We start from the raw sequence: 72,089 nt of genomic DNA on the forward strand, positions 1-72,089 counted from the left end.
TATCAATGTTAGTATTAATTTTAGTGTAGGTTTAAAAAAATCAGATGTAATTTAATTTTGTATAGTTTTGAAAAAAAAACATATTATATATGATTTTTTTTATAATTATTAATTAGTTGTTTAATTATTTCTGCATATATATATGTAATTATTGTGTATCTTGAAATTCTGTGAATCTGTGATGTATTTAGAAATTTTTGTAATGTTTAGTGCAAGTTTTAAAATTTTTGGATAGGTTAAAAATTAGCTGTTATGCTGCCGAAATTTTAGTAGAATTTTTAGACATTTAAAAAAAATTATGTTAATTAGATAATTTATAATAAGTTAGTAATTTGATAAAAAATTATTGAAAAGTTTAATTTAAAAAAGATTATTATTTAAATAATTAACAATTTAAAAAATTTGATAAAATTAATTTCAGAATTAGTAATTTAAGTAAGAAAATATTATTGCATATTTTCTATAAAAAATAATATTTAATAAAAATAAATAATTAGACAATTAATTTAATAAATCATAAATAATAATTTAAATGATTTAATATTTAATTTTAACATAATAAAATTTTGTGCTCAAAAAAAGATTAATATTATTTTTTAAAATCAATAAATATATTATAAGTTTAATTATTTGAATGTTTCTTTTAGAATTATCTAAATAATATTTAAAATAAAAGTTAAAAAAAAATCATAAAATAACATAAAACACATTTTGTTCAACTTGTACATTAATCATAAAATTTGTACCTCACAAACCAATTTGATTAAAATTAATTTATTTTAAATTTTTGGTAGATGACAATCGATAAGACTTGGGTGACCATGAGAAATCGTAAGGATCCTGCTTACTGGGAAGGTCTCCAAGTCTTTATGGCACTCGCGTCTAAACACAAAGATTGTGACGGAAGAATTTTCTGTCCTTGTGTTAGATGCAAGAATACCAGACTGCATCCTTTAGATACTGTGGAGGCACATATTTTTACCAAGGGTTTTGAAAGCAGTTATGAGAGGTGGACTTACCATGGGGAGCCAGATGAACCAATCGAGGCTAACAATGCCGATGCCGATGAGATGGTTGATGTCATTGAAGATTTCTTTCCTCCTATAAATGACTATGGAAGAGCAACCGACGATGGAATTCAGAGGGGTCAATATTATGATGAGATGTTTGAGGAGATCGAGGCAGAGTTGTACCCCGGTTGCGATTGGATATTGTTGACGCGGTTCTTCGGCAACAGGTAATTAAGAGAAGAAGAGAAAGAGATTAGTACTTAGAAGTAGAACCGCCGCAGATATGAAATCTTTGTGAGAAGAACTAGGTGACCCTAAACACGTTTTTTAAGTGGTTCGAAGGTTAAAATCCTTCTACTCCACTAGTCAATCTTATTGATCTTTTCTGGGTAATTGGTTTACAAAATATATAGTTCTTACAAGACTATTTTCTCCAACCCCTATCAATTCCCAGGGTCTCCATATTTATAGGAGAAGGCACCTGGAAATTGGTAGGGAGGTCATCCCGTGACCTTACCATTTGTCATATCAAGTCTGATATTCATGATTACTTCCTAAACCTGACACACAAGTGTGGTCTAATCAGTATGGAAGGAGATAATGGGCCGCACGGCCCAACCCATCCGTGGGTGTCTGAATACGCACGTTCCTGCGGCGTGTCCGAGAAGTCAGGGGGATATCGGACACGTGATGGCAGGATTATGCACGTTTATCTTGCGTGTTGACCTCCCATAGGGTCAGAGCTTCCTGAGAAGCTCGCTACCGGAGCAATCCATAACCCGAGCTGATCCTTCAGTGGTCGTCGGATGTTGTTCCCAGCTCCTGGAACAACAAGAAGGAGCAGGAAACTCCATCCCCTCGAGCTAGAAAGGGCCCGTCCTGAAGATAAAGCCTCTGGCCTGTGGGAGCCTCGGGCTAAATCATGTTTAGTCCGAGGATCGTCCTGCTAAACAGCCCGTGGGAAATCCAGGGCGTACATCTGCCCCCCAAGCTCCTGCTCGTGGTCCATGACGTCAGACATGGGAGACCACAGTTGGAGCTTTTAGACTTCTCCCACAACCCTTCGCATTCCATGCTTTTCGCATGCGTCTGATACGTGGAACGCCGCGGGTGGCGACGGTACATTCTACGAGAACCGCATTAAATGGCCTAGCCTACTGTCCAGCCGTCGTTTCACATTTCGAGTGGAGGGTCTCCCAGGAGCCTTTTACACGTGATCCCCCCTTGTATAAAAAGGGGGTGGTCATCCCACGCACGGACCACCTTACCATTCAGAACCTCTCAAATTTCCTTCTTTTCTCTCTGACCTTCCGAAGAGCAAAACCCTCATTTCCATTGCTCTCATCTTCTCCGTTCACGAAGCTTAAGCGTGCGAGTTCCTTCAAGGCCTTGGAGACTACTGTGCCAACGAAGCCCCTACCCGCGCAGCAACCTCGCTCACCATCCAACCCTATACTGTAAGTCTTCTGTCCCCATTTATTTTTGAAAGCATGCCACTGTAGCCTAGGTAAAAAAAATTTACTGTAGCCACATGCAGAGGTTTTCTGGGTCGCGCGGATATGGAGGGTGATGGCCCTTCTTTGATTAGGGCACATTTGCCATGGGACATCGCCTTAGAACATGGGTTCCATGATTCTTTCTTAGGAACAATTTCTGGTAGGATCCGTAGGAACTTTGGGTGCAAAAACCGGGTAGCTTAGGGAATACGCCTTAAAAGCAGTTTTGCCACGCCTTGCCTGTTGAAACTTTCCCCCCAAGGCAAAAAATTTTTTTTTTCTTACTCTGAGCCATCTGACACACGAATTCCGAGTAATCTGGGATCTGTTGAGGGCATAGGCGCGTGTTCCTTGGAACGCGTGGCACCACTCTCCATGGGCTGGGCTTACCCCAGCTCGTGTACTTAATGCTTGCCTCACTCTCCTGCTTGGGTCGCCTTTTCTAAAGTGTTTTCTTTTGCTCGATAGGCGACCAGATGGCTCCAAAGAGAAATCTGCCACAGAAGAATGTGGGAAGTTTGGCCTCCCAGAAGGATAAAGGAAAGGCGGTGGTGACCAGCTCGCCAATTCCTCACTTTGGACCGGCGGTGGAGAAGCAGGCCGAGGTGGCTCCTGACGCGTTTTTCGAGGCGGAGAGAATCGTCTCGAAGATAACCAGCCAGGCAAAGATCACCAAAATCTTCCTTAACCACAATATTCCTCTGGGGAAGACCTCCGTGATCGCCCGACCCGCTGCGGATGGGGAGAGGAGCTGCACGCCGCTCGACGAGTCGTTCGCGGCCTGGAGCGGGGAACACTTCAAGGCAGGGGCCTTCCTCCCCCTGGATCAGTATTTTGCTGATTTTCTGAACTACGTGGGGTTGGCCCCATTTCAGCTCCCCCCCAATTCCTACCGTCTGCTGGCGGGACTGAGGTATTTGTTCCAAAAGCATGAGTGGGAGGTCCCCACTCCTGCTGATATCTTGTATTTCTTCTGCCTCAAAGCCAGCCCGGACCAGCGGGGGCGAGGCGACGGGTTCTATTACTTAACCCGCTTCCCTAACACAGCAGCAGTGATCGAGCTGCCGAGCCATCCAAACGACTTCAAAGACCAGTTTTTTATGTCTACTGGGTTCCGAAACTGCGATCATCATTATTTCAACCGCCCTCGTAAGTAATCCTCCATTTAGCTCGCCTTTTAACGGTTATCTTATTTTAGCCCGTCCCTTATTCCAATTCTGATTTCGACCAACCTTGCAGCCATCTACTCGAGGACCGAAAAGTCCGTGACCCTCGGGGGTCAATACGACACACTGGCGAACCTGCCTCCCAGTGAGAAAGACTACCGCGTGCTCGTGACGGACGAGACGATGGTATTCTGCAAGCTGATTTTCCCAAATCAGACTTTGAATTTGAAAAGGCCCCGGGGGCCTCCCCCAGCCCGCGACAACAGGCCGATCGTCGCGGAGGAGGTCGCAGATGACGAAGGCGAGGAAGAAGGTGACGAAGTTCCTCTGGTGAGGAACAGGAAGCGGAGCTTGGAGGTCGCCCAGGGGATGATCGAGGAGAGGGCCCAATCCGGAGCAGCCGCGGGTCCTTCCGGTCAAGGTAACTTTTACTTATTTAAGAACGTAGATAGGGCCACTGCAGACCCCCGGCTGGTTAGGTTCAACCCTAGGCAGCTCGTCCATCGTCACCCAAGGAATCCGGACCTGGACACGCTTCTGCTCCACTGCGTTGACCAACTCGTGCTGGACAACCAAGAGAGTCGGCCCAAGGGTACCGTAGTAGTAGATAATACCCCAGCCTTTAGGTCGGCCATTTTTGAGGAGTACGGGACCAATTTACGCACGTGGCCTGCGCTCCAGAGGGGCGTCTACGCTCCGGGGATTAGGCAGTACGTAGAAGAGTCCAGCCCCGATTCAGAACCGGACCTAGAACCTTCGCCAGTTCGCGAGATAATCGTCCTAGGCTCTTCCAGCTCGGGGGGTAGGGCTCCCTTAGTATTTGCTTTCTTATTGCCTTTATTTCTGTATGACTGCTGATAACCGTGTTTTTTGCTCTTTGGCAGAAGAGATGTCTCAGCCCGGGAATAGTCTGCGGGGCGTTGTGTTTGGTGGGAATCCCCCAGCGGGGCCGAGGTTAAAGAGGCTTCGCGAGTCCAAGAGCTCGACCGGGGTCTCCACCAAATCCCCAGCTACGGAGAAGGGGAGAGACCCGTTATCCCAGGTCGCGGGGGCGAACCTCCCTGTCGCCAGGACAGGACTCATGCATCCGCCACCCCAACGATCTCCACTGGCCGCCCAGGACGGGGTAATAGAGGTCGGGAATCAGGCCGCGGTAGCCCCGGACGTGCGTATCCCGGTCGACCCCCGGGCTCTGGAGAAGATGCCCGAAGCATTCCGGGGTACGGTGTACGAGTCGGCCAGCTACGCCGTCAGCCACTATTACAATATCAGGGAGAAGGAGCTCCGGGCCATCGAAACAACGAGCCCGGTCCGAGTTATAGAGTCCGCTATGGACATGACTTTAACGGTAAAGTGCCCCCTTCTTTTAAGGCTTTGACACTCACACGCCGCCTTTCTCCTTCCAGTTTGCTAATTTATCACTCTTTTCTTGCAGGGCATGGCTGCCGCCTATAGAGGCATCGTTAGGACCAAGGCCCAGCTCGAGGGTTTGGAAGCAGATCGCCAGACTGCCCTCCAGGAGTCTCAGGAGGCGAGAGACGCCTTGGCGGCCTCAAAAGCCGAGCTAGAGAAGGTCCGCTCGGAGAACCAAGAGCTTAAACGCTCCCTGGCCGCATCCGAGCTAGAGAAGCTTCGCTCCGAGAACCTAGAGCTTAAAAACTCCCTGGCCGCATCGCGGGCAGACCTTGAGGTGGCGAAGGCCGAAGTCCAGACCTCCCAGACCGCCCTGAAAGACGAACGGGTCGTGTCGGAGCAGTCCTTACAGGACCTATTCTATCACTGCTGGTCCCACAATCCGGACGCGGACTTCTCCTTCATGCCGCCGGACCTCTGGGCATTCCTGTTGCCGCGGCTTCAAGCCCGCCTGAATAAGGAGGCTCCTCCATCGGAGACTGGAGAGGCCTCTGCCGCGGCGGAGCAGGGTGAGACCGCGACCTCGAAAGGGCCAGCTGATGGGGCTTAGGATGCTTCTCGTTTTCGTATTTTGAACTCTTCTTTTTTTTTTTTATTGTAATTCTCTTTTTTATGTGAGGCGTTTCCGCCTCGAGACAATTTGCTCAACCAGTTTTACATATATATTTTCATGTATTTGGTCATAATTTATCTCTTTATTTTTATGAACGTAGTTCGAGTTAACTTTATCCGTATCCCGGGCTCTTTAAATAAGATCCGCGTTCAACAATTTTCTAGTTCACTCCTAAGTTTTCTGACCTGGTTAAGACCAGGAGCTTATTTTGAAAAAACTCAGATCGCGTCAACTTTTATCCGTATCCCGGGATCTTTAAAGAAGAACCTCGGTCAACAAATTTTAGCTAACTTCTAAGTTTGATGACCTGGTTAAGACCAGGAACTTATTTTGAAAAAACTCAGTTAGGGTCAACTTTTATCCGTATCACGGGCTCTTTAAAGAAGAACCTCGGTCAACAAATTTTAGCTAACTTCTAAGTTTTCTGACCTGGTTAAGACCAGGAACTTATTTTGAAAAAACTTAGTTCGTGTCAACTTTTATCCGTATCCCGGGCTCTTTAAAGAAGAACCTCGGTCAACAAATTTTAGCTAACTTCTAAGTTTTATGACCTGGTTAAGACCAGGAACTTATTTTGAAAAAACTTAGTTCGTGTCAACTTTTATCCGTATCCCGGGCTCTTTAAAGAAGAACCTCGGTCAACAAATTTTAGCTAACTTCTAAGTTTTATGACCTGGTTAAGACCAGGATAGGACTTAGTTTGTGATAACTCTTATCCATAGATAAAAATTAACACCTAAGTCGTTAAGGAGACCTGGATATATCCGGGTACCATATGCCCCCCAAGTAACTGGGAAAGGGTCTTTCGTTGTTACTTTAAAATTACCCTTGCAAATAACGAGAAACATTTGATTTTTATTTATACATCGGAGGTGACCTTCTAGGTCTTACACATGTTTATTGATAATATTTCTTTAGGTGGATTGCATTCCAAGTCCGCGGGACCGCCCCTCCACCAAGTCGAGCTAATTTATACGTCCCTTCTTTGATGACTTCGATGACCTGGTATGGTCCTTCCCAGCTTGGTCCCAGAACCCCATCTTTGGGATCTTTCCCGGCCAGGAAAACTCTCCTCAAGACCAAATCGCCGACGCTAAAGGCACGTCTTTTGACCTTAGCGTTAAAGTAGCGAGTGATTTTCTGTTGATAATGGGCGAGCTGGAGTTGTGAATCCTCTCGCCTCTCATCCATCAAGTCTAAGGAGTGGCATAGGAGCTCGTGGTTCTTGTTCTGTTCGTAGGACCGGACCCTGTGCGATAGGACCTTTACCTCCACGGGGAGGACCGCTTCACTTCCAAAGGTTAGGGAGAAAGGAGTGTGACCCGTGGGAGTCCGATGTGAGGTCCTATAGGCCCACAGAACTTGGGGGAGCTGTTCTGGCCAGATCCCCTTTGCCTCATCTAGCCTCTTCTTGAGGCTTGCCTTCAGAGTTTTATTGACAGCTTCGACCTGGCCGTTCGCCTGGGGATAGGCCACGGATGAGAAACTTTTCACAATTCCGTTCTTTTCGCAAAATTCGGTGAACAGGTCGCTGTCAAATTGAGTGCCATTGTCGGAAACGATCTTTTTGGGTAGGCTGAAGCGACAAACGATGCTTTTAACCACGAAGTCTAGCACCTTTTTCCATGTTATTGTCGCCAACGGCTCTGCTTCGGCCCACTTTGTGAAGTAGTCAATGGCTACCACGGCGTAACGGACCCCGCCCTTTCCGGTGGGCAGGGCGCCTATTAGATCTATGCCCCAAATGGCGAAGGGCCAGGGAGACGATATCATTTTTAGCTCAGTCGGGGGTGCTCGTGCAACCGCGGCGAACCGCTGACATTTGTCGCACTCTTTTACGTATGAGATCGAGTCTTTGGACAGAGTCGGCCAGTAAAAACCCTGCCGAAGGATCTTCAAGGCCAGGCTTTGCCCCCCAGTGTGATCTCCGCAGAATCCGTCATGAACTTCCTGCAGGATGGCCTTCGCCTCACTTGGAAGAACACACCGGAGGAGAGGTAATGAATGCCCACGTCGGTACAACACCCCCTCGACTAGCGTATATCTCGGAGCTTGATAAAGGACTCGCCGTACGTCGTTGCGCCCTTCGGGTAACTTGCCCTCGACGAGGTACTCAACAATGGGAGTCATCCAGGTCGGCCTGATGTTAATCATCTCAATATCCGCTCGATCTCCGTCTATGCTTGGTTTGTCCAAGAACTCAATTGGCACCAACCCCAGGGTTTCTGCCTCCCCCGAGGTGGCGAGCTTGGCGAGAGCATCTGCATTGGCGTTCTGCTCTCGAGGTATCTGCTCGATCGACCCTTGCCCAAACGTAGATAATTCGGATTTTACCTTAGCCAAATAAGAGGCCATCTTGGGACCCCGCGCCTGATACTCGCCTAAGACCTGATTCACCACGAGCTGGGAGTCGCTGAAGCACTGGACAGAGCTTGCCTTTAGCTCGCTAGCTATCCTAAGTCCGGCTAACAAGGCCTCGTACTCTGCCTCGTTGTTGGACGCCTTGAACCCGAATCTCAGCGCCGAATGGAATCTATGTCCTTCTGGGGATATCAGAATAATTCCGGCCCCGGAGCCGTTCTCGTTAGATGAGCCATCAACGAAGATCCTCCACGATGAGCCTGAGGATCTGAGCTGCTGTGAATCTTCTGATGGGATCTCACGGAATCCCGCGCATTCTGCCACGAAGTCGGCCAAGGCTTGACTTTTTATGGTAGTTCGGGGAGTATAGAAAATCTCGAACTGACTGAGTTCGACCGCCCACTTTAGCAAGCGTCCCGAGGCTTCAGGCTTTTGCAAAACCTGCCTTAGAGGCTGATCGGTCATGACGTGTACAGAGTGGGACTGGAAGTATGGCCTGAGTTTTCGCGAGGCCGTGATTAGGCAGAACGCCAGCTTTTCCATCAACAGGTACCTTGACTCAGCTCCGAGGAGTCTCTTGCTGATGTAATAAACCGGTTTCTGAGCCCGGTCCTCTTCTCGCACCAGAACGGCACTAGCTGCGTCCTCAGTCACGGCCATGTAGAGGAAAAGAGGTTCTCCTACCCTGGGCTTTGATAGCACAGGTGGCTCAGCCAGGTGCGTTTTTAGGTCGAGGAATGCGCCCTCGCACTCTACTGTCCATTCGAACTTCTTGTTTCCGCGGAGCAGGTTGTAGAAAGGCAGGCACTTGTCGGTCGATTTGGAAATGAACCGGTTCAGTGCCGCCACCCTTCCTGTGAGTCCTTGGACATCTTTCCGCGACCTGGGGGATGGAAGCTCGAGCAGTGACCTGATCTTGTCGGGATTTGCCTCGATTCCTCGGGTATTGACTATGAAACCCAAGAACTTCCCCGATGCGACACCGAAAGTGCATTTCTGAGGATTGAGCCTCATGCCATATTCTCGCAGTATGTTAAAACATTCTTCCAGGTCGGCAACGTGGTTGGTGGCAGTCTTTGACTTGACAAGCATATCATCGACGTACACTTCCATGTTCTTCCCGATCTGATCCGCGAACATTCTATTTACCAACCTTTGGTAGGTAGCTCCGGCGTTCTTTAGACCGAACGGCATGACCTTATAGCAATAGACATTAGTCGGGGTCATGAAGCTGGTGTGATCCTGGTCTGCTGGATTCATCGCGATCTGATTGTAGCCCGAGTACGCGTCCATGAAGGACATGAGCTCGTGCTCTGCCGTGGCATCCACCAGTTGATCGATCCTCGGCAACGGAAAGCAATCCTTGGGGCAGGCTTTATTCAGGTCGGAAAAATCAATACAGGTCCGCCACTTGCCATTGGGCTTTGGAACTAACACGGGATTGGCAACCCAAATGGGAAATCTGGCTTCGCGGATAAAGCCACATTTCTTGAGCCGGGCCACTTCTTCTTCAAGGGCCTCGGCTCGGGTTGTCCCTAAACGCCTCTGCTTTTGAGACTTTGCAGGGACGCTTTTGTCTAGGTGGAGCGTGTGCATGATTACGCTCGGACTGATCCCTATCATGTCCTCGTGCGACCATGCGAATACGTCTAGGTTCTTTTTCACAAACGCGGTCAGATCCGCCTTTCTTCTATCGCAGAGGTTCTTTCCGAGCTTCACCGTCCGTGAAGGGTTTTGTTCATCGATGCCTACCTCCTCGAGATCTTCAATAGCTTGGAGCTCGGACCTGTCCTCGCCTACTCGGGGGTCAATGTCCTCGCTTAAGGCGAGCTTTTCGTCTTCGGAAACCCGAGGTTTTTCAATCTCAGGGGCCGCCTTGGGTCCCTGTGTTTCCTCTTCATCCTGAATGGCCATCGCCACCTGCCCGGGTTTAGATTTTCCCTTCATGGAAATGCTGTAGCATTCCCTGGCAGCGAGCTGATCGCCCTTGATAGTGCAGACCCCTGTCGAAGTAGGGAACTTCATGGCGAGGTGCCGGACGGATGTGATGGCTTCGCAAGCAACGAGCGTTGGTCGGCCCAAAATTGCATTGTAGGCAGCGGAGCAGTCAATGACTACGAATTCGAGCAGTTTGGACACTGTTCGGGACTCTTCGCCTAGGGTGATCACCAGCTCGATCGTTCCTATCGCTGCTGACCCTTCGCCTGAAAAACCATATAGCATCATCGAGGTTGCCTTTAGCTCGGAGACGGTCAGACCCATTTTTTCTAAGGTTGAACGGAATAGGAGATTCACCGAGCTCCCATTGTCCACTAACACCCTCCTTACTCTCCGGTTGGCGAGCTGGACTGCTACGACCAAGGGATCGTTGTGAGGGAATTGGACATGGCCCGCGTCCTCCTCCGTGAAAGTGACTGGTTGTTTCTCTAACCTTTGTTGTTTTGATTAACGCTGTTCCGGGACGAACTCCCCTCCATTGTGGGCCTTCAACTCATTTATGTACCTCTTCTGGGCGCCTCTGCTCGTGCCAGCCATGTGTGGCCCTCCAGAGATGGTGGAAATCTCTCCCTCGACCACGGGGGGAGGGACGTCCTGATCTACTCGAGGTCCAGGTTGACTGGCTAGGATCTCCGGAGCGGGTCGACCTGTGGGGACCCTGTTCCGCGAGTATTGCGCCAACGGACCTGCTCGGATGAGAGTCTCGATTTCATCTTTGAGGTGCCTGCAGTCGTCGGTATTGTGCCCGACGTCGTTATGAAAACGGCAGAATTTGGAAGCGTCTCTCTTTCCCTTAGGGTGCTTTATTGGCTCCGGTCTTTTCCAGGGGACTCGCGTAGCGTTGGCCAGGAAAATATTCTCTCTGGTTTGGGTGAGCTCGGTATACGCTGTGAATACGGGCTTGAATTTATCCACGGACTTATTCTTCTTTTGACCGTGCTGGACGTTTTCACCATTTCCTTTTCTTTTGCCGCCACCGGGCTGGTTGCTTTGCGTGACGTCGGGAGTCGCTACTACGATCTCTGTTCCCGCCCCAGCGGGCTTCTCGAGGACCTGGCTGGTCCCCGCGGCTGAAGCTTCAGCTTCCTCCAAGTTTATCCATTCTTGGGCTCTGTTAAGGAATTCACTAACTGAGCTGACCCCCCTCCTTTGAATATCCTTCCACAGATCTCCGCCTACTAGGATCCCGGTCCTCATAGCCATGAGTTTGGAGCTGTCGTCGGCATCTCTGGCTCGAGCAGCGACATTTGCAAATCTGCTCAAGTAGGCTTTTAGCGTTTCTCCAGGTTGCTGTCTCACGTTAGCTAGGGAGTCGGCCTGGACCCTGGCGGCCTGAGAGGCGCGGAATGCCCTCTTGAAGTCAGCCGAAAAGGTCTTCCAGGAGCTGATTGACTGCCTTTTACTTTGTTTGAACCACTGCCTGGCAGGTCCAGTTAGGGTGGAAGGAAAGATCAAGCAACGAAGCTCTGGCCCGATGTTATGAGCCATCATTAGGGTGTTGAACATCCCTAAGTGGTCAGATGGGTCTCCATCCCCGTTGAACTTTGACAAGTGAGGCATACGAAAGCCAGAAGGGTATGCCGTTGCTGCTATGTTGGGGGCGAAGAGCTCCATCTCATCCCCTGAATCATATTCGTCTTTTTCTTTCTCTGACAGGAGCTTCTTCATCAGCTCCTCCATTTGAGTTAAGCGCTCTAAGGTTTTGTCCTGAGATCCTGGGTTATTCCGGGGCTGTTCAACAGCTCCGGACCCGTTGTACATATTAGGCGGGTTATTGCCCCTCCTATCTGGAGATAGGTCATTTGGGGCATTCCCGCCATTACGTACTTCGGATCGGACCCCAACTGAGCGGGCCTGGCTACCATCCCTAACTCGATCCTCTCTGTGAGAGTTGAGGCGATCTCGAAGGTCGCCTCCCTGGGTATTATGGTGACTTTGTGCTGAACTTGGTCGCTGTCGCAGGTCTCCTCCCGAAAGATCACTCCGTGCACTACCGGTCCTGTGACTCCTGCTGGACAGGCTCGATGTGCGTCTTTGGCGGCCCCGACCTGATCCTTCCCCCGGCACCCTGCTGCGCTGGGAAGGCCCGGCCGATGGCGGGTCTCTCCTACTATTTATGTAGGCCGGGATGTCTCGGATGGTTTGAGGAGACGGATATCTGATGGGAGAGGGAGGATGTCTGACCGGAGAGGCGATCCTAGTGCCGTCTGGACGGACTAAATTTGGTGGGGGCCTCTCGGCCCTGCCAGCTTGATGGTTTCGCGCTGGGCGATCTGGACGAGGAACTGGACGCTCTTCGGGGACGGGCTGACGTCTCCGGATCTCCTCGGCCCTCCTTTGGGAATTTCCCCTATCTCTTCTGGGTGTCCTCGAGGAAGGCTGAGAGCTAGGGGTTGATGTCCTAACCGAACGGCTGTACTGCTGCGGTTCGGTCTGAGGCATTTCCCTGAAGTTCGCCTCTTGATGGCGTGATGAAGGGGTGGAGTTGGCTGCAGGGAGTCTACCCGAACGGCTATACCTGGATCGATTACTCTGGCGAGACTTAGGAGCCTCGCCTTGCCTCTCTCCAACGTTACCGTTGGTTGTGAGAGGGGGTAGTCGACTCAGAATATCCTGGATTTGCTGACCAGCTGCTGCTAGCTGGCTCCTCAGTTGAGCATTCTCCATCTCCACCGCAGTATAATAACCTGGATTCGGATTAGGCGGTCGGGGCGCCGAACTACCAGTGTCGTCTTGGCCGGCCGGCTGCTTTCCTGGCCTTTGCTGGACTTCAGGAACTTGCTCCTCGGGGAGGGCAACATGGCGGGCCTCCTGCCCATCATGCTGTTCTGTCTCGTTGCCATGTTTGGATCGAGTGGTCACCATAGTTGTATGTTTGTGGTAGTACTAATTAGATTCGCTCTCAATGAAAGCACCAAACTGTTGACGCGGTTCTTCGGCAACAGGTAATTAAGAGAAGAAGAGAAAGAGATTAGTACTTAGAAGTAGAACCGCCGCAGATATGAAATCTTTGTGAGAAGAACTAGGTGACCCTAAACACGTTTTTTAAGTGGTTCGAAGGTTAAAATCCTTCTACTCCACTAGTCAATCTTATTGATCTTTTCTGGGTAATTGGTTTACAAAATATATAGTTCTTACAAGACTATTTTCTCCAACCCCTATCAATTCCCAGGGTCTCCATATTTATAGGAGAAGGCACCTGGAAATTGGTAGGGAGGTCATCCCGTGACCTTACCATTTGTCATATCAAGTCTGATATTCATGATTACTTCCTAAACCTGACACACAAGTGTGGTCTAATCAGTATGGAAGGAGATAATGGGCCGCACGGCCCAACCCATCCGTGGGTGTCTGAATACGCACGTTCCTGCGGCGTGTCCGAGAAGTCAGGGGGATATCGGACACGTGATGGCAGGATTATGCACGTTTATCTTGCGTGTTGACCTCCCATAGGGTCAGAGCTTCCTGAGAAGCTCGCTACCGGAGCAATCCATAACCCGAGCTGATCCTTCAGTGGTCGTCGGATGTTGTTCCCAGCTCCTGGAACAACAAGAAGGAGCAGGAAACTCCATCCCCTCGAGCTAGAAAGGGCCCGTCCTGAAGATAAAGCCTCTGGCCTGTGGGAGCCTTGGGCTAAATCATGTTTAGTCCGAGGATCGTCCTGCTAAACAGCCCGTGGGAAATCCAGGGCGTACAGATATCCTCCCTCAACTTTGTAGCAAAGTTGATGCACTTAAAAAATTTGGGGAAAATACCAAATTATATCTTTGATGAATTGTTGAAATTGTTGAAGTTTGCATTTCTGAAGGAAAACAAAATCCCTCCAACATTCTATGAGGCGAAGAAGAAACTAAGTAAATTAGGCCTAGGGTATGAATCAATTCATGTGTGCAAGAACAATTGTTGTTTATTTTACAATGACCATGCATCGAAAGATTTTTGCTCGGTATGTGGGACCAGTAGATGGATTAATGAGAACACAAGTGGAAAAAAGATAGCGCATAAGGTGATGCGTTACTTTCCATTAACTCCAAGATTGAAAAGATTATACAGTTCAAGAATTACAGCCAAAGAGATGGTATGGCATCGTACTGGGCGTGTGAAAGAAAATGGTGTTATGCGTCATCCTGTTGATTCCGCCGCGTGGAAAAACTTTGATAGCAGACATCCGGACTTTGCAAGAGATCCATGAAATGTGCGCTTAGGCTTGGCTGCTGATGGATTTAATCCTTTTGGCAACATGAGCTTATCGTATAGTATGTGGCATGTAGTTTTGGCGAATTATAATTTGCCACCATGGATGTGTATGAAGGATAACAATTTCTTGTTGACTCTCCTTATTCCCGGACCTAAATCACCTGGTAAAAACATGGACGTATTCTTGAGGCCTTTGGTGGACGAGCTGAAGGAATTGTGGACTAACGGGATTGAGACAAGAGATGCGACAAGCAATTCAATGTTCAAGATGCGTGCAGCTCTTCTTTGGACAATTAATGATTTTCCCGCTCGCAGTAGCTTGTTTGGATGGAGTGGCCAAGGATATAAAGCTTGTCCTACATGCAATGAGGATACTAGTTCTATTCGAGTGATTGGTAAGACCTCTTACGTTGGCCATAGACGTTTCTTGCCATCCAATCATCGTATGAGAAAGGACCGTGAATTTGATGGAAAAGTTGAAAAGAGGCTTCCTCCAAGACGATTTACTTGTTTAGAGATATTAGAACAAGTGAATGCTATATCAGAACGAGCTCCGGGGAAACGAAAAAGAGGTGAGACTGAAAGTAATTGGAGGAAAAAAAACATCTTTTATGAACTAGAGTATTGGAGTACCAATGAGCTGAAACACAACATAGACGTTATGCATGTGGAGAAGAATGTTTGTGATAGTATCCTTGGCACCCTCTTGGATCATGACAAGTCTAAAGACACCACCAATGCAAGACAAGATTTGAAAAATATGGGAGTTCGTCAATCCTTATGGATTTACGAAGATGCTCACAAAAGGTTGCTAAAACCCCATGCCCCTTATGTGTTGACTGCTGAAGATAAGCCATTATTTTGTAGATTTTTGAAAGAAGTTAAATTGCTAGATGGGTTTTGTTCGAACTTGAAGAAGAAAGTAACTGACAACAATATTGTTGGATTGAAATCCCATGACTGTCATGTTATCATGCAACGGTTACTTCCTGTTTGTATTGGAAAGTTTTTATCGAAGGAAATATCAACCACCATAATAGAATTGTGTAATTTTTTCAGAATTTTATGTTCTAGGACATTGAATGTAAAAGACATGGAGAAGGCACAAGGAGACCTCATTCAAATTTTATGCAAAATGGAGAGGATTTATCCTCCAGCATTTGTTATTTTTTTTAAAATAAGGACTCATATGATTTTATTATTCTTTTTTAGTATAAAATGTCTGCAGATGTTGCTAGTTATCATGGGGGAGATGGTGGTGGTGATGACCCGCTAGATCCTACTAGGGTACCTGCTTCGTGCGAGTCTTCTGGTATTTTTTTTATTTTTTTAAGTAAAGTGTTTCATTTATTAACTTAAATACACTTATTTATATATTTTCGATGACAATATAGGTAGTGAATCGAAGAAAGGTCGCGGGAGGAATGTTTTAGCAAATTTGGAAGATAGAAGAAAAAAAGCTGGGGCCCCGTTGCCATTATTAGTGGATAACACCTCCAACAGAATAGTAGGGTTGGAGAGTAAAGCTTTCCCTCGTTTGGTAGGGAGGGAGATTACATTGCATGCTCCTGGACATTTTGAGAGTTGGGCAAATGTTCCGGAGCAATACGAACACCTTATCTTAACCAAACTTCGAGTAAATTTTTAAAAATTTATATCTAAATTAATAAATGTTATTAACATATTTTTTTTTTGTCAAATGCAGTATTATTATTAGATTGACGACAATGCAACATTAATAGCATTAGCTGAGATGGCCGAAAAATACAAGACGAGAAAGAATATTAGGCTGGCACATTTCAAGGAATATTACACAAAACCAGAAGACTTTGAAAACGCTGTCAAACCCCCCCCCCCCCCCCCCCCCCCCCCCCCCCAATGAACTCAATGAAGAACAATGGCGACTAATATGTCAGTTGTTCACATCTCCTCAGTTTATTGCTCGTTCTAAGCAAAATTCTCTCAATCAGCAGAAGATGAAATACTCTTCAACACAAGGGTCGATAACGATGGCCGAAACCCTTCATGAAAATGTAAGTTAATGTATATATAATATATATTTAATGAAGTTTAATTTAATTATAATTTTCTTACAATTTATATTTATCAGCAAAGCAAGGGTTACATTGAGAATTGGAAGGATTGTCATACAAAGAAATGCACAAACACCTTTGTCAACGACTATGCCAAAAATGAATGGGTAAGATAATATAAATTAATTACTTTTAAATATATTCAAATAATTATAATTTGATTTTACTTTCTGACTTATTCTTAAAATAGGAACGGATGAAGAATACTTATGACAGCCGATCTAGTACTTCTGACTCTACAGAAGTTTCTGAGATTGAGATACTTCGTGAGACTCTTGGAGAGAGGCGTGGCCATAACCGAGGAGTGGGTCGCAAATTGAAAGGACAATCATCAAAACGGCGTACACAACCAACAACTACTAACCAGCCCGACTTACAGCAGACAGTAGCTCAATTGCAAAGACAAGTTCAGATATTGTCTCAAAAACTGTCTCCTGAGGAACGTGCTGAAATGGATCTTGAGATGAATAAAGCAGCTCCAACGCAACCAACGCATCCACGACCATCTCATTCTCATATGCCTAGAGATGGATCTGGTCCATCTTTTCAGCCAATGGGTTTTCAGCATCAACAATCGCAACAGACTTCTCTTTCCTTTCCGCAACTACTACAACAACCTCCTATTCATTCGTCTACATCTTTAACCCCTGAACACATGATTCAATTTCAACAATATCAGATGTTCCAGTCATTCTTCCAGATGATGTCACAGTCGCCAAACAGTTCACAAGTAATGATGCAGATGATGACGCAATCGCCTCAGACGTCTCAAGTTTCTCAGTCACGGACGCCACAAATGATGCCGACACAACAAATGTCTCAGATGCCGCATACTTTTCAGATGATGCCGGTACCACAAGGGCAGCAAACATCATCGATGATGCCTACATCACATGGGCAGCAAACATCGCCAATGATGCCTACACCACATGGGCAGCAAACATCGCTGATGATGCCAAGTTCGAAGGTGCTGCCCTACTACCCACAGATGCCAAATGTTCCTCAACAACAAATTCCGAGAAATGCTAGTGATGATGACGATGACGATGCTACTACAAATTTCTTTTAGTATTTTTATATACGTTTTATGGACTATTGATTATGTATTTATTTATGTTTTATGAACACTTTAGTATTTTATATTTCTATGTATGACTTTTTAAAATTTAATATGAACATTTTTAGTTTGTTATATGTTTTATTTTTAATTAAATTATTTTTTATATTAATTAGTTATAAAAAAATGAAATAATTAATTATTTTTATATTAATTAATAATTTAAATAAATAAATAACACTAACGACATAGTCGTCATTGATAATATTATCAATGACGACTAAGTCATCATTGATAGTTAAAAGTATTAAAAAAAAAAAAAAGGTTAAATTATCAACAACGATATTGTCGTCAGTGATACTTTTTTTTACCAACGACTTGTAAAGTCGTCATTGATATTGACTTTCACCGACGAGGTATTACCAACGACCTATCACTAACGACATGTCGCCATTGATAGCCACTACTGACGAAAGAAGCACCCTTCACTGACGAAATTTGTCCTCGTTGAAGCCTTTTTTTCTTGTAGTGTGGGCCAATAGGCCTTTTGTTTCCTTAATAACCGCGTATCAAGGTCATAAAGAGGAAATATTCAATGCAATTCTTACAGGATTACAATCTTAGAAGGAAATAAATCAAATTATACGACTAGCCTGACCGTATCTAATAGTTAAGCCCGGTGAAGCGATGTGCCTCTGGTCGATAGTCGAACAACACTTCCGCCACGTGTCAACCATATGTAAGAAATCCTTGCCACGTCATCAGCAGCCATTTTTCGGGTAAACAATTATCATTGTAAAATATCTCAAAAATATCTTATTTTAACTTTTTTAATTGTTTATTTATTTAAGTTTAAGTCATGTTTACATTCTACGGTTAAATATAAAAATATACTATTAAATATTTGAATATTCCCTTAAAGTTAGTAGAAAAAAAATAAAAAACCAATAAAACCAAGAATTTCCATTTTCTACACACTTATTATATATAGAAGAGATATATTTCATGTTTTGGTGGTAACTATTTTACATATTAATTGTAGGATGCTCATTTGATGATCAAACCTTAAAATAGATTCGGTTTTGGTAGTAAGGTTCAACAGTGGAACAAAATACTGTCATAAAAGGTTGAGTCATTCTCCTTCGTAAAGACATTGCTGCAAATTTGTATTTTGATGGCAAGAAGAAAGAACTTAAAGGTTATGTGACGAGTTTGAAGAGACGATGGGGAAGAAGATGGAGGAGGAAGAATATGGGCTAGACTATTTCTATGTGGTTGTTTAAGAGTTTCGGTTAGTCAAACTTTGTTAGTTTTCAATCACTTTTTGTATTAATATTTTAACTTTTCTTACATATACTTTTATGTTATATCAAACTTGTTGTATTGGTTTTTGTAAAAGCATTGTCTAGTTGGTGTCATGTATTATTCATTTTTAACTTTAGCCATTCCTTTATTTTGTTGTGTTTGTTTAGTTTAGAGTTAATTCATTGTTATGATTATTTGATTGCATTGAGGTAACTAGTTACCTTAGTTTTAAAATCATATATTGATAGTAGTGATTTAGTTTATAGGAAGGGTATGAGTTACACCATACAGTGTTTTATGGATTCGAGTTAAGTTTTTTTTTTTAATTAATGAAAGGTAATAGGTTACCCCAGATAATGTTTAACTAATTCAAGTTAAGTTTTTTTTTAATAATAAGGTAACTAGTTATCCTATATAGTGTTTTGTGAATTCAAGTTAAGCTTTTTTAAAACAAGGTAACCAATTATCCCAGATAAAGTTTTACTGATTCAAGTTAATATTTTTTTAATAACAGGATAACCAGCTACGACATGCAGTGTTTTATGGATTTAATTAAGCTTTTTTATAGCACGGTAACTAGATCCCCCAAATAGTGTTTTACGTGTTCAAGTTATTTTTTTTAACATCAGGGTAACCAGTTACCTAGATAATTGTTGTTTCTAAGTTATCAAGGAAATTTGTTACTTTCTTCTTTGATATTTGTTTTGGTAATTGCTTACTCTAGATAATTTCATCCTAATCAAAGTTAACAATTTACATATTGGTAATTGGTTACTCCTTTTTGAGAACTTAGTACCATATAAAATATATTAAGTAATCAAACTCAAAAATTTAGTCTAAAAGGATTTTGACAATAACGAAGTAATTAGTAGAGGTAAGTTGTAGGTAACTAGTTACTTTGTCAATTTATTTTTTGATATCTGACTTATTGTGTTCAGGGTAACTAGTTACCTTATTATTATTGATTATTTCAGTAAGTATATGTGTCATGATCAATTCCCAAGTTTGAAGATTTTATAGGCAGATTTTGTATATTCAAAACCACATTCAAGATTGTCGAATGAAGTTTTTGGATATTTATGTTAATGTATTTATTTTTGCTTGTTTCATTTCATTTCAATTTCAATAAAACTTCTATAAATTGTAAATGCAAAAGAATTGTTAAGTGTTTTTATAATAGTAATAGTTTCATTGATCAAAAGGGCATGAGCAACTCTATTACATAAGATGAAATGACACTTCGAAAACTAGGAGGGTGTTTGGCACCTTAATTAAAAAATTGTTTTTTGATTTTAAAAGCTATAAACTATTTTTTGAAAACAAGTTGGGGTGTTTGGCGTTGCTTTCAGAAAACAATTTTTAAAAACAAAGTTACAAAAAACAGAAAATTTTGAGAACAACAAAAAATTGTTTTCTGTTGTTCTCAAAAAAAATTATCTATCTTTTTTTTTCTCACATCATTTATTTATTTATTATTTTCTAACATAATTTATTGTCATATAATTTTCTCTCTCATTAGTTTCTATCTCTTCAGTTTTTCTCACATCACTTTCTCTCTCATCACTTAATATATCATCATTTTCTCTCTCATCATTTTTTCTCTCTCGTCATTTCCTCTCTCATCACTTTCTCTCTACTCACTTCTCTCTCTTCGCTTTCTTTCTCATCACTTTCTCTCTACTCACTTCTCTCTCTTCACTTTCTTTCTCATCACATTCTCTCTCATTTTTTCTTGGATCAATTTTTCTCTTCTCAATTTCTATTTCTTCTAATTTTCTCTCCTTACTTTCTCACTTCTTATTTTTCATCATTTTTTTTTCAAATTATTTTATCTCATTATTTATTACAAACTTTTAAAATATTTTTCTCTTTGTTAATATTTTATTTAAGATTTAAAAAAATTAAAATAAAAAAATTGTTTTTAGAAAACATTAACCAAACATCTCTTGTTTTTTAAAATCTACAAAAACAGTTTTCTGTTCTTATTTCTGAGAACACAACTTTGAAAACAAAAAACAGAAAACAGTACCAAATAGGCCCTAGGCCACCAAACAGTATTAGAATCTAAGGTGATAACCAATTGAATAAGGGCATGAGCAACTCTATTGGCTTTCTGACAATATTCAATATATCTAAAACTATTACATATAATTGTCTAATATCTCTTATGCCAACCCCACAGGTAGAAGCAAAGTGATTTCAGATATGATAGCATTGAGACAATCTGATTCAATTACCTTAGTTTGAATTCTTGGGAATAGAACATTACATGAGTTGGCTTTTCTAAATTTGTTCAAGTAGTCAATAGCCACTCAAAAGTTGACTCTTCTCATAGAAGACTTCCTTCATGCACCCATTTTTTTCTCCACATTAGCATCAGTAGTTTTTCCACCTCCTTGTCTTTGAGTAAATCTCATGTTATACGAAAAAACTCCAAACAGGTAACCCTCCTTATCTTTGATTGGAAAATTCTTTTTATCATATGTAATGATGGGCATTCCCACAAAGCATGAAGAGTGGATTCCACATGACTAGAACAAAGAGGACATATTTTATCCTCTTTAATATTATGTTGACTAAGGTTGAACTTGCTTAAAATTCAATTGCTACCTCTTTTAGTTGTTGATTATCATAATTTAGAAAACATTAAAATTATTGATATATATTTTGCAGAAGATGGAATGTTGGTAGAGATTTTTTGATCGAATCTGATTGTTATAGGACGCCGGAGTTGGTGGTGAAGATCAGAAAATTGATCCAAGCTGTAGCTTATGATCGAAGAATTTGTCGGAGCATTAGCAGGCTGCTGAATTTGGTTGGGCTTGATCGGAACTTTGTCGCTGAGAGCTTTTCGCCCAATCACATTTCTATGGATCTGTATTGAAGTCAAATTTGCCCCTTCTTCTCTGATCTATATTTAGTTTGTTTTTTTTATTTGTCGTTTTATTCGTTAGCATGATTTTCCCGTAAGTTTTCAACTTTCTTTTAAAAAATTTCCATAGAATTTGAGAAAAGTATTTTCCCTATATTTTTGTAAATTGTTAGTATAAAAACCATAAATGTGAAAAATCCCCGAAAAAAAAATATGGAGAACAAAAAATGTACAAAACCAGAAACTATTTATTTTTATATTGTATACAAATTAGTAACAGGTTACCTGTGAAATCATTAAATCATAATCATCACAAAATATACCATTGCTAACCAATTACCATGTTTCTGCCCGTTTTTTACATCTAGGATTAGTTGTCATTTTTTAAAGAAACAAAAGCACTGAAATTTCTGCGGAATCGGTCTACCAAATTGGCTTCCATGAAACATGCATCTTCGACTTGCTGAACAACATTAAGGTACGTGACTAAGCTTGACAAAATTAATTTTTGCATAAAGGTGTTACGTACAAATAGTTTTTTACCGAACATGTGTAATATCCCACTCCCAAAGAAGAAGGTACACAATAATGATATTTAATATAGCATAGTCGATCACTTGTGAAAATAAGGCAACAATAAATCTACCTATTCCTATGATGGTAGGAGTTTAGTTAAAAAAAAATGAGTGTGTACAAACAACCATGAAGCTAATGACATCGTCAAAAATATATAAATGGAAGCATAAGGTGTATTGAGGAGTGACTTTGTCTGATGTATGAAATTTTAGACGTTTTCTTTTCTTTCAAATTAACACAATTTTTTATTATTGTAAAATACTAAAGCTTACTAGTAACTAGTTACTTAATCATATCTGCATATAGATATATATTGATCTTTTTTATGTAACTATTAACTGATTTTAATTATTTTTTGTTCACCAATTCCCATTTTTCCCCTACAACTTAATAGTACACAAAGTTGAAGAAGAAAAATGAACTTTCCTAGTCAACATTAATGAAAAAGTTCACACATGCAGAAGGTTCCAAAGAAGATAAAATATCATGTGCACATGCATTGGTTTTGTTTGAAAAGAAAAAAAAAAGACTAAAAATTACAATATCATGTCAATTACTATAGAACATAAACAATGAAAGCTATATATGAAACTATAATATAACCTACCAAAAATTTTGAAAAGAAAAAAGAAGAATCCCTTTAAGAATCTAGAAAAAAAATAATAAAATCAAGAGGAGAGGCAAAAGTGGAAATTAAGTGTGAAGGAGGAGGACAATCAGAACATAATGTAGGATTCCACCAATTCTGAAGCTACAAATGTTGGAACATTTTATGAATTATTTAAAAATTGAAACAATTGAGTTGTGTGTGATATGGGAAAAGTCCCACATGGAATTGGAACACTCTTCATAGAGTGTATATAAGTTGCAAAGTCTATGTCTTGGGGTGTGCCCCAAGGGGTACCCAGTTTTGTGCGAATGTTTGAGGACTCACACACGCGCACCGCCGTCCGACCGAGCTGAGCTAGTGTGTGGTGTTTTAATTTTTTCTTTCAACTTGGTATCTAAACGTTTCATTTTAATAATACCAAAACGGTTTTATTTTGATTAAATGAAGATAAACGTTTTTTGCCGTTTATATCCTCCTCTCTAAATTAATGAAAAACGTTTTTAGACGTTTTGAGATTTTCTAAAGTGTATAAGTTAGATAGAGTTCTTTTGAAAAAAATAAAAATAGAGTTCTTTTTGTTCTTTCTTGGTTCTACGAAATTTCTCAGAGTAATTTTTATGAAGGGTGTACAAGAACGATCCTCTCGGTGTAGGGAGGGATCGTACAGAGGTTGTTTTATCCTGGGGACGGCGTGGTTGATAGACTGTCGTGCACACTTAGGGCAGAGCCGCGAAACGTCTTAAAGAGAGTGACTTTGTCCGCGACTCAACCAGAAATATTGATCGGTAATTTCGTTCCATTATATTTTTCTATTGTGGAATATCAATTTTAAGACGTTCTGTTCTGCTATGGCTGCGACCGATGATTTTTCTAGTTCTACCTCTGTTGATATTAACAAGCCATTTCGCTTTGAGGGATTGCACTTTAAGCGTTGGAAACAGAAGATGCTCTTTTATCTGACCATGAAGAAGGTGGCGTTTGTGCTCATTGCTCTGAAGCCGGTTGTCCCTGAAGCCTCCACTGACAAGGACAATCAGACTGAACGTGAGAAGCAACAGAAGGACTTGGACTCCTGGGTGGAAAACGATTTCCTATGTAAGAACTTTATTCTTAACGGTTTTTTTGATGATCTTTATGACTATTATAACTCAGACAAGTCAGCAAAGGAGATTTGGGAGGCGCTGCAAAAGAAATATGATATAGAGGAGGCGGGGACTAAAAAATACGCTGTTAGTCGCTACCTGAAGTATCAAATGGTTGATGATAAATCTGTGGAGGCCCAATCTCACGAAATTCAAAAAATTGCTCATGAGATTATCTCAGAAGGTATGGCCCTTGATGAACAGTTTCAAGTTGCTGTTTTAATTGACAAATTACCTCCTTCCTGGAAGGACTTTAAAAATGTTCTCAGGCATAAGACTAAAGAATTTTCCTTAGAAAGTTTGATCACCCGCCTTCGTATCGAGGAGGAAGCAAGGAAACAAGACCAGAAAGAAGAGGTGCTTGTTGTCTCTAACAGCATCCCTAAGAAGCCCACACCTGCGGTTCTGAAGCCAAATGGCAAAACCTTTAAGAATCAGAGCTGCAACTCAAATTCAAATTCCAACCGCAACAACCAGCACAATCCTCGAAACAACAATCAGAATTGGAACCATAACAGGAACCAACATGGAAGGCAGCAGCCTCCACCTAAACAGAATGACTCTGGACAATTCCTTTGTTACGTTTGTAACAAGCCAGGTCATGTGGCACGTAAGTGTAGGAACAAGCCAAGCACTGCCCATATAACAAGCTACACCAAGTAAGAAGTGTTCCGCAGGTTAACTTGACTGAAGAAGCTTTTATAGCTATGATTTCTGAGATCAACCTTATTGGTGGATCAGATGGGTGGTGGGTAGACACTGGCGCTTCTCACCATGTCTGCTGTGATCATGCTATGTTTAAAACATACACTGCTGCTGATGATAAGAAAGTGATGTTGGGAGATTCCCACACCACTATTGTTGCTGGGATGGGAAATGTGGAGCTTAAGTTTACCTCAGGAAAGACTTTATTACTGAAAGATGTAATGCATACTCCTGAGATGAGAAAGAATCTGGTTTCTGGTTTTCTGCTTAATAAGGCTGGGTTTACTCAAACTATTGGCGCTGATTTGTACACCATCACTAAGAATGGTATTTTTGTTGGGAAGGGTTATGCTACTGATGGTATGTTTAAGTTAAATGTTGAATCCAATAAAGTTTCTCCTTCTGCTTATATGTTGTGTGATTTTAATGTTTGGCATGCTAGACTTTGTCATGTTAATAAGCGCATTATTAAGAACATGAGCAACATAGGACTGATTCCTAAAGTATCAGATAACGATTTTGAAAAATGTGATTTTTGTAGTCAAGCAAAAATAACTAAGACTCCTCATAAATCTGTTACTAGAGAATCTAAGCCACTAGATTTAATTCATTCAGATATTTGTGAACTTGACGGAACGTTAACTAGGAATGGTAAACGTTATTTTATCACTTTTATTGATGATTGTTCTGACTTTACTTATGTGTACTTGATGAAAAATAAAAGTGATGCGCTTGACATGTTCAAATTATTTGTTACTGAAATTGAGAATCAATTCAATAAGAAGATTAAAAGGTTTCGTAGTGATAGAGGAACTGAATATGATTCAAACATGTTTATTGAGTTTTATAATTCACATGGCATTGTACACGAAACCACTGCACCATATTCACCTGAAATGAACGGTAAAGCTGAAAGGAAGAATCGAACTTTTACTGAATCCGTTGTGGCTATTTTATTGAATTCTGGTGCTGCATCTCATTGGTGGGGTGAAATTCTTTTAACTGTTTGTTATGTGCTGAATAGAGTTCCTAAGTCTAAAAGTAAAGTTTCACCTTATGAGATCTTGAAAAATAGGCAACCTAACCTGTCTTATTTTAGAACTTGGGGTTGTCTGGCTTATGTTCGTATTCCTGATCCTAAGAGAATTAAACTAGCAAGTAGAGCCTATGAATGTGTATTTATCGGATATGCAATTAATAGTAAAGCAGATAGGTTCTATGATTTAAATGCGCATGTTATTGTGGAATCAAATGATGCTGATTTTTATGAACATAGATTCCCTTTTAAATTGAGAAATAGTGGGGGCGCATCTACTAGCAACATTCCTGTGACGAGGAATAATGAACATATTGAGGATAGAGAATCAGAACCTAGGAGAAGTAAGAGAACTAGAGTTGCTAAAGATTATGGTTATGATTTCTATGTCTATACATTAGAGGAGGATCCTGCTAACCTCCAAGAAGCCTTGTGCTCTTTAGATGCTGACCTCTGGCAAGAAGCAATAAATGATGAGATGGAGTCTCTTGAGTCTAACAAAATGTGGCACTTAGTTGATTTACCTCCTGGTTGTAAGCCTATAGGTTGTAAGTGGATCTTGAAAAAGAAATTGAAACCCGATGGTACTGTTGAAAAATACAAGGCTCGTTTGGTAGCCAAGGGTTTTAGGCAGAGAGAAAACTTAGATTTCTTTGACACCTTTTCACCTGTTACGAGGATAACATCCATTAGAGTTTTGATTTCCCTAGCTGCAATTCACAATCTAGTTGTTCACCAAATGGATGTTAAGACTGCTTTTTTGAATGGTGAATTAGAAGAAGAGATCTATATGGATCAACCGGAAGGGTTTGTAATCCATGGCCAGGAACATAAGGTTTGCAAGTTAGATAAATCTCTGTATGGTCTTAAGCAGGCACCTAAGCAATGGCATGAGAAATTTGACAATTTAGTTATCTCACATGGATTTAAAGTGAATGAAAGTGACAAATGCATCTATTATAAATCTGATAATGACATTTGCACTATTGTATGTCTATATGTGGATGACTTGCTCATATTTGGTTCGAATATCCATGCTGTGAATGCTGTGAAATCTCTGTTGTGTGCTAACTTTGATATGAAGGACCTCGGAGAAGCGAATGTAATCCTTGGTATTAAGATTACTAGGTCCGAAAAGGGAATTTCTTTGGATCAATCTCACTATATTGAGAAGATTCTAAAGAAATACAATTACTTTGATTGTAAACCTGCTTGCACACCATATGATCCAAGTGTAAAGTTATTTAAGAACACTGGTGACGGTGTAAGACAATCTGACTATGCGAGCATCATTGGCAGTCTTTGATATGCCACTGATTGTACGAGACCCGACATTGCCTATGTCGTGGGATTATTGTGCAGGTTTACTAGCAGACCTAGTATAGAGCATTGGCATGCTATTGAAAGGGTCATGAGATACCTAAAGAGAACCATGAACCTTGGATTACATTATCAGAAGTTTCCAGCTGTTCTCGAAGGTTATAGTGATGTAGACTGGAACTCTCTATCTGATGACTCCAAAGCAACAAGTGGCTATATCTTTAGTATAGCTAGTGGAGCTGTTTCTTGGAAATCTAAGAAACAGACTATTTTGGCACAGTCCACCATGGAGTCAGAAATGATAGCACTAGCTACAGCTAGTGAAGAAGCAGGTTGGCTGAGAAGCTTGCTAGCTGAGATCCCTTTATGGGAAAAACCGATACCAGCTGTGTTGATCCACTGCGATAGTACCGCGGCTATTAAAAAAATTCAGAACTGTTATTACAATGGTAAGAGACGACAGATACGTCGTAAGCATAGTACTGTTAGAGAGTTTCTCTCAACAGGAGCTATTAGAGTGGATCATGTACGCACTGATGATAACTTAGTAGATCCTTTGACGAAAGGATTAGCTAGAGAGAAAGTCCATAAAACATCGAAGGGAATGGGACTATTGCCCTTAGAATGATGAATCACTCATGATGGTAACCCAACCTAAAGACTGGAGATCCGAAGAACTAGGTTCAATGGGTAATAACAAGTTGTGAAGTGATATGAGTTGAATCATGCTATTTCCATTAAAGCAAATAGAAGCATGAATTCCTGAAGCGATGAGAGGATGAGTTAATAGAAACTCTTAATGAGATCTATACTCTATGTGGAGTAGAGTACCGAGCTACAGGAGTACTCTTGATAGACTCACCAATGTGAATGTGGAAGTGGGGCCGCTTCCTATGGAATTTGGGCAAAATTTCTAGAGCATTCACTATACTGGGATAGACGTGCATGGCCATTAACGCACGGGCTTTTTTGATTACACCCTTGAAAGGTTGGTGCGTGGTACGATGCTAGAAATAGAGTTCAAGACTACGTGTCATTCTAGTATAATCTAAATCGTATTCACTACGCAAATGTTCAAATCGAAAGATACATTTGTTTATGCACAATCTTATAGATTCTGAAATTGCTCGAGAAAAATGTTTTTAAAAAATTCAAGTGGGGGATTGTTGGAACTTTTTATGAATTATTTAAAAATTGAAACAATTGAGTTGTGTGTGATATGGGAAAAGTCCCACATGGAATTGGAACACTCTTTATAGAGTGTATATAAGTTGCAAAGTCTATGTCTTGGGGTGTGCCCCAAGGGGTACCCAGTTTTGTGCGAATGGGTGAGGACTCACACGCGCGCACCGCCGCTGTCCGTCCGACCGACCGAGCTGAGCTGACGGGCGGTGTGGTGTGGTGTCTTAAGTTTTAATTTTTTCTTTCAACTTTATCATTTTTTTTATTTTTCAATTTAAAAAAAATGTTCATTTTAATAATACCAAAACGGTTTTATTTTGATTAAATGAAGATAAACGTTTTTTGCCGTTTATATCCTCATCTAAATTAATGAAAAATGTTTTTAGACGTTTTGAGATTTTCTTCTGTGTATAAGTTAGATAGAGTTCTTTTGAAAAAAAAATAAAAATAGAGTTCTTTTTGTTCTTTCTTGGTTCTACGAAATTTCTCAGAGAAATTTTTATAAAGGGTGTACAAGAACGATCCTCTCGGTGCAGGGAGGGATCGTACAGAGGCTGTTTTATCCTGGGGACGGCGTGGTTGATAGACTGCCGTGCACACTTAGGGCAGAGCCGCGAAACGTCTTAAAGAGAGCGACTTTGTCCGCGACTCAGCCAGAAATATTGATCGGTAATTTCGTTCCATTATATTTTTCTATTGTGGAATATCAACAAATACTGAAGGAAGCCCTATAATTCACTTATGCATGCTTCAATTATTAGAAATTGAGCTACTTTTACTCATTTAAAAATTACTTATATTGATAAAATATTAATGAGCAGATGAAATCATTTTATTATGTAACAAGCTACTAATACTTAAATATCAAGTCATTTAATTCAATATTTTTTTTTACATCTGCAGTAACTAATTACTCAATTTATAGTTATTTAATATATGACTTAAACAAATTCTATTCAATGCTTATATTTAATATATGACTTAAAAAAAACGTAAGCACAACAAACGGTAACTAGTTACGTATAATGCTTATATTGTTCATGAACGAAAACAACAACTATAGAAACCAAAATCACAATAAAGTATATTTCCCTAAAACTATGAAAGTCATATTTCTCTTCTTCGGCCTCTTTTTTAGAGCCTCATCATCCATTTTATACCCATCAACCTGATTCTTTATGGCATAGATAAATAACCTCACAACAATATCATTACTGTAAAACCTTGAATCGGCATCCTTTTGGAAGACAAGAATTTCAATTTCAAAGATGCGTTATGGTTGCTTCGGTAGGATTGCTTCATGTTGCAGCAACACAAAACGCACAATTTTTTTTATTTTCTTAATTCTTGCCATCCCGTGTGTCAATGATTTTGTGTTTCAATAAACTTGGGGATTACAATTGTCATTCTTTCAGAAATAATAAAATATATATTTTTTTGTAAATTCTACAAGTGGCCAATTTTATAAAAATATCTTTTTATTTAAAAGATAATTTTAATTTCTCTTTTCGGAATATTAATGCCTTGAATTAGTTTGTAAGGTTTTCATATAATTCTTTCTTTAGCTTGATTTTATCACAATATATTTATAAAGGGAATGTGTGTCTTCATTATATAAGGGAAATATTCTGTGCTTACTCAAAATCATTTATGGAATATTTGTCTTTTATTTTTCGTGCTGCTCAAGGTAATAAACTTAGGAAACTAAATCTTTGAAGTAATTAATTATTATTTCTACCTTGAGAAATTTGATCTGACACAAGTATTAGCTGTCCCCGCCAAATCCGTATATGTCGAATCAGAATCATCTAAAAATAGCAAATCTTCATTAATCAAGAATATCTTCAAATATTCTAGCTTTTATTAGGAGATTCTTTCTCAACCTTTCAGAGCACGAAATGGACTCTATAAAAAGACTTCAAAGACCTTGAGAAAAAGTGAACTCTTTGGTGCATAGTTTGTGAGTGAATTGTAATATTTGTGAGAGTTTCTTGTTTGTATTCAAGATCATAGTATTCATGTGATCTTGTAGTAAAATGAGTGTTTAGTTTTTGTGGTGAGTTTATACCACTTTCATGAGTGAATACATGTTGTAATTTGAACACAATTCTTATAGTCTTCAGGAGAGGATTTTTACAAGCTTTGTGTCAGGAGGATGCAAGCACTCGCTGGCCATTAAAGAGAGTTCAAGTAGTTGATCGTTTCAATCATAATCAGATTAGTGAAGAGAAGTACAACAAAGTTGCGGCAACTCTCAAGAAGGAGTCTTGTTTTGTTTAAGTCAATATTTTGTACTTGTTATTCTTTATTAATCAGTTTTATTCTTTGGGGGTGGCCCCAATTAGTAGATTATTTGAAAGAGTTTCTGAACCTTGTAAAAATCTGTTGTGTTCTTTATTGTTTTTGCACTATCTTTTTATTGTGTTAAGTTCTGTCGTGACAAGTTCGGAATCTGTCCCAACATATCTGAAATCTGTTTCAACATTTAATTACCATTCCGCACCTTAATTAATTCACATGGTTTAATTAATTTGGTAATTACTAAAAATGAAATTTCAATTGGTATCAGAGCGGGTCACTCATTTCTGAGTGTGATCTTGGTTTATTTCGTTTGTTGTTCTTGTTCTTGCAATGTCTTTTTTCACAGAAGGAGGCTCTATAACTCGCCCCCTTTAGTCAATGATTCTAACTATCCATATTGGAAAGTTAGAATGAGAGCCTTCATCAAATCTCAAGATAAAAAGGCTTGAAGAGCTGTTTTGAGTGGTTGGACTCCTCCAGCAGAAAGCAAAGATCTAACTAAGGTAAAATCTGAACTTGATTGGACTAATGCTGAAGATAAACTATCTAGTTACAATAATAAAGCATTACATGCTATTTTTAAAGGTGTTGGTGAAGGTTACATTAGATTGATTTCTTCATGTGTTTCGGCCAAAGATGCTTGGCAAATCCTTCAAACCCAATTTGAAGGAACTACTGATGTCAAGCATTCTAGGCTTGTTATGCTCACAACAAAATTTGAAAATTTGAAAATGGATGAAAATGAAACTCTCACTGAATTTTATGAGAAATTGTCTGTACGCCCTGGTTTTCCCACGGGCTGATTAGCAGGTCGAGCCTCGGACTAATCAAGGTTAGTCCGAGGACTTCCCCAGGTTAGAGATTTTGTTTTCCAGGTCGTACCCACTTAGCTCGAGGTATCCTCAAGAACTCGCCAATGCTGCCCAAGACTGGGTGAAGGAGTCCTTAAGGCCGAAGGTTGGGTCAGTGAAGCAGCTCGTTGTGCGAGCTGCTGCTCGTGGATCTCTGACCCTTTGTAAAGTCAACACACGCAAGATAAACGTGCCTATATCTGACATCACGTGTCCGATATCTCCCTGACTTCCCGGGCACGCATCAGGAACGTGCGCATTCAGACACCCACGGCTGGGTTGGGCCGTGCGGCCCATTATCTCCTTCCATACTGATTAGACCACACTTATGTGTCAGGTTTAGGAATTAATCATAAATGTTACAGAGTTGATGGGACAAATGGTAAGGTCACGGGATGACCTCCCTACCAACTTCCAGGTGCCTTCTCCTATAAATATGGGGACCCTGGGAGTTGATAGGGGTTGGAAAAAATAATCTCTGAAGATCCATATACTTTGTAAACCAAATACCCAGAATACATCAATAATATTGACTAGTGGAGTAGAAGGATTTTAACCTTTGAACCACTTAAAAACAGGTCTTGAATCACCTAGTTCATTCTCTAAGATTTCACATCTGTGACGGTTCTACTTTCAGCACTAATCCCTTTCTCTTCTTCTCTTAATTACCTGTTGGCGAAGAACCGCGTCAACATTGTCAAATATTGCTAACGAATATTTTGCTCTTGGTGAGAAACTTGAAGAGAAGGTTCTGGTTCAAAAAATTGTTAGAGTTATCCCTGATAGGTTTCATACTAAGCTCACTGCAATTGAAGAAGCAAAAGATCTGGACAAAATAAAAGTAGATGAATTGATGGGGTCACTTCAAACTTTTGAACTAAACCAACAAATTAGACAAAAAATAAAAATAGAAGAAATCAAGGAGAAATCTATTGCCTTGAAATCTTCGAGAGAAAAGAAGGAAAATTCTGATGAAGAGGATGATAAGATGGCTTTGTTAACAAAAAAATTTCAAAAGTACATAAAGAAATTGGGAAACAGAAAGGCCATATCCAAAAACCCAAAAGGTAATTTTTCTAAATCATTTGAAACTAATAAAAAGGGTATTCAGTGCAGGGAATATGAATGATTTGGACACATTCAATCCGAGTGTGCCAATACCTTAAAGAAAAAGAAAGTCATGGCAGCTACTTTGAGTGATCAAAACTCTTAACAAAGTGATGAGGAGGACAATAGTGTTGCCTTAACCTCTGTTCACAAAGGTATGTCTTTTTCTTCAGTTGATTCCAAGGATTTGGTATGCCTTAATAATTCTGTTCTGAATAATGAAGAATTTGATACTGACTCTAATGAACCTGACATAGATGAGGAGTCATTGAAAGATTCTTACAAAATAATGTATGATCAATGGCTGAAAGTTTTCTCTGGGAATCGATTAATGGATAGTAATAATAAAAAATCTGTTGAAAAAATTAAAGAAGTTATCTCTGGGAGTTGATTATTTCTTCCAAAAATAATGAAGTTAATTCTTTGAGTAAAAAAATTGATTTTATGCAAAAATGTGTCAAAATGCTTAATCCAAGATCTGGAATTTTAGATGATATTCTCTATGTAGGAAAAAAGGCTGGTGATTACAGTGGTTTATGATCTAATGGATCTGAATCTTCTAAGAAAACGATTTATGTAAAATCTGTGAATTATCCGTTTTTTGTGACAACTAACCGTTTTGTAGGAACAAGTGGCTCTTTGGAGACCACACAGTTGTCATCTGTTCCAACAGATCTACAACTAAAGAAAATTTCTCTGAAGAAAAACATTGGACAATTTGTACCATTTTGTCATTTGTGTGGTATGAAAGGACACATAAGACCTAAGTGTTTTTCTCTGTTGAATTTGTTTAAAAATAATTATGTTAAACACTTTGGTAGCATGAATCAATTCTTGACCAAAACAAATTCAAAATAAAAAACAATGTGGGTCAAGAAAAATAATTCTATTTGCTTGGCTACCTTTACATGTCATAAAATACATGCATCTGGTTCATGATATTTTGATAGTGGGTGTTCAAGACATATGGTAGCTAATGCCAGCATACTCATCAACTTCAAATCTTTGAAGTGTAGAGTAGTAACATTCGGGGATGGAATGACAAGAAATATTTTAGGTAAAGGTACTCTAAACATTGAAGGGTTACCAAAACTGAAAAATGTTCTTCTTCTTGATGGTCTGAAAGCTAACTTAATTAGCATAAGCCAAATTTGTGACCAAGGTTTTCTTGTTAATTTTTTGCATGATGAGTGTAATGTTGTAAATCAAATTGGTGACATTGTTCTTAAAGGTTCTCATTCTTTGGATAATTGTTACACACGCACACAAAAATTTACATGTCATTTATTATTATCCAGTTTTAATAATACTGATTTGTGGCATGAAAAACTTGGACATATAAATTTACAAAATTAGAAAAAGATTGCTAATGTAGGTCTCATCCGTGGTATATCCAAATTGGGTAAAGAATCACTTGGTAAGTGTGAATCATGTCAATTGGGAAAACTATTGAAAGTTTCTCATAAAGCTCTATTTGATATTAATACTTTAAATGTGTTGGAATTATTGCATATGGATCTCATGGGTCCTATAAGGGTTTATAGTATTAATGGTAAGAGATACATTTTTGTGTGTGTGGATGATTTTTCTAGATTTACTTGGGTAGATTTCTTAAGAGAAAAATTAGATGCATTTGAAGCTTTTAAACTCTCTGTACAAGACTAAGAGTTGAAAAAAAATACAACATTGGAAAAATTGTAAGAAGACGAAGTGATCATGGTAAGGAGTTTGAAAATTTTGTTTATGATGAATATTATAAATCTTTTGGAATTTTGCATGAATTTTCTGCACCCAAAACCTCATAACAAAATAGGGTAGTGGAACGGAAAAATCGTACCTTGCAGGAAATGGCCAGAGTTATGCTGAATAGCAAAAAAACTCACAAAGAAATTGTGGGCTGAAGCAATTAACACTGCTTGCTACACAATTAATCGTGTTTTTTTGCGTCCTGGTACAAATAAAACTCTGTATGAGATCTGGAAAGGTAGAAAACTCAATGTCCATTATTTTCATGTATTTGGGTGCCCTTGCTATATTCTTAGAGATCTTGAGAATCTGGGCAAATTTGATGCCAAAAGCGACCTGAGAGTTTTTCTTGGTTATTCCACTAATAGTAGGGTCTATCGTGTTTATAACATGAGAACCCAAACTGTTATGGAATCTACTAATGTGGTTGTTGATGATCTAAAATATTTTTTTGAGTACTCCCATGAGGAAGAAATTGACAGGTTCATTGATATTCAGCAACAAAAAGGGATACCCGATCTGGCAGAAGATTGTTCAGAGGCGATAACAGCTGCTGATGATGTATCAAACACAGATTCTGTCGTGACAACAACTGAACGAGCAGAGAAGGAACGTCCAGTTAATTCTTCTGACTCTATTCAAAAAGAACCCTCAACCAGAGTAAAAAAGAATTATCCTTCTGATCTCATTTTGGGAAATCTTGAAGAGAGTATGGTCACTCGAAAGAGGCATGTAAACTTGGTTCAATTTGTTTGCTGTACTTCTACATTTGAACCAAAAATCGTGAAGGAAGCCTTAAATGATGAATCATGAATTAATGTTATGCAAGAAGAGCTAGATCAATTCACAAGGAATGAGGCATGGATTCTTGTCTCTAAACCGAGTCATACTAATGTTATAGGTACAAAGTAGATATTTAAAAACAAAACTGATGAATTTGGCACCATAATAAGAAATAAGCTAGACTAGTTGCACAAGGGTACACTCAAGTTGAAGGAATTGCTTTTGATGAGACAGTTGCCCCTGTTGCAAGACTTGAATCCATAAGATTATTGCTAGCTATTTCATGTGTTCTTGGTTTTAAAATATTCCAAATGGATGTCAAATCTGCATTTTTTAATGGATTCTTTAATGAGGAAGCTTATGTGGAGCAACCCAAAGGGTTTGAGGACCGTCACTGTCCTAATCATATTTTTAAACTGGAAAAAGCTTCGTATGGGTTTAAACAAGCCCCACGGGCTTGGTATGAGAGACTAACTCATTTTTTGGTCTCAAAGGGGTACAAAAGAGGGGGAGTAGACAAAACAATTTTTATCAAAAATCTTGATGCTAATATTATGATAGCTCAAATAAATGTTGATGATATAGTGTTTGGTTCTACTAATGACTCTCTATTACAAGAATTTCTAAAACAAATGTAGGAAGATTTTGAGATGAGCATGGAGGGAGAGCTCAATTTTTTCTTAGGACTCCAAGTTAAGCAGCCAGACGAGGGAATTTTCATTTCACAAAGCAAGTATGCTAGAAATTTGATGAAGAGATTTGGGCTCGATTCATCTAAACATGCAAAAACTCCCATGGGAACCACTGTTAAACTATCTAAAGATGAGAATGGGAAGAAAGTTGATCCAACTCTTTACAGAAGTATGATTGGGAGTCTTCTATACTTAACTGCTAGTCAGCCAGTCATCAGTTACAATGTTGGAGTGTGTGCTCGCTTCCAAGGGAACCCCGTGGAGTCTCATGTGACTGTTATAAAAAGAATTATTCATTATATCAATAATACTCTTGATTTAGGCATTCGGCACTCCAAAGAAACAAACTCTAACCTTGTGTGTTATAGTGATGCAGATTGGGTAGGAAACACTGATGACCGCAAAAGAAGTACAAGTGGTGGTTGTTTTTACTTAGGAAACAATTTGGTCTCCTGACATAGTAAAAAACAAAACTCCATCTCCTTGTCAACAGCCGAAGCTGAGTACATAGCTACTGGAAGTTGTTGTACTCAACTTTTGTGGAAGAAACAAATATTGGCTGACTATGGGTTTGATCTTAAAACTCTAACCATTTTTTGTGATATTACAAGTGCTATTAATATCTCCAAAAATCTTGTTCAGCACTCTCACACCAAACATATTGACATTTGTCATCATTTCATCAGGGAACTTGTTGAAGACAAAACTTTGATTTTAGACTAACAAAACTTGGGGGTTTGTTTTACTAAAGCTTTATAAACAGTCAGATTTGATTCCCTCAGGAAATCTTTGGGGGTTTGTTTTATTTGAAATTTCCAATAATTGATTGTCTTGCCTTGCATATGTGATTGTATAAATCTCTTGTCCTGTTTGGAAGAAATTTGATGACCATATTTTTTCAATGTTTGGAAAATGAAACTTTATTAGGAATACAAACCATATTTGAAAAATTATAGACCATCCAATTTATATTTGATCAAATCATCATGTCTGTTTTAGTATGAGCATTCCTTAATCCAGTTTCTTTTACATGCTCCATTCTGAAAAAAAGATACCTATATTGATGTGTGAAAGCCGACATTGAGTAAGTTGGTACCAGGTAATTAGCAATTATATTGGAGGTAGGCATGTAAATGGGGCGGGTCTGCCCCGCCCCGCCCCGCAAACACTTTGCCCCACCCCGCCCCGATTAGTTTCTTGGAGCGGGGCAGTTCACCTCGCCCCGACTTAATTGGGGCGGGTCTGCCTCGTCCCATTTGCCCCATTTAACTTTATTTTTTTTAGAAACATTAAATTAAATTTTAGAATTTTCCCTAAGTCTAAATACTATTTTTTATTGTAATCTTTATATTTTACATTTCGTATCAACTACACCATCAAATATTATATTTTGTTTTTTTTTTTTAAATTTACAATTTTAAATACAAGAATAAGGATGAATTATATAAAACATATTTTTCAATATTTATAATTATTTCTAGTCTATATAGAATTAAGGATATTCTAAACCACATATAAAATATCAATTTTAGGTTCGCATGAGAGAATTGGGTTAGAGTATAGAAAAAAAAAATCGAGGTGGGGCGCCCCATTTTTACCGGGGCAAAGATGCCCCGTCGGGTCAAGCCCTGCCCTGCCCCGCCCCGCCTCACCGCCCCATTTTGCCATGCCTAATTGGAGGATACTCTACTAGTGTAAAGGGCTACCATCAGTATAAGAGTTATAGCCTCCATTATGGTTACAATTTGAAAAATGATACAATTGCCAAACATGGGCAATGACCCTATCTTTAAAAGGCCAAAAAGAAATGCCAAATTGATTACACATGCACACACACATGCTTGTTGACTAGACTTTGTAAGAATGTTGTAAGACTCATACACATAATGAATTGATTAATATATTTTTTGTGATTGGTATATTCTTTTTCGAATTATGGTTAACATTATCGCTTAGTATTTTAATTATAATTAATTTTTCTAATTTTTGAAGAAAATGGTTATCTTGTTTCTCTTTAACAGGACTTGACATTTACATGGACACATATGGTATGGCAATTTATCATTTTATTTTCGGCAAGTGTTTTTTTAATGAAATAATAAAAAATAAAATCTTTTTTGACCGAGTACTAAAGAAAAAATTAAATTAAAAAAAAAAGATAATATATGCAATTTATTTGTTTTATCTCATTATATTCAAAATCTTGCAAAAGTTTCCAATTTTGAGGTGTGAAAGAATTTTTAAAAAAAAAAAAAAAAAAGAGATTTTTTGGCATTTATCACATTAAATTCGGTTACCCCTTTTTTAGTTACCCATTTTTGAATTTACCTCATTTGTTCACCAAATTCTCTATATATTAGGATTCCCTTTGGCTTTTTAATTCTAAGTGTTTCTTGTTTTCTTTCTCGCTCACTTGTGTTTTTGTTCTTTGTGTGTCTCTGTTTGTTTCTCTTCTAGCAGCCATGAAGACCCGAAGTCGTGGTTCTACCTCCAAACCTATGAAGTCTCAGAAGGAGATAGTTCCTAAGATGGTTCCCTCTGCCACTCCTCCTGTTCCAGCGTCCATCCCAGCTGCCTTGACTCCTACAGGCCATCGACCCAAAACCACAGCAAGGAAGAAGGTCCTTGCTCTTCTGGGTCTTGAGGGATCTACTTTGATTGGGGCCACTAGTAAAGGAGTGACCTTTCCCAACCTTGATGAGCAACAAAACCAAGCCTCGGCGGTTCCACTCGCCTCACCCGAAGGTCCAGTAAAAAACAAGCCCGCCTTGACTTCAAGCCCTACTCAATCTATCTCCACCGAAGTTGAGTCTGATCCGTCTGATCATGACTCATTTAAATAATTAAGATAATAAATTGTGAGTTAATTAGTTTTATTTATTTAAATAATTTGAAAAGATATTTCTGATATTTCAAATTGGATTTAAATTTGAAATGATATTTATTCTTTAATGAATCTGATAAGATACATTATGAGATTTAGATATTTTTGAATAAATAATTATTAGATAATAATTAAGTAAGGGTGGTTGAAACATATCCCTGAAAATAGGGATGTGTTACACGTCAGTCACAGTGCTTGCACTGTGAGTGGCGTATAACAAGATCTAAGATTGGATCTTGCATATTTCTTTTATTTATCTAAATGAATGTAATTAATTCTTTTATACATATATCTTATAGAAATTGTTGTCCGTGATTTCATCATTAGACACGTGGCAGTCACTAGAGAAGTAATTAAGCTCCTCGGAAGATAGTGAAGTTTTTCAGAGCTCGCAGTATTTGCCCCAACATTCCGAGTTTCCATTGGGCGTGGGTGTCTCCAAGTGAGGCGAAGTTTCGAGGACAACCCTAGAGGTCCTCCGGTATTCTTGGTCCAACAGTGTTCTAGGCCTAGGAGCTTTGTCCTCGGGCCTAGAGGGAACGCCCCAGCACCTTGCCAGCCTCACAGAAAACCCAACCAAGGACAGGGAATATGTATCTCTATAAATAACGAATATGTCGAATCCAACCGGAAAACATAAGTAGAATACCTTGAGGACGATGGTCTCCACCAAGATCAACCCAACCTAGGGGATAGCCTCAATGCTTGTAGGGGTAAGGCAGCTCTTAACGAAAATCCTAGGAGACAACAACAACCAGAACTCCGAGAAGACCTTAATGCTCTGAGGAGAGAACACCCAGAAAAATAGTGCCAATCAAAATAACGATCCTCTCCGTGTAGAATTGGAGAGTTTGAAAAGGATAATGCTCAAGATGGCTTGGAGACAAGGTCATGACTCGGACTCCAAGGAAGAGGAGGGGGAGCCCTGTGCTCCCCACATTGTGGAGGCTCCTCTTCCTCGAGGCTTTAAAATGCCAAACATCAATTTGTACAATGGAGAAACGAATCCCATCGACCATCTCTCAAAGTTTAATAGATTGATGTCGATCCACCGCGTCTTTGAGGACGCCAAATCCCACGTCCTCCTGTTGACCTTGACGGGATCAACAGATGAATGGTTCAAGAAGCACAAGCCTGGATCCATTAACTCTTGGCTCCAACTTTCATCCTTCTTCTGAAGACAATTCATAGCTGCGTAGAAGGTGAATTTCGAGGTCAATGCTTTGGCCAACATATAGCAAGGACCACTAAAGACCCTTAAATCTTACATCAAACGCCTTCTAGGAAGAAGCAGCTGGGATCAAGAAGGTCGATTATGGCCAACAACTGATGGCCCTAGAAGCTGACATTCGAGACGGTTCCCCACTATGGGATGACCTCTAGTGGAGATGATTCCACAGGCTTAACGACTTCATACGTTGAACCCCAAGAGTACATCAATTGAGAGGAGTCTCAGATTTGAGCGTTTGGAATAGCAATCCCTTTCCTCGCTCTATTGTTACCAAATGTCGTGGCCCCAGGAACCCAGTACTCACCATACACTCTAGCCCAAACAAGTTTATTGAGCACTCCACAGTTCAGCCCTGTTGTTCAACCAGCTGGTTTCAGCACCATGTCGAGTGTTGGCTTTGGTGCTGCCCCACAGACTATGGAGCAGTTCCCATCGGATACAGTGCTTTTCCGCCTGCATTAAATGTTGGAATTGTGGCTCTAGCCTAGTCTGAGGCACCCAACGAGACCCCCAGTGGGAGAAAATGCAGTTGAAAATGCAATACTTCGAGTACACGGGCTTGGTGCATACTCGAGAGAATATTTTCCTGGCCACTGAGCAGCAGGTCCACTATTAGAAACTGCCACCTATGCGGAGGGATCGGGAGAAAAAATATTCCACTAAGTCCTCCGGTTTCACAATGATGTGGGGCACAACACCAACGAGTGCAGGCAACTCAGAGGGTAGATTGAAAGTCCCATCAAACTGGTAGGACCATCGCCCATCTAGCCCAAGCTTCAATAGCAGGATTGCCTCCTCAGCAGGTGGTTCCTCCTCATCCCCTGGTCCAAGTGCCTGCGACCCCACAGTAGCAGATAGCCGATGGATCCCCCCCCCCCCCCTTTGGTGAATGAGAGAGTAGAGTCTATCTCCGGATGACCCCACCTGGGGGACACTCTTGCAAATTCGGTATGCCCGAGCCCTAAACCTTGAAGATGAAGTGCTGGTGCTAGATTTCTAACAAGATGGAGGCTTGAATCTTGGTGAACAACAGGAGTTCTGTGAACATCCTGTTCAAGCTAGCCTACGAGAGAAATTGGGCTGACCGCTAGTGATATATCCTCTTGTACCTCCACTTTTTATGGATTCTCGGGGAAAGGTATCATCCCGATGGGTTAGATCAAACTGCAAGTGACACTTGGAGAAGTGCCTCGCCAGGCCTTCAAGTATTGCACCTTCATGGTCGTGGATTTCTCCTCTGCGTACAATACCATTATGGGGCGCCCGACCCTGGTGGAGTTTGGGGCTGTCACCTCCATACGCCATTTTTTCATGTAGTTATCCACTGAGATAGGAATAGGCATAGTCTGTGGAGACCAAATGGAGGCCAGGAAATGCTACAATGTGTCCCTCAAGCATTTAGTGATGGTAATTGAGGTAGCAGCCCCGACCAGTCTCATCCTGAGGAGATGGATGTCCAGACTATTCATGGGGAAAGGGAATCCAATGAGCTGGACCGCAGAGTTCAAGAAGAGAAGGCTATCGAGCCCATGGAAGAGACAGAGGAGGTGATCCTTGATGTCTCCTTCCCAGATAGAAAGAAGAAGGTTGGGAAAGATCTCAAGGCGGATGTCCGAGAAGCCTTATTGGACTTTCTCAAGGACAATCAAGACTTCTTTTCCTGGTCTCACTCCAATATGACATGCATTGATCCAAACATAATATACCACACCTTGAACATTGATCCTAACGTTGCTCCGATACAACAAAAATGGAGAACGATAGACCCGACCTGAGCATTGGCTTTACAGGAGGAGGTGAATACACTCCTTGTGAACAAATTCATCCGAGAAGCTCAGTACCCGAGGTGGTTTTCTAACCTGGTCCTGGTGCCCAAGACAAACGACACCTGGAGGACCTATATAGATTTCTTCGACCTCAACAAAGCTTGCCCAAAGGACTGTTTTGCTTTTCCCAAGATCGATCAGATGGTCGATGCTACCTCCGAGTACAAGCTCTTGTCCTTTATGGATGCATACTCAGGGTATAACCAGATTTCCATGCATGTTTTAGATCAAGAGCACACTAGCTTCCTGACTGAAAAAGGGGTGCATTGCTACAAGGTGAGGCCCTTCAGGCTCAAGAATGCTGGTGCCACCTATCAAAGATTGGTAAATTAGATGTTTAAGTACCAGCTGGGTCAGAACATGGAGGCTTATTTAGACGATATGCTAGTAAAGTCCAAAATAGTTCCCGCCCACGTGAGAGATCTGGCAGAAGTTTTCTCCATCCTTAGCAAATTCGGGATGAAGTTGAATCCCCAGAAGTGCACTTTTGGAGTTGTCTCTGGGAAATTCTTGGGCTTCGTAGTTTGCGCTCGTGGAATATAGAAAAATCCCAAGAAGATCAAGGCCTTGGATGAAATTCCACCACCCCCCCCCCCCCCCCCCCCCCGCCCTTAAATGCATTAAGACATACAAAGCCTCACTGGGGAAGATAGCAGTGCTTAGTCGCTTTGTCTCCAAGGCAACTGATAAGTGCATTCCGTTCTTCAACATCCTTTGAGGAGGTGAAAGATTTGAGTGGCATAAGGAATGAGAGCAGACATTCTAGCAATTGAAGGTGCATATGGCTAATCTTTTGATCATGTCAAAGCGCATCGACGGAGAACGCTTCCTTCTCTACATGGTTGTATTAGAGAATGCCATCAGTGTCGCCTTGGTTTACGAGGAAGGTCGTGTTCAACACTCGGTCTATTATGTGAGAAAGAGACTCCTCGAGGCAGAGTCCAGGTATCCACTTATGGAAAAGCTAACTTTCTGCCTAATGGTTGCTTCTTGGAAGCTAAGGCTCTACTTCCCAGCACATCCCATCAAAGTCCTCCCCAACCAGCCCTTACGGCAAGTCCTCCAAAAGCTGGAGTCCTCAGGGAGACTCCTCAAGTGGGCCATCAAGCTAAGTTAGTTAACATTACTTATCATCTGAGGACTGTCATCAAGGGACAAGCAATGGAAAATTTCTAAAAATGGTATTTTAAATGTGCTTATAGGCTCGTTTTTGCTAAAAATGGTTTTTTTTTTAATTTTGACCAACTGAGGGTATATTTTCAATTATATATGTTTTATGAGTGGGATCACATTATTATGTTTATATATTTGAGATATTTGGCACAAGGCGATCCTAGTGGGCAATTTGGCAGAAAAGTCACAACGTGGATTAATTCCAGCTCGGGGTGAGCCTAGAGGTCTTTTAGTAATTTGGTGAAATAGTGGGAATTTTTGTAGTATGAGTTTAACAGGGATAAATATTGGTATTTAGAAAATTAGGGGGATTCAATGGGAATTTTAAGTGGAATTTGAGGTTTAAAGGAAAAGTGGTGTCAAATGACTGTTTCACCCTTGTAGGCTTTGGTGAGAAACTCAGTAGACAAGGGTACAATACTCTTTTGCCAATGGGTATAGCTAAAGAGTTAGCCAAAGTCTGAAGCATTCTCTCTCTCTCTCTCTCTACTTTGTTCTAAGAGAGAAACCTTGGAGTCTTGATCCTAGAAGTGATCTAGGTGGAATTTAAAGCTTGTGGCTGGGAATTGAGGCTGCTAGGAATTTTATCTGCAGAGGGATTCGAGTTTTTATAGAGGAATTCAGAGGTAAGATCCATTTTATTTGTCGTTTTTGTGTTAAGCTTAGTGAGTCCTTAAGTTTGGGATTCTATGGTGTTCTTGGGACTTTTCGTTGCTGATTGTAGGGTGTTTAAGTTCCTATATCTGTTTTTGTGGCCGGGTTTCTATTGGGAGGTTATTAATTGGGTTTTGGGGGTGAGTTTGGGTCGATTGCGATTTCTGAAAATCTTTGAAATTTCTTGGTTCGCGAGGTTGTGTCGCGGCGCTGTTATTGAAGCACCACGACTCGCATGAACTCAAAGGCGCTAGGGTTTCTCTGAACCACCTAGGCCTTGCGGCGTATGGTAGGCTACATCACAGTGCGTGTCCTATGCCCTTATGGTTCGGGTCTCTCTACCTAGAGGCGCGCCGCGACTCTAATTGGGGAAAATGGCCAAAACAGGTTTTGGGTTATGGGAACGTAAACCTAAGGGCTTAGGAACAATTTCGCTACTCAGTTTAGTGGAATTTGCAATCCCAGGAGGCTGGGAATAAACCTTGAAGCTCTTAATTTGTTTAGTTCTTGATGGATATCCGTTAATATATTGTGACTAAGGGTATTGCAAGGCTTGATAGGAAAGGATCGCGCTCGTTGTCGCTTTACCCTATTGCTCAGGACTTGAGTTAAGAAAGCCAACACTTCCATCGAGTGTAGGGTGTGAACTCCAATTATAGGGCATGGGAATGACCATGTCATGAATCAATTTATAATTAAATGTGTACTTTGTATAATACTATGTTTTTATAATTGTATGTACTGATCGCTCGGTCGGGAGGCTATTATTGACATTACATGCTTAATGTATACCGTAGTGGCGAGGCCATAACGTGGATGTGATATCTGCCATAGTGGCGGGGCCATTGTGATGATGTGATATCCATCTACTTCGTATGAGTTGTACATTGTTTGGAAAATCTATGTGAACCAGATGTGGTTATAGAGTATGCAATACATGTTAATGTTTATCTAGATATCTGTATGATTTGTTTGAGTTTTCTTGCTGAGCCTTGGCTCATGGGTGCTTCGTGGTGCAAGTAAGGGCAAAGGAAAGAAGGACTAGCCATGACTTGGAGAGCTGTAAGGGCAGCGTATACATACTCAACCTGTTCGGCCACCACGGTAGAGATATTTTGAGGTGCAGGGGTCATTAGTTGGAATTTTTCGCTTAGGTCGGCCAAGTCTATAATTTTGATAAACCTGTATATTATTTAGAAACTTTTGGGAGCCCTTGTAATTATTCAACCCTTTTTAATGAAAAGTTCAAGTTTTTGACCAAAACTTTTAATACCTAAATTTTCGTTTATCCTTAATTACATTTTTAAGTCCAAATGACTCGCTTAACGAGTTAAGCATTATTTTTAACACACGATGTAATGATCCTAGATTAGTAGGGTGTTACAACTTGGTATCGGAGCTGCCAGGTTTTATTAGTTCTTGAAGATTGGTTGGGCATGTACACTCGTCGCTAAATATAAGCTCAACTTAGGGTTTGGTAACTAATGATGTGATTATGTGCTTACTTGTTTAAATGAAGTATATATGCCTTATTTCCATGCTTGATTAGGGAGCATGAGCTAAACTGATAGGGCCTGACCCTTGACTGCTAGGTGAATATGAGAATGTATTCTTGTTAACGTTGTTGATGCATGTGGAATGTTAGTTAGCATGATATTTGTGTTCGGAATAGTGCCCTTAAAGCTCTTGTAGTTGACAAGTGTTTTAAATGAAATAAATAATTGAATTGAATTATTATATATATATAGACTATGTCCAATATTATATTGATAATATTAAGTAAATATCATAAAATTCCAAAGTATATCTATGTGGTTTTAATCTCATATTGGTATGAGCGTATCGAGATTAAGATAATAAACTTAAAACAATTCACAGTAAAATAAAGTTATAGAATCTTTAGATTAATTACTGCTAGTACGGTTTGCAAGTATTATGAATACAAGTGACCTAGATCCAGGTCACTAGTGTAGTAGGACATTTTAGTGAATGTACTTTATATAGAGTGATATATAGAATTAGACCAGATGTGATTTGTTAATACTTGTTTAAACACTATTTCATGTATTAATCAAACACATCAAACTATGATCATATACACGATGATCTGAATCTTGAGGTTGCCGTGAACTCCTATATATGTCATATGATCATTTGATTCATGCGTTAAGGTTTGTTAGAATGATCAGGCTAAGAACAATTATTTTGGGGACTCAATGATATATATGGTTAGGGACGTAGTTTAACAGATATGGAATCTATACCTTTTTATAGATTGAATAATGGTTCCCTATTGTGTTGACTTTTGGAACTAAAAAGGTTATGAGTGCTCACGTCACAAACTTGTTGTGACACAACCTTCACTAGTAAAGTCAATAGTAATCTAGGAACAAGATATAACTAAAAAGGTCAAACGGTAATTTTAATCCCTTTTAATTATGAACCATTAATAGAGGATTAACATTGTATGTAATGATTATATAAATGGATACATTATTCTTTAATAAAATACTCAGTAAATATATGTCTATAATTATCAAGAGTTCAATCTCATATTTATAGTGGAGTAATCATGAGATTAATAAATATGATTATTTAATCAAAGAGCTTTGATTAATAATCTAATATTTATTAGAGCTTGATAATATAGGTCCATAGGTCCCGAAGGTGGCTATATCGACACCATATCAAGGTAATAGTTGATACAATGGTAAAATTGTAATTTGGGAATTTGAGAAGAATTTATTCTTCGGGTCAAGTATACAATTATATGATAATTGAGGTTGAATAATTAATGTGGAATTAATTATTAATTTTCGAAAATATATTTATTAATTTAAATATGTAATTTTTTAATTATATATATATAAATAAATAAAATTTTGAAATTAATTATTTTATTTGAGGGGGGGAAAATAAAATTGGTAAGTCAAAAATACATTTTGATTTATTGAATTTTAAAAGATGATGATAATGATGATCATCAATTTGAATTTTGATTAAAATTTAAATTTTGAAATATGGTTGTCATCTTTTCCTTAAAAAGATAAATTCCTTATTTTGTGAGAGATTGATTTTAGTTAAATAAATAAATAAAGGGAATATAATCATTTGGTACCCTGTGTTTTTGCAAAGTATCATTTTGGTACCCTCTGTTTTCAATAATGCTCATATGGTACCATGTATTTTAAAATCGTACATATTTGGTATCCTAAACTCAGATTTGATAGATAAAATTTTGTCAATTTAATCAAACTGCTGTCAATTATGTAAGTTATAAATTTAAATTTAATTACATAATTACATATAACTGATGACAGTTTGATCGTATTGACAAAATTTTATCTATCAAATCTGAGTTTAGGGTACCAAATATGTACAATTTTAAAATACAGGGTACCATATGAGCATTATTGAAAACAGAAGGTATCAAAATGATACTTTGCAAAAACACAGGGTACCAAATGAGTATATTCCCATAAATAAAAGAAAAATGCAATATCCCTGAAAAGGGATATAGCAGTACACGCATGACACAATCCAAGAACTTTGCCATGCGTATACCAACTATACTGATATTGTATCAGTGTTATTTTATTTTATTTATTTAATTAATTAATAATTTGAAAATAGTTTTTTCAAATTTGGTAAGTTAGATATTTACCTAAATCAATTTCTATCATCATTATGATATTGCTATTATATTACTATTATTATTAGGTATAATAAGGTAAAAGAATTATTCACTTATATATGATATATACTAAAGAGAGAATATACACATAACAACAACACAATTCAGAATAGTTACTAGAATTTTTGTCAGACAAAAACTCTTTCTTCTTCTTCTTCTTCTTCTTTATTCTAGCCATTCTCAGACCATAATCCTAGTTCTCATGTGTTGAGAAATACTTATGATTCCTAAAATTGCAAACCCATGTTCTCTATGTGCCCACACACATCTTGAGGTGTAGAGAACACTCCAGAAGATCATGATTTGAATGCTTAAAGCTTTGGTTAGGAAGATCAATAAACATATGAAAAGATTCAAGGACACTTGATAGGCTTCAAGATGTAAAAGTTCACGTTCTTGTATGTTTATATGTTATATATAAATATATTGTATATATATGTTGCATGATTAATAATATTGTATGTTAATGTTTGTGTTTTTTTGTTTTCTAGTTCAGATAAACAATTCATATGAATGATGAGAATTTTTTTTGTTGTTACAAAAATGGGCCCACCACGCTCGTTTCACTAAGTGCTCTGAATGTTTCTCCAAGAATTTGTGAGTGTTGTTTATTGGTTCGGTTGTGAACCGTGTGGTAGTTTCTTGAATCTGTTATCATTGCCTAATGAACCGAGTCGTTGATTGCAGTTATTCTTGGAGAGTTATGCTTCCAAGGTGATCAAACAGACTAGTTGGCTGTAAAATCCGGGCTATAAATGATAAACAGGGTCAGAACCCTCCGCTAGCTCCTGAGATCTAGCAACAGATGTTTGCTGAAATGCAAGTCAAACTGCAGAGACAAAAATAAGAAATTTACTAGTTGAGACAGTAGCAGGTTCCAGTAAGGAACATTGCGCCAGTAGTTCCACTTGCTGACCTAGTACTAGTTGTACAACAACAGCTAGAGGTTGAGAATCGATGGGAACCATTATATTAGCGGTTCAGGAAAGAAACCCTCTAACCTTTGAAGGAGGGCTAGACCCACTACGAGCTGAGCAATGGATGAGTATGATCACATCCATCTTGGACTTTATGAGGGTGGTAGGTAATGAGAGGGTGGCACATGCCATGTACATATTTCAAGAGGATGCCTGTATCTGGTGGGAGATTATATCTCAGATTCGGAACGTCGCTCTATTGAGTTGGGATGAGTTTCAGGATTTGTTTAACGAGAAATATTACAACGACGCAGTTCGAATTGTGAAAGTAGACGAGTTTACCAGATTTGTTCAAGGAAACATGACCGTGACTGAGTATGCCCTAAAGTTTGACCGCCAAGTTTGCTTCTGACTTCGTGCCAACCGATGTTGCCAGGAGAGACATGTTTTTTTGGGAATTAAACCCCATGATATAATGGGATGTTAGGATCACCTTAGTGCTTGTAGTTACTATATATGCTTAGGTAGTTGAGAAGGCCCTTACTACTGAGGGTGCAGAGATAGAATTTGGTGCGAGAGCGCCGCGAGACATGATGCTAGGAGGATGGTACCTCCATTTACTGGATCTGGTAGAGGCGGAGGCCCTAGTGACCAGAAGAGTAATAACCTTGACACTTCTACTACTTGTGGTCATCACAGAAGGGGTCGGGGTACTTCGGGAGCCATGGAGAAATTATCCCATATGCGCCAGGTGTCAGAGACACAATTTGGGAGAATGTCGTGCTAAGGCATGCTTCCTTTGCGGGGTAGTGGGACATTTTAATAAGGATTTCTCGCAACTGAAGAAAGAGGTACAGAAGAAAGGTGATAGTTTGACGCCAGCCCGAGTGTTCACGTTGACCTAGTAAGAGGCTGAGGCTAGTCCCTCGATAGTGACAGGTCATATTTTTAGCATTGGCTTTACTTACACTATATTAATTGATTATGGTGCTACACATTCATTTGTTTCTAGTAGAGTGATTGATAGATTGTGTAGACCTTGTGATTTCTATGATGTGGGATTTGGGACCTTATTGTCTATTGGGGAATTAGTAGTTTGAAGGAGATGGATTAGATCCTTGCCAGTAGAGGTGTATAGTAGAGAGTTGTCAGTAGACCTGATTGAGCTTGCTATGGAGGACTTTATATGATTCTGGGCATGGATTCGTTAGCCAAGTATGGGGCAACCCTAGATTGTAACAGGAAGATGGTGACCTTTGAGCCCGAGGGAGAGGACCTATTTGTGTTTGTGGGCGCTATGAACGGGCCTCGTATCCCTATGATCTTAGCATTGAAGGCTAGAGACCTATTGCAAGGAGATTGCAAAGGATTTCTACCGCGTAGAGGATACCACCAGGGATGTGCCAGTTGGGCTGGCAGAGACCAGATTGGTCTGTGAGTTTTTGGATGTATTCCCAGAGGACCTACCAAGGTTACCGCCACAATGAGAGATTGAGTTTGTTATAGTGTTGGCACCGTGGACAGAACCAGTATCCAGAGCACCATACAGAATGGCCCTGGCAGAGTTAAAGGTACAATTACAAGAGTTAATGGATTTGAGATTCATTAGACCTAGCTTCTCACCGTGGGGTCCGCCAGTGTTGTTGGTTAAGAAGAAAAGATAGGATGTTGAGAATGTGTATTGATTATAGGGAACTGAACAAGCTGACTATCAAGAACAAGTACCCACTGCCAATGATTGATGACATGTTTGACCAGTTTCAGGGTAGGACAATATTCTCGAAGATCAATCTTTGATCTTGTTATCACCAGCTGAGGATTAAAGATGAGGATATTCCAAAGACGACCTTTCGCACAAGATATGGACATTATGAGTTTTTGGTCATTTCTTTTGGACTAACCAATGCCCCAATAGCTTTAATGGATATGATGAACAGGGTGTTCAAGGACTACATCGACAAGTTTGTGATTGTCTTTATTGAAGACATCTTGGTCTACTCTCAGACAGAGACAGAACACGAACAACAACTTTGGTTGGAACTTCAAAGGTTGAGGGAGCACAAGTTGTATGCCAAGTTCAACAAGTGTGAGTTCTGGTTACCTCAGGTGAACTTTTGTTGGTCACATTGTTAGCAAGGATGAATTTAAGGTTGATCCGGCCAAGATTGAGGAAGTGAGAGATTGGCCAAGGCCCAAGAGTGCCTTAGAGATTAGAAGTTTCCTTGGATTGGTGGGATACTGCCGATGCTTTGTAAAAGGGTTCTCAAGGATTGCAACACCACTGACAGAGTTGACACGCAAGAATAAGAAGTTTTTATGGTCATACAGATGTGAGAACATCTTCAGGAGTTGAAGCGACGATTGATTACAACTAAAATATTGAGTCTTCCATCAGATCATGAGAAGTTTGTGGTTTACTATGATGCTTCAAGGCAAGGATTAGGCGGTGTTCTTATGCAGGCAGGGAAGGTGGTTGCTTATGCACAACAACAGCTAAAAGAATATGAACAGCGGTACCCTACGCATGATCTAGAGTTAGCAGCAGTGGTCTTTGCATTGAAGGTATGGCGACACTACCTTTATGGGGAGAAGTGTGAGATATACACTGACCACAAGAGCTTAAATTATTTCTTTACCCAGAAGGATCTAAACATGAGACAGAGGTGTTGGCTGGAGTTGGTGAAAGATTATGTCTGTGGGATTCTTTAAAACCCAGGACAAGCCAACGTGCTGGCATATGCCTTGAGTCGGAGAGGTCCGGGACAGTTATTCAGTTTGAAGCAGATATCGAAGGAGTTGGCAGAGGACATGACAGGAGAAGGGGTATAGTTGGTGGTGGGTCAGTTAGCCAACATCACCTTGCAATCTACTCTTTTGGAGAGGATGAAGGAGGGTCAATTGAATGATCCTCAGTCGATGAGGCATAGAGAGGACTTCTTAGCTAGAGTGGCCAAGGACTATACTGTTTCAAAGATGGGTTTGTTGAGGTATAAGGAGCAGATTTGTGTTCTGATGGACTCTGCTATCAGACAAGAGATTCTAGATGAATCTCACACTACATCGTATTCAATGCATCCAGGCACTACGAAGATGTACCAGGATCTGAAAACCCTATATTGGTGGCCTGGGATGAAGAAAAATGTGACTAAATATGTGGCTAAGTGCCTCACATGTCAGCAAGTCAAGGTTGAACATCAGAGACTAGTAGGGCTACTATAGTCTTTAGGTATCCCTGAATGGAAATGGGAAGACGTCACTATGGACTTTGTGGTTGGGTTGCCCAGGACGGCAAGTCAGCATGACTTAGTGTGGGTAATTAGGGATCGGTATACCAAATTAGCCCATTTCTTTCCAGTAAGGACGAACTTTACAATGGATCAGTATGTTGGTCTTTATGTGAAAAATATAGTACACCTCTATGAGGCTCCTAGGTCTATCGTGTCAGATCGGGACCCCATCTTCATTTCCAAGTTTTGGAGAAGTATGCAGAAAGCTATGGGGAAACAGTTGAAATTTAGTACAACTTACCTTCCTCAGAAAAATGGTCAGTTTGAGAGGACTATTCAGACACTGGAAGACATGCTTTGGGCATGTGTTTTGGACTTTGAAGGGTTCTGGAGTAAATATTTGCCTTTGACAGAGTTTTCCTACAAGTGGGAGGAAAGGTAAGCTGAGCCCTAAATTTGTAGGACCTTTTGAGATCCTGGAGAGGATGGGTCAAGTAGCCTACAAGTTGCCTTTACCTTTGACATTGTCAGGAGTTCACAATGTGTTTCATATATCGATGCTCCGGAAGTATGTATTAGATACAACTCATGTATTGAGTTATGAGGGTCTGGAGCTACAGACAGACTTTTCCTATGAGGAGCATCCATTACAGATCCTAAATAGAAAGGATAAAGTCTTGAGGAACAAGGCTATACCCTTGGTTAAAGTGTTATGGAGGAACAACAAGGTCTAGGAGGCGACCTGGGAACTAGAATCAAATATGTGCAATCAATATCCCGAGTTATTCTGGTAAATTTTGAAAATGAAATTTCTGTAAGGGGTGGATAGTTGTAACGTCCCAAATTTGCTAATAAGGCTTAGTGCCTTGATTACTGTGCCTAGAGGGCATAATTGGATATTTATGTGTTAGTATGATGTAATTGTGATTATATAAGTAAACTATATGAGTTATATTATGATATGACTACTTATGCATGTTTAAGTATTTTAAATGTGCTTATAGACCCGTTATTATGTGGATATATTTGGCACGAGGCGAAGCTAGTGGGCAATTTTGCAGAAAAGTCACAATGGGGATTAATACCGGCTTGGGGTGAGCCTAGGGGTATTTTAGTAATTTGGTGAAAAACCGAGAATTTCTGGAGTATGAGTTTAACGGGGGAATTTTCGGTATTTGGAAGATTAATGGGATTAATTGGGAATTATAAGTGGAATTTGAGGTTTAGCGGGAAAGTGGCGTCAAATGACATTTTCGCGCTTGTGGGCTTTGGTAAGAAACTTAGTAGACAAGGGTACAACAGTCTCTCTCTCTCTCTCTCTCTCTCTCTCTCTCTCTCTCTCTCTCTCTCTCTCTCTCTCTCTCTCTCTCTCTCTCTATCTTTCACGTTTATCACTATCTCACTCTATACTTTGTTCCAAGAGAGAAACCTTGGAGTCTTGATCCAATAAGTGATCTAGGTGGGATTTAAAGCTTGTGGTTGGGAATTGGAGGCTGCTAGGATTTTTATCGACTAAGGTATTCAAGTTTTCATAGAGTAATTCAGAGGTAAGATCCCTATTCTATGTAGTTTCTGTGTTAATCTTGGAGAGCCCTTAAGTTTGGGATTTTATGGTGTTCTTGGGACTTTTTGTTGATGATTCTTGGGTGTTTAAGTTCCTATATCTACTATGTGTTCAGATTTCTGTTGGGAGGTTATTAATTGGGTTTTGGGGGTGAGTTTGGGTATGTTGATATTTCTGCACATCACTGGAATTTGCGGGTTTGCGAGATTGTGTCGCGGCGCTGTTCTTGGAGTGCCACGACCCGCAGAAACTTAGAGGCGCTAGGGTTTCTTTGAACCGCCTTGGCGCCGCGACACGTGCTTTTGCCCTTGTGGTTCGAGGCTCTCTACCTAGAGGATCGTCGCAACCCTTCAGGGGCAGGCCGCGACTCTAATTGGGGAATGTTGACGCCGTTTTTCGTCAACAGATAAAAGAAGAGAGCACGTAAACAATTAAAGACAATGGCTAAAACAAACAAACGAATCAGACACACGGTTTTTACGTGGTTCAGCAGTTAAATCTGCCTAGTCCACGAGTCTCTATTATTAATCTCGAGATTATCTCTGAACAATTCTTTGGCATGAATTCTCCAGAGTTTTCTCTCAAGAATCAGAATTTCGGTCCTTTACAATGGTGCATGACTTCTCTATTTATAGAGAAGGATGCAGAATACTATCCCACATATTTTGGGTAGTTACTCTTTTGTGAATAAAAATAAATGGCCTTAAATGCCAATAATCAGATATAAAAGGAAACGTTTCCCAAAGATCAGGAAACGCACAACTGACTAAACAATATCCCACGATTCTTGGGGATTTACATCAATAAATGAGGATTACATCCTATATCTACAATACTTGTAGATATTCAAAGTGATCATAGCGTATCTCCAAGGCTTCAGCATCTAAGGTTTCACGTCATTGTGCGAGCCACTGACATTTCCCGAGCTAACATTGCTTTCGAGATAGCATATCGAGCTCGAGATCCCTGCTCCGAAGTTGTTCCTGAAGATGAGGGGCTCACAGCCCTATCCTTCGAGATCGAGATCATTTCGAGGTCACCATATTCGAGGTCTGTACCATACTTTGCAGGCTCCGATTTACAATCGTAGAGCATACCCTAACCCTCACGAGACCATTTCATGCGAACTCAACTTTCGAGGTCATATTTGCTATGGCTCGAAATCTGGGTATAACATTTTGCCCCCTCAAAAGTATTTGTTCGAATCCTAAGAGAAGGAAACTTTTGAACTACTCTTTTCGGGAACCATACCGTCACACTCTTAAAAACGGACACGTGCCAGATGGGTATTGCTCACTTTAGGTACTTGAGTACCTTGGGAAAATGCCCACGATCGTTCGTCTGACAGCTTTTCGGCGCCATCTTATCATCGACTCCCCTCCATTCGATCTGTTGAGGATTTTAATCAACGCTCCTGATTAACTCAGTTTTCCCACCTATTTATACAAGACCCCCTCTTCGTCTTCTTCACATTTGCTCATCACAGACCAGAAAAAAGAAAAACACTCCCTAAACCTCTTACCACAGTTTATGCTTATTGCATGTTTTCCAGGCCGAAGAAACAAAAGAATCCTGGTTTGTACGAGTCAGTGAGTTCTTTCCTGCAACCTCTTCTCCACTCGACGATTTCGCTGCACTCCCCATCACTGTGTAAGTACGCCATTTTTGTTGTTCTTTTTATACTGTGCTGATGTGTATGTTAGTTTACGTTCTTAGCATGATGTGATAGGAGGGTTTGAACCGATAGGTTTTTAGGTTTTCTGGATTTTCACTCTGGAAGTTCGTCTCTGGTTTATATCCAGATTCGACGTTTGAATGCGGTTTCGACTTTCTGGGTTTTGATTCAACTTTCTGGGTTTTGAAAATTTTAGGCTATGTTTCTTGTACACCAAGTTTTCGGGTAAAAACCCTTACTCTTGACAATTACACGAAACTCGAAAAAGCCCTTTCCTGGCTAACCGCCACCTTTCTTTCCCTTGAACTTCGGGATTTTCAAAAAATCATCCACGTTCTTTTTCTTCCCTGTGGAACACGCGCTCTGACCCCTTAGTGAGGGTCTAAATTCTTAGTTTCTTGTCCTTAAATCTCCGAGCTCATTCTGTCGAGCTCGTGATCCTTGCATGCATGGCCCTCACCATTTTTTCTTTCTCGTTAGATGTCACAGAATCCGGAAAGACGGTGGGGGTCACGACGAGCAATTCCTTACGAGCCCAAATCTCCGAGCCCGGAATCGATTTTTGCCCGGAACCAGCGTCGGATTAAAGAATACGAGATCGCACGGGAGCAAGAAGACATTCGAGCCCATTATCGTCGCTAGATAGACGAGGTCATCGAAAAGAAGAGAAGGGTTCTTCGAGAAGCCATCTATCCGAAGCCGAACCCCGGACCTAGGCCAGTTCCCCTCGACCCCGCGTTAAAAGTCACGGTAGCATACCTCCCGGGGGAACTTCAGTTTTCCTTAATGGCGGAGCCTTCATCTTCGCAGCCTAGGAGGGAGATGTTTGAAGCCGAATTCTACCAGAGCTCGGTTACCACCTCCGACCAGATAACTGACATCCTGGCCATTCATGGCCTTAGCTCGTTGGACACACTGAAGTGTCGAGCTCCGACAAGGCATGAACGGAGCTGCTTCGCTCCTGGGGGCCGCGATTCCGGTGTGAAATACGCGGCCTGGAGCCAGGAAAACCTAAAGGCAGGAGCTTTGCTGCCCCTGAAGTCCTTTTTCATACACCAATTCATACAGGGTGCTGTCTGCCCTGAGGTCCTTGTTTCACGAGCAGGGGTGGACAGGACCTTCACCCCAAGAGATTTTATATCTCTTTTGCTTGAAGAGTAATCCCTCCCGAGCTCGGGGAGGAGATGGTTTCTACTATCTTTCGAGCTACCTCAAAGAGACAAAAATCTTTGAAGACCTTCCGAACCATCCCCCTGACTTCAAGAGGGCTTTTTTCTGGACAGACGGTCTGTTCCCGTCTCGACATCGTTCGTTTAGGCGAATTCGTAAGTATTCTCGTTACTTTCTATTTTTGAGCTCGAATCTTTAGCCCTTGAATCCATGTTTAGTTGAAGTGTATCTCGCCTTTCAGCTAACTTTCAGCGTCCCACCCCCGACGAGACAATGAAGGAGCACAGAGAGAGCCTGCTCCGACTCCCTTATGGCAGGAGGTCTCTCTCATTTCTGCTACACGAGGACAAGCTTCGAGCTTGTGGCTTGTTGGGACAGGGCCAATCAACCTCTGACTGGTCCAGTAAAAAATACGAACACTGGGAGGAAGTGCCTCTGCCCACAGGCATCCTTCCTCCGAGGAGGGAAAAGAAAGCATCTCTCCCAATTCGCTCGAGAAGTCCGCGGTCGGGAAATGAGGCCAATGACGAAGCCTCGAGCTCGGACTTCGATGGAGGTTAAACCCTTCCTACTTCGCGAATGTGGTCCCCCACTTTATTAAAACACAGGCCCAATAGACTAGTCTCGTGCCCACAGGATAGATACCACTTCTACATATGGAGTTGGGTAGATGACTGTGTCCATAGGTTTGATAGTGGGCTCGGGAAATACGACACTATGTATACCACGGACGAGATGTGGAATGGGATAGCTGTGCAGTATGGGACCAATGACTATAGGGACCTTTCGAGGTTATCACCAACTTATAGGGAAGGCCCTCCCCCCGCCTCTTCTGAAGACGGGGGAATTTCATGGTCCCCAAGCTCAAGCTCGGGGGAAAGTTCCAGTTAGGTTTTTTCTTTCACCACTCTATATATAGTGTTGAAGTAACTTGTATTTCTTTTACTGACTCACTGTGATGACTTGTGCAGGCAATATGGACTCCGACCTCGACGCCCTCATCGACAATGCGGGTGCCAAGAGGAGCAAGCGCCCCAGGGCAAGGGGACTGACAACCAGTCAGCCTGGGAAAAGCTCCAAGAGATCTAGGAAAACGCCTCCTCCCCCGCCGGATTCGAGCTCTGCTGCTGCGTCGACTGGCCAGACTAATGCCCTCACGACGATACCACCCTCGCAGGCCGTCGTCTCTGTGGTGGCGCCGGCCTCGCAGACTGGTATCGCTGCTGTGGTCGAATCCCAACCTCCTGTGGCGGGTCAAATGCCTTCTACCTAGCTCGTCAAAAGACCTTCTGCTTCCCGAGCTCAGAAGCTAACCATTTCCACCCATATGGATTCGTATGTGGTGGATAATGCTGCCGGTCCTCACGGGTCTACGCTGATCTCGGATGTAATGTCCCGGATTGGCCAGAGCTACGGCAATTTCGAGGCTCCTCAGTGGCAGTGTCTAACTGGCACTCGGGACCGCATTGTCCTGTATGAGAAGAGTATCGAGCACACTGCCGCGGTAAATATCCTATATTCCCTTTGCTTACATTCATACTGTCTCGAGGCTAATGATGGTTTCTTCCTTTTTTTCAGGCTCTTGCTTTCACTGCCCAGCTCAATTACGAGCTGAATAACGAGGTCCATTCGAGCAGGACCCTTGCCCAAGAGGAGAGGGACCTCCACCTTAGAGCGAATGATGACCTGAAGGCGGCGAACATTAAGCTCGAGGCAGGGGTTAAGGAGCGTGAGGAAATGGCCAAGGAGCTTGGAAGCTGAAAAATGAACTCGAGGAGCAAAAGAGAGATAACATCCAGCTTCGGGAGACCAATAAGAAGCTCGAGGAAGACAAGGCCGTCACCCTCGACCTCATGGAGGATATCAAAACCCGCCTTACTGCCGAGTTCAAAGAAAAGAAGGAAACGGCGGTCGATTCAGCCATGTACCGGATGTGGGCCTATAATGAAGAACTGGACACCAGTTTTTTGGGTCCCCTCGAGGCGTCCTTCCTCGAACGATGGAATGCTCGGCTCGAGAAGGAAGAGGCTGAGCAGCTCGAGAAGGATAAAGCTGCTCCGAGTATCGTTTCGGAGGGAGCTCAGGAGGATAGTCATGCTATTCGTCCTGAGGGGTCCGGTGCCACTGATGCTGAGAAGGCCAAGGAGACTCTTCTTCTTTGAATCTGACCTCGGGGAGATCAGTTTTCGGGGCTGCGTCCCATTATTTCTGTAATTATTTTAACTTATGCCCACGGGGCTGATACAATTCCCTTTATTATTCTTTTATATGCTTACATTTCTTGGCTTGAAATATTTTTCATATTTTTATAATTGAAATATTTATGCATACAAACATAGTTTGGATTTAGGCTCGAAATTCGATGCATTCATGCATAGTTTATTCGAATTATCCGTTTCCAACCTCGTTATTTATCAAGGTCGGACATTACTTTAACCATGAACTGAAAAGTACTTATATGGCATGTAATATGAATGATTTGGTTAATCTTTTTAGTCACTTTTCCTCATCCTTAGTGTCTTAGCTCCGAGGTTATGAGTTCGAAACTATTTTAAGATGTTCCAGCCTCGATCTCGACATATTTTGTGACGGGTTTAGGCTCCCATTTATCATTGATCGATAATTTGGCTGGTTTGTTCCAAACCTGTTATGCTTGCACATCTGGTTAACTCCAAACGTTTTTGGTTTTTGGTAGCTCGGTAATGTCCGAACTATCTAAGCCCGCGTACTTGGTTATTTCCAAATACTTAATGTTTTTGATAACTCGGTTAAGTCCGAACTATCTAAGCTCGCTCGGTTAAGTCCGGACTATCTAAGCTCGCGTATTTGGTTATATCCAAATACTTTTTTGTTTTTGATAACTCGGTTAAGTCCGAACTATCTAAGCTCGCGTATTTGGTTATATCCAAATACTTTTTTGTTTTTGATAACTCGGTTAAGTCCGAACTATCTAAGCTCGCGTATTTGGTTGTATCCAAATACTTTTTATATTTTTTATTTTTTTAAGCTGGAGGTATGTATACCAATGTTATGTATACCAATGTTGCCCCCTTAATATCCTATGAGTGTGACCATAGGTTATTAAATTAAGAGAGATTGCAAAAATAAAAATAAATTACATGTGAAACAAAGTAGACCCTTTATTTGAAATTAAAAAACAAACTAAGTACAGAAAATCATGGTTACGGGCGACACTTCCTACACTATTGATAATATGGTCTAAGGTGTTCGCCATTCCATGCTCGTGGTATGAGGCTCCCATCTAATCTCGCAAGTTTGTATACGCCAGGGCGGATGATTGATTCTATCTGGTATGGTCCTTCCCAGTTTGGCCCGAGTACTCCTGCTGCTGGATCTCGGGTTGCTAAGAATACTCGTCTCAAAATCAGGTCTCCTACTCCGAACTTTCGACTTCGAACCCTTTTATTGAAATATCTTGTTGTTCGTTGCTGGTAAGCAGCATTTCTCAGCTGAGCCTCCTCCCTTTTTTCTTCGATCAAGTCTAGGGTTTCTTCGAGCTGAGTATGATTGGAACTTTGGTCGTAAATCTGAGTTCGAATCGTTGGAATTTCGACCTCAATGGGCAACATTGCCTCGCAGCCGTATGCTAGAGAAAATGGGGTATGTCCAGTTGATGTCCGAGCTGTAGTTCTATATCCCCAATGGACTTGGGGTAATTCCTCAGGCCATCGTCCCTTTGCTTCTTCCAACTTTTTCTTCAAGGAACTCTTGAGAGTTTTATTAACGGCTTCGACCTGACCGTTCGCCTGAGGGTGAGCCACTGAAGAAAAGCTCTTGATTATGCCGTTCTTGTTACAAAAGTTGGTAAATAAGTCGCAGTCAAACTGGGTTCCGTTGTCAGACACAATCTTTCTTGGCACTCCATATCGGCATACGATGTTCTTTACCACGAAATCTAGGATCTTCTTTGAAGTTATCGTCGCTAGTGGTTCAGCCTCCGTCCATTTTGTGAAGTAATCAACCGCGACCACATCATACTTTACTCCTCCTTTTCCAGTTGGGAGTGAGCCTATGAGGTCGATGCCCCATACTGCAAAAGGCCATGGGGACGTCAACATGGTTAGTTCAGAAGGTGGAGCTCGGGGTATCGTGGCGAATCTCTGGCACTTGTCGCACTTTTTCACGAACTCGAAAGAATCCGTTTTAATGGTTGGCCAGAAATATCCTTGGCGTATAATCTTCTTGGATAGGCTGTGCCCCCCGGTATGATCTCCGCAGAACCCTTCATGAATTTCTTCAATAATCTTCTTTCCCTCGGGGGGAGTCACGCATCTGAGCAATGGCATGGAATACCCTCTTCTGTATAGTCTTCCATCCAGGATGGTATAACGAGGAAGTTGATACATTAGTTTCCGAGCCTGACTTCGATCTTTTGGAAGAATTCCATTTTCGAAGTATTCAACGATCGGGCTCATCCAGGTCGGTTCTGTCTCGATCATGCACACATCTTCCTTGTCTGGCTCAGTAATGCTGGGTGCTGACAAGTGCTCTACGGGTACAACATTCAGCTCCTCATTTTCGGCGGAGGTGGCGAGGCGAGCTAAGGCATCTGCGTTTGAGTTTTGTTCTCGGGGAACCTGTTCGATTGCATAAAACTCAAAAAACTCTAATGCGCACTTTGCCTCCTCCAGATAAGCTGCCATTTTTGTGCCACGAGCCTGGTAGTCTCCCAAGATTTGATTAACTACGAGCTGAGAGACGCTGTAACAATGTATAGCTCTGGCCTTGAGTTCCTTTGCTATTCGTAGTCCCGCCAGTAAAGCCTCGTACTCAGCTTCATTATTAGATGCTTTAAAGCCGAACCTTAATGCAGAGTGAAATTTGCTCCCTGCAGGAGTGATCAAAATAACTCCTGCCCCCGCTCCATTTTCATTTGACGACCCGTCGACGTAAAGTTTCCACAGCTCGTGGGCCGTGGTTGTTACCTCGTCATCAGCGATGCCGATGCACTCCACTATGAAATCCGCCAACGCTTGTGCCTTGATGGTCGTCCTCGGATGGTAGGTGATCTCGAATTGTCCGAGTTCAACAGCCCACTTTAGGAGTCGACCAGACGCCTCTGGTTTAGACAAAACTTGCCTTAGTGGTTGATCTGTTAATACATGGATAGGATGTGCCTGAAAGTAAGGGCGGAGCTTTCGAGATGAGTGGATCAGACTGAGGGCGAGCTTCTCCATCAGTGGATACCTTGACTCTGCCCCCAGTAATCTTTTACTGATATAGTAGACGGGTTTCTGTATTCTCTCTTCCTCTCGGACGAGCACCGCGCTTATCGCGTGTTCGGTTGTTGAGAGGTACAGGAACAGTACTTCTCCCGTCTCAGGCTTTGATAGGATGGGAGGTTCGGCTAGGTGCTTTTTGAGCTCCTGAAAGGCTAGCTCGCACTCATCTGTCCATTCGAACTTCTTACTTCCTTTTAATAAGTTGAAGAATGGGAGACCGCGGTCTGTTGACTTCGAGATGAACCTGCTCAGAGCTGCCATCCTGCCTGTCAGGCTTTGAACATCTTTATGCTTCCGAGGCGAAGGCATATCGATGAGGGCCTTTATCTTGTCGGGATTAGCCTCGATTCCACGAGAATTGACAATGAAACCCAGAAATTTTCCTGAAGACACCCCAAAAGTGCACTTCTGAGGATTCAACTTCATGTTGTACTTTCTGAGCACGCCAAAGCACTCTTCGAGGTCATCAACATGGTTCTTGTTAAGTTGAGACTTTACGAGCATGTCGTCAACATAAACTTCCATGTTGTTCCCTATTTGCTCTGAGAACATCATGTTTACAAGCCGCTGGTACGTGGCTCCTGCATTCTTGAGTCCGAATGGCATGACATTGTAGCAGTAGAGCCCTTTATCTGTAATGAAGCTCGTATGCTCTTGGTCGGGGGCATGCATGGGAATCTGGTTATATCCAGAATAGGCATCCATGAACGACATCAGACCATGCCCCGCCGTGGCATCCACGAGCTGATCAATTCTCGGCAGGGGAAAACATTCTTTCGGGCAGGCCTTGTTGAGGTCCGAGTAGTCAATGCACGTCCTCCATGTCCCATTGGGTTTCGGGACCAACACTGGATTGGCCACCCAACCAGGGTAAAAAGCGTCCCTTATAAAATTATTTGCTTTCAGCCTGTCCACCTCCTCCTTTAGTGCTTTCTTTCTGTCTTCATCCAGCTGCCTTCGCTTTTGCTACTTCGGGGGAAAGCTTTTGTCTATATTCAATGCGTGGCTCGCTACATTAGGGCTTATTCCCACCATGTCAGAGTGGGACCACGCGAAGACATCCTGGTTTTTCTTCAGAAAGCAAAGTAATTGCTATTTTGATTCGTCTTGGAGGTGTTTCCCAACCTTCACCTTCTTTGAGGGATCAGATTCATCGAGCTGAACCTCTTCGAGCTCCTCCAAAGGTTGGAGGTCAACCTTCTCTTCAATCCTTGGATCGATCTCCTCATCAATTTCTAAAACTGTCCCATCTTTATTCTGTATGACAACAAGTGCTTGCGCGCTTGTTTGTTTCTTTCCCCTTAAGGAAATGCTGTAGCATTCCCTTCCTGCCAATTGATCTCCCTTCAATGTTCCGACTCCACATGGAGTTGGGAACTTAAGGGCTAGATGCCTTACAGATGAAACTGCCCCCAGCCCGACCAGGGCGGGTCTCCCGAGCAATACATTGTAGGCAGATGGTAACTCTACTACCACGAACTCCATCATCTTGGTCACCGAGACTGGATAGTCTCCCAAGGTCACAGGGAGTTCAATGGACCCCATACAGGCGGTTCCTTCTCCAGAAAAGCCGTACAAAGTGGTTGCACAAGCCCTCAGGTCGCGAAGGGAGAGTCCCATTTTTTCTAGGGTTGCTTTATAAAGAATGTTAACTGAGCTCCCATTGTCTATGAGAACTCGGCGCACTCTTTTGTTGGCCAGCTGTAGGGTGATGACGAGTGGATCATGATGAGGGAACTGGACGTGGGAGGCATCCTCCTCGGTGAAGGTTATAGGCTGAGTCTCAACCCTTTGGCTTTTTGGTGCCCTTGGTTCGGGTTCATATGGAGACCCGTCCCCTGTCTTCAGCTCATTCACATATCGTTTTTGAGCATTTCTGCCCCCTCCTGCGAGATGAGGACCTCCCGAGATCGTTATTACGTCCTCTCCATCTATCGGCGGAGGCCTGTCCTCATCCCGAGATCGGGAGTTATTATTTTGTGCTGCCAGAAGCGCGGCTACTCTCTGGCTAGCAGTAGCCTGTCCAGTATTCTGGTTTTTGACGTACTGCCGGAAATAACCTCTCGAGATCAACCCTTCGATCTCGTCCTTCAACTATCGGCACTCATCAGTTGTATGGCCGGTGTCCCTATGAAATCGACAATACTTGCTGGAGTCCCTCTTGGACTTTTGATTCCTCATAGGGTCCGGACGCCTGAAAGGGACCTGGTTTTCATTAGCCAGGTATATGTTTTCCCGAGACTCGTTGAGCTCGGTATGCACTTTATATACGGAGAAATACCTTTCTCCTTTTTTCTTCTTTCCTCCATCAGCCTCGGGATTATTTCCCTCGCTCTTTTTCCTCTTGGAGGGATTCTCCGAGGTAGGCTGTGTAGCTGCTGGGTCAACCGAGGTTGAGGCGGAGTTAATGTTTATCGTTGTAGTTTCGGTCTGCGAGGTCGCCTTGAGTGTTGACCTCGCCTCCTCTACATTGACAAATCTCTGCGCCCGTCTGTTAAATTCGGTTATCGACCTCACCGGTTTCCCTTGCATGTCATCCCAAAGGGCACTCCCGGGAAAAACACCAGCTCGAATGGCCATCAAATGCCCACTGTCATCCACGTCTCGAGCTCGGGCGACCTCTAGATTAAATCTTGTCAGGTAGCTCTTTAGTGTTTCGCCCGGTTGTTGTCGGACGTTAGTCAAAGTGGATGCTTCGAGTCTGACTCCCACCATAGCCCGGAACTGCTTCTTGAAGTCTCTAGACAATTGATCCCACGAAGTTATAGAATGTCTCTTGTACTTCTCGAACCAACTCTTGGCAGGCCCGACCAATGATGTCGGAAACAACATACATCTGAGCTCGTAACCCACGTTACTAGCTCTCATGATAGTGTTGAATGTACTCAGATGGCTGCATGGGTCGGTTTTTCCTTCAAACGCTGGGACGTGAGGAATCCGGAACCCTTGAGGAAACTGAGTGTTAGAAATATTGGGAGCAAATGGCTCGAGCTCCTCATCAGAGTCCTCATATCGACCGTTCCCTCGTTCATTCTTCAAAAGCCTAAAGGCTTTTTTGAGCTGATCGATCCTGTCTTGTACTGGATCCTTAGGCGGTGTTTGGAATTGATAGTCATTAATCGCGATCCCAGGCTCGCGTCTCCGTGAGGGATCTCTACGCCCATTCAGATGATTCCTAAGATCCGGGTTTGTCTGATCTCCCTTTCCCCTGCTTTGATTCAGGTGATTGCGCAGGTCGGGATGGCTCTTGTGATTTCCAGTATTTTTACGACCCCGGTCGTGTTTACTGACAGACCTAGTTTCTCCGGACTCATCACTGGTGAAACTCATCGATCGGTCATTTCGTGGTGGATCCTTTCTACGTCGCCTCGTCTCTGCAGTGCGAGATCGGGACGTCTGAGTTCTCTCGGATGGCGCGCCTTTCCGCCCCTGGAACGTCTCCCTGTTTCCTTGTCTTTCCCCTGTACGCCCTTGATCCTGATCTCGACCAGGTTGAGCGTTCCTGCGGGGAGGTGAAGGATATCTTATGGGAGACGGAGGAAACCGTACAGGTGACGGTGGTTGCCGTCCTTGTCTCGGCCTGGAGGGTCCAGAATTTGCCCGAGATGGGCCAGTTGCGTTTGGTGCACTACCAGGAACCTGAGTCCGAGCCTCGGCAGGAGCCCGGTTGTTCTCAGCTCCTGTAGGCACTTCCACAGGTGGATTAGGCGGGACCCAAGCTCGGGTACTCCTCTGAGGCCTAGAAGGAGCAGATGGCTCTGTTGGTGCTGGAGGTTGCGCTGGCCTCCTTGTGGTAGCATTTTTTCGTGGACGCCCACGAGGCCTCCGGGGAGGAACGTGCACGTCCCTTGGAGGAGGGACTTGGTCTTCGCGCGGAAGCGGGGGCTGAGCCACCTGCGCCTCCGCGGCTAACCTAGTCAACTCCTCGTTACGTTTGTTGGCATCTGCCAGCAGTTGTTTCAGCTGCCGATTCTCCAACTCTACAATAGGGACATAACGCTCAGGGTTATAATACATGTCCTCATCCCTTGGTTGTGGAGGTGGTCCCCGGGAATCGGAGGACCCACTCCTTTCTTCAGCGTCCGGGTTCTCCATCGGTTGTTTTCCAGGACGCCTTGGGTAATTTTCTTCAGGAGTGTTCTGATTGTTTGTAGCCATGAATCTCTCTGGGATGGATGCTTGAGGCTCTCAATGAAAGCACCAAACTGTTGACGCCGTTTTTCGTCAACAGATAAAAGAAGAGAGCACGTAAACAATTAAAGACAATGGCTAAAACAAACAAACGAATCAGACACACGGTTTTTACGTGGTTCAGCAGTTAAATCTGCCTAGTCCACGAGTCTCTATTATTAATCTCGAGATTATCTCTGAACAATTCTTTGCCATGAATTCTCCAGAGTTTTCTCTCAAGAATCAGAATTTCGGTCCTTTACAATGGTGCATGACTTCTCTATTTATAGAGAAGGATGCAGAATACTATCCCACATATTTTGGGTAATTACTCTTTTGTGAATAAAAATAAATGGCCTTAAATGCCAATAATCAGATATTAAAGGAAACGTTTCCCAAAGATCAGGAAACGCACAACTGACTAAACAATATCCCACGATTCTTGGGGATTTACATCAATAAATGAGGATTACATCCTATATCTACAATACTTGTAGATATTCAAAGTGATCATAGCGTATCTCCAAGGCTTCAGCATCTAAGGTTTCACGTCATTGTGCGAGCCACTGACATTTCCCGAGCTAACATTGCTTTCGAGATAGCATATCGAGCTCGAGATCCCTGCTCCGAAGTTGTTCCTGAAGATGAGGGGCTCACAGCCCTATCCTTCGAGATCGAGATCATTTCGAGGTCACCATATTCGAGGTCTGTACCATACTTTGCAGGCTCCGATTTACAATCGTAGAGCATACCCTAACCCTCACGAGACCATTTCATGCGAACTCAGCTTTCGAGGTCTTATTTGCTATGGCTCGAAATCTGGGTATAACAGGGAAAATGGCCAAAACAGGTTTTAGGTTATGGGAACCCAAACCTAAAGGCTCTGGAACGATTCAACTGCCCAGTTTAGTGGAATCTGGGGTCCCGGGGGGCTAGGACTCAATCTTGAAGCTCTTAATTGGTTTAGTTCATGATGGATATCCGTTAATATGTTGTGACAAGGGGTACCGCAAGGCTCGAGAGGAAAGGATCATGCTCCTTGTCACTTTTCCCTATAGCTCATGACTTAAGGTAAGAAGACCGACACTTGCACCGAGTGTAAGGCGTGCGCCCCAATTATAGGGCACAGGAATGCCCGTGTCATGAATTCGTTTATAGTTAAATGTCTGCTTTGAATGAATCGATGTTGTTATAACTGTTTGTACTGATCACTTGGTCGGGAGGCCGTTATCGGCATTACATGCATAATGTATGCCGTAGTGGCAGGGCCATTGTGATTATACGATATCCATCTACTCGGCATGAGTCATACATTGTTTGGAAAATCTATGTGAACTAGTTGTGGTTATAGAGTATGCAATACATGTTAATGTTTATGTGAATATCTGTATGATTTGTTTGAGTTTTCTTGTTAAGTCTTGGCTCACGGGTGATTCGTGGTGCAGGTAAGGGAAAAGGAAAGCTGAACCAGCCATGAGTTGGAGACGTGTAGGGCGGCGTGTACATACTCAACCTGCTCGACCACCCGAATCGATATATTTTGAGGAGCAGGGGTTCTTAGTTGAAATTTGCCGCTTAGGTCGACTAATTTTGTAATTTTGATAAACATGTATTTTATTTAGAAACTTTTGGGATCCTTTGTAATTATTCAACCCTTTTAAATGAAAACTTAAACTTTTTGACAAAAAATTTTAATACCTAAACTGTCGTTTAACCTTAATTACACTTTTAAGTCCAAATAACTCGCTTAACGAGTTAAGCACTATTTTTAGCACACGGTATAATGATCCTGGATTAATAGGGCATTACAAAATATTTAAATAAAAAAAAAAAAAAAAAAGTAACACAATAAATATAATTTTTTAATTTTTTTTAAAATATTTTTTTTTCTTAATTTTTTAATTGAATTATACAGATGATATGCCACGTTAGTGCTTAATCTGTCAAATCATCCTTATCTTAGCCACGTCACTGAAGTTTCATAAATCAGTAATAGTGCATAGTTAAAAATTAGGGAACCTGAATTGTAAGTGTAATAATTTGGGAAAAAATTAATATTTATTCAATTAAAAATCTATAAGTAAATATTAAGAAGGTATTTTTCTGTCTTTTCCCTATTTTTTTCCACTAAATATTTTCTTAGTAAGAACAAAATTTCAAACAGAGACTTTTATTAGTGTAAAGAGATTCCTGTATATTCATTATTTATAAAGTCTTAATTGAATACCAACATCAATCAATCAGAACATATATTTACTAAAAAATATTTATAAAGGAAATTCCTTGCATTGGTTTCTACTAGTCCAATACCGTTGGTTAGACTATGTTATCCTATTGCTAGACAAAAAGTTAGAAAATGATTTCGAAATCTTTAATTAATTCATTGTCTGTAAAACTCACGACTTCTGTCAATAATTAAATGCATGAATAGATATATAAAAGTGCAGTCTTAATTGAAAGCAGTATTTTTTTTCATTTTAATTTTCTTTTTTCTTTTGGAGGGAACTGAAAATAGTAGTTGACCAACCTAAAGGGCAACAATTAAATGCATTTGCCACTACTTAGAGAGACTGCGATATTATTAATTAATTGAATGTAACACTATTTATATATTAAGTCTAGATCTCTTAAAAAAATTATGTATCAAATTATTAATAAATAATATATCAAATTTAATTAATTATAATTATTTTATTTTAAACATTTTCAATATAACAATTTATTACAGAAATAAATTTTAATAAGCAAATATAATTTAGAAATCAAGAATAAATTTATAATAGATTAATAAATAAAAAAATTTGGAGTTATTCACCAACTTAATAGATTATAACACCCATTTTAGTAGAAACTCCCAAAATTTGTTTTGGGTTTATGAAGACTTTGAATGTCTTAATATCCCATGGAAATATATAAAGGAAAACATCATGTTCTTTCTCAAATTTTATCTATAAAATCACCTAGAAAAATTTATTTACAAATATATCTTACAACATCATCAAAATATACCTAAATCAAAATAATACTATTTGAAACTAAAAAGTAAGAATTTCACTAGCTCAGCACGTAAAAATAGGCATCAATCTCGCTGCTCAAATTATATTTTGTTTTCAATATAACTAATTAGAGTGAATTAAAAAAAAATAAAGTTTTCGCTCTCTCTCTCGGTTGTCCTTCTTCTCCTTTGAAGTTCTGTCGTCGTTAATGGTTGAGTCCGAAGTGGTGATTGTGGTCTCTTGGTCGTTTTTCGTTATGGATTCCGATGAGTTAGCCGCGCTTCAATACGCCTTAGATGTTGATATTTCTGATGAAACTATTCAAGGTGATCTCGATGTGAACGTTATCTCTAAGGGTTTAGAGGAGGTCGCTCGTTCTCTTGTCGGAAGTATCATTTCGGCACGTAATATACCCCGTGAGGCTGTTTTGATTTCAACTAATAATATGTGGAAGTTGAAGGGGACGTTTGAGGTTGATCTTCTCAAGTCTAATCTGTTTCTCTTTAAGTTCGTCCTTGACGATGATCGTCTTCGTGTTCTTAGAGGCGGACCGTGGATAGTGGAGCACTCCTTGTTGGTTTTGGCTAAACCAACTGGGATTGGTAACTACTCGGATCTGTGTTTTAATTATGTTTCTTTCTGGATTCAGTTGCATAACTTACCGATCTGCTGTCTTTCGACTGAGGTTGGATACGAAGTTGGTGCGCTCATTGGCCCTGTGATTGAGGTGGCGACTGGTTCTTTTGGTGACCATTTGGGTCATTTTCTCCGTGTTCGGATTTCCATTGACATCACTAAACCCCTTCCCCGTGCCGTAAAGGTTGGTTTAATCTCTGGTATGGATAAAAGTCTCATTGCTTTGAAATTTGAACACCTCCCGGATCTTTGTTTTAATTGCGGTATTATTGGGCACCCGATTAGAGAATGTAAAGCTAAGGTTTTTAGTGTGAATGGGAAACCTTGCTTCAAGTATGGAGAATGGATCAAAGCCTTGCCCTCTGTGAGAAATTATGCCCCGGTTAAACGTTCTCGTATGGTCGATAATCGTGGTTCTCGTTCGGAGCCCAGTGGTGTGACGGCAAGGGCTGCTACTGAACCGATTTGGAAGGAAAAAATTATGACTGGTAACGTACGCCAGCCACGCCCCGATTTGCGCCGGCACTCAGGGAAGGGGAAGGCTATGATTTCGGAACCTGCTGTCAAAGCTGTAACTATCCCGATTTCTTCTCTTCATAACGGTATTGTTATTAATAAGGATAGTATACCCGTGATTGACTGTGGCAAAAAATCTGTTACTAAAAAAGATAATATCAATGGGGATAATGCTGATTGTGTGGCTCTTAAAGAAGTAACACCTGAAGTTTCTCCTTCATTATGTCCTTCAATTTGCTCGGGCATTAAATCTCTAAATATTGGCAAAAGTTTGATTGATTCTCATGTTATTAGTGTGGACCCCACCGTTGAAAGTCTTCCTTTGGCTTTTAATCCATTAAAAAATAATGATGCTATGTTGGACTTGAGTGGGGACTCCTCCTCACGTGACTTTATTTTGCATGGGAAGGAATACTATATGCATGGGCCTATTCCAATTGACAAGACAGATGGTGTATCTAGTATTAACTCACTAATCAATAGTGATGCTGCTTTGAACTTGAATGGAGACCCCTCCTCACGTGATAATAGCTTGCATGAAGATTACTCCAACGTGCATGAGACTACCCCCTTCGAGAAGTCAAACAGTGCTGTCGTTTTTGGCTCCATAGCACAGACCAGCTCTCCTTCTCCTCCTTCCTTTGCCGCTGGAAGTAAGAGACGAATACTCCCTGCTTCTTTTGGAGCTGCCGCTGCTTCTCGTAGTCACCGGGGACGCAAAGCTGGTACTCATATGGGATCCCGTGGTGATTTTTTATCTGTTCAAAAACCATCCCGTGTGGTTAAATGTAAATTAAAGAGTCAAGCGGAACCTCAACTCTTGAGCTCTTTGGTTGATGAGGTCTTGGTCCCTCTTCCTGTTGCTTCGGATGTTTTACCGGAAGTGGTTGATGACGAAGCTATTGATACTACCTCAACGGCGGACCTAGCGGTGGAGCTAGGCCGCCGATCATTATGAATTGCCTCGTGTGGAACGTTCAAGGTCTAGGCCAGGACCGGACGTTCCAAGCTTTGCTTGGCCACGTTAAGATGTTGAAGCCAGACTTTGTTTTTCTGTCTGAAACTCTTAGCTCGCAGTCTCAATTGGAAGTTCTTCAAGTTCGCCTTGGATTTTGCGGTAAGATTGTTGTTGAGAAATTTGGTCGTAGCGGTGGTCTCTGTCTAATGTGGGGGGACTCCGTTGATGTTGAGCTTATCCAATTCTCTAAGTTTCATATTGATGTGTTCATCCATGTTGTTGGTTCCCCTTCTTGGCGTTTTACGGGATTGTATGGTCAGCCTGATGCTAGCCTTAGGAATGATTTCTGGTGTTTCTTGGATATGTTGGCTTCGTCTTATGATGGCCCTTGGTTATGCGGGGGTGATTTGAATGAAATTCTTCTTGCCAGTGAGAAATATGGTGCGGCATCTAGGCCCAATTACCTCATGAGGAACTTCAAACAAGCTTTATTTGATTGTAATCTTATTGATTTGGGTTTCTCGGGCCCGAAGTTTATGTAACGCTCTGGCTACCCCAGAACAGTTACGGTGAACGGTGGACCGGAAATTTGACTCGTTACCCGAGTCCTTTGGTCAAAAATGTGCTCTAAGTGTAATTAACAGGTTAAGATGCAAAACCAATAAAAAGGAAATGGTGATTTTATTACAAACTGCTCTGCAGAGCTAAACAAATACCTTTCTCCTTTTTTCTTCTTTCCTCCATCAGCCTCGGGATTATTTCCCTCGCTCTTTTTCCTCTTGGAGGGATTCTCCGAGGTAGGCTGTGTAGCTGCTGGGTCAACCGAGGTTGAGGCGGAGTTAATGTTTATCATTGTAGTTTCGGTCTGCGAGGTCGCCTTGAGTGTTGACCTCGCCTCCTCTACATTGACAAATCTCTGCGCCCGTCTGTTAAACTCGGTTATCGACCTCACCGGTTTCCCTTGCATGTCATCCCAAAGGGCACTCCCGGGTAAAACACCAGCTCAGATGCCCATCAAATGCCCACTGTCATCCACGTCTCGAGCTCGGGCAACCTCTAGATTAAATCTTGTCAGGTAGCTCTTCAGTGTTTCGCCCGGTTGTTGTCGGACGTTAGTCAAAGTGGATGCTTCGGTTCTGGCTCCCATCATAGCTCAGAACTGCTTCTTGAAGTCTCTAGACAATTGATCCCACGAAGTTATAGAATGTCTCTTGTACTTCTCGAACCAACTCTTGGCAGGTCCGGCCAATGATGTCGGAAACAACATACATCTGAGCTCGTAACCCACGTTACTAGCTCTCATGATAGTGTTGAATGTACTCAGGTGGCTGCATGGGTCGGTTTTTCCTTCAAACGCTGGGACGTGAGGAATCCGGAACCCTTGGGGGAACTGAGTGTTAGAAATATTGGGAGCAAACGGCTCGAGCTCCTCATCAGAGTCCTCATATCGACCGTTCCCTCGTTCATTCTTCAAAAGCCTAAAGGCTTTTTCGAGCTGATCGATCCTTTCCTGTACTGGGTCCTTAGGCGGTGTTTGGAATTGATAGTCATTAATCGCGATCCCAGGCTCGCGTCTCCGTGAGGGATCTCTACGCCCATTCAGATGATTCCTAAGATCCGGGTTTGTCTGATCTCCCTTTCCCCTGCTCTGATTCAGATGATTGCGCAGGTCGGGATGGCTCTTGTGATTTCCAGTATTTTTACGACCCCGGTCGTGTTTACTGACAGACCTAGTTTCTCCGGACTCATCACTGGTGAAACTCATCGATCGGTCATTTCGTGGTGGATCCTTTCTACGTCGCCTTGTCTCTGCAGTGCGAGATCGGGACGTCTGAGTTCTCTCGGATGGCGCGCCTTTCCGCCCCTGGAACGTCTCCCTGTTTCCTTGTCTTTCCCCTGTACGCCCTTGATCCTGATCTCGAC

Source organism: Humulus lupulus, chromosome 5 (genome assembly GCF_963169125.1).
Source record: "Humulus lupulus chromosome 5, drHumLupu1.1, whole genome shotgun sequence".
Classification (NCBI taxonomy): Eukaryota; Viridiplantae; Streptophyta; class Magnoliopsida; order Rosales; family Cannabaceae; genus Humulus; species Humulus lupulus.